This window comes from Macaca fascicularis, chromosome 8 (assembly GCF_037993035.2).
Source record: "Macaca fascicularis isolate 582-1 chromosome 8, T2T-MFA8v1.1".
Classification (NCBI taxonomy): Eukaryota; Metazoa; Chordata; class Mammalia; order Primates; family Cercopithecidae; genus Macaca; species Macaca fascicularis.
This window is the reverse complement of record NC_088382.1, coordinates 46,270,792-46,331,739: the sequence shown is the minus strand read 5'-3', so window position 1 is coordinate 46,331,739 and position 60,948 is coordinate 46,270,792. Positions and strand designations below refer to the sequence as shown.

Genomic DNA, 60,948 nt, shown 5'->3' with positions numbered 1-60,948 from the left:
AGTTTCCAACCCCCCAAAATGATAAATATTTGAGGTAAAGAATTTTCTAATTACCTCGATTTGATCATTACACATTGTATACTTGTATCAGAATATCACACTGTACTCCCTAAATATGTGTAATTATTATGTGCCAATTTAAAATATTAATAAAAGCACAAAAGAAGTAGGACGTGGGCCAGGCACGGTGGCTCATGCCTATAATCCCAGCACTTTGGGAGGCTGAGGCAGGCAGATCATGAGATTGACATATTGAGACCATCCTGGCCAACATGGTGAAACCCCGTCTCTACTAAAACTACAAAAATTAGCTGGGCATGGTAGCATGCCCCTGTAGTCCCAGCTACTCAGGAGGCTGAGGCAGGAGAATCACTTGAACCTGGTGGGAGGCAGAGGTTGCAGTGAGCCCAGATTGCACCACTGCATTCCAGCCTGGGTGACAGAGTGAGACACCATCTGAAAAAAAAAAAAAAAAGTAGGAGGTGAAACTGGCTCAATAGTCCCATAGACAGTTTTTTGGATAAATATTCTGGTCTTAAAGCTTGAAGCTTATATTCGTTTTATCTGAGTTTCTTCCTCAGGAATGGATGTTCAGGCCTCTCAAAAAAAGTATCACGGAACTGAAACTCACCAGATCACCATATTCAGACAATGAGATGCCCGGCCTCCCATTCATCATGATTGCTTCCTTGTGGCTCCCTACTTCCAGTTTCCTCCACATTATTACATTTCTTCCCTGCTATAGAAACCCCTAGTTTTAGTTGGTCAGGGTGATGGATTTGAGATTGAGCTCACATCTCCACAGTGCAATATCCAATTAAAGCCTTCTTCTGAAGAAGGAATTAAAAGAAATTAAAGAATGAATACGCCAAAACTCAATTGTATGTAAAAAAAAAAAAAAGCCCAATTCCCCCTGAGGAAGAGAAAGAGCTAAAGTCCTTTAAAAATTAACTGCCTGTTTTTCTGTGGCTAGTGAGCCTTATCTCTCCCTTTCCCAGGCATTGTGAAGACCCTGCTTCTCTAGCTGTGCAGCTGCAAGGTCACTAGGTAGATAAACTCAAGTTGTAAAACATGTTTTTCCTTGAAAAGTTAAGAAATGATGTAATGCATGTCTCAATTGAATAACTGTCTTTGTTTCTCGCTTCTGTAATATGCTTCCCCCTGCACAGATCTCCCCCTGCCCCACAAAATGCTTAAAAGGTAACTGGACTCTTTGTTCAGGGCTCAGCCTTTTTGGATGTTAATCTGACTGGGCTGATGCACCTAAATAATAAATAATAAGTACCCTCTTCAACCCCTCGGTCTCTCTGATTCCTAAATTATCCCACTGCACTTCCTTGGCAATACTTGTCCTCTGAATCATCGGCTTTCTGTGCAGCAAGCAGCAAGCAGCAAGCCCTCACCAAACCTTGGTGTTTTGGTAACAGATGTCTGGAGTGGATTAATTTAATGCATTTCAATACTCTTCAATTCTTCAAAATATTCTAAAGAAAATACATTAGGCTGGTCATGGTGGCTTATGTCTATAATCCCAGGACTTTGGGAGGCCTAGGCAGGCAGATCACAAGGTCAAGAGATAGAGACCATCCTGGCTAACATGATGAAACCCTGCCTCTACTAAAAATACACAAAATTAGCAGGGCGTGGTGGCACATGCCTTTAGTCACAGCTACTCGGGAGGCTGGGGAAGGAGAATCTCTTGAACCTGGGACACAGAGATTGCATTGAGCAGAGATCTTGCCAGTACACTCCAGCCTGGGTGACAGAGTGAGACTCCCATCTCAAAAACAAACAAACAAAATATATATATATAAATTAGCTGGGCATAGTGGCACATGCCTGTAGTCCCAGCTACTTAGGGAGACTGAGGCAGGAGAGTCACTTGAACTCAGAATGTGATGGTTGCAGTCAGCCAAGATCATGCCATTGCACTCCAGCCTGGGTGACAGAGTGAGACTCCATCTAAAAAAAAAAAAAAAAAGAAAACAAAAAGAAAATATTTATAAATATTAAAAATAGATTTAGGGGTTACAAGTGCAGTTTTGTTACATTAATATACCACATATTGATGAAGTCTGGGCTTTAAGTGCAACCATCACCCAAATAGTGTATCCTGTACCCATTAGGTGATTTTTCATCCCTCACTATTCTCCCAACCTCCCACCTTTCCGAGTTTCCATTGCCTATTTCTGTTATTCCAATCTTTATGTCCATGTGTACACATTATTTAGCTCTCACTTTTAAGTGAGAATATGTGGTATTTCACTTTCTGTTTCTCAGTTATTTCACCTGCAAATAGTGCTGCAATAAACATGTAAGTACAGGCATCTCTTTTTGATATAATGATTTTTTTTTTCTCTTTGGCTAGACACTCGGTATTTCATTCAGTATTGGGATTGCTGGATCAAATGGTAGTTCTATTTTTAGTTCCTTGAGAAATATCTATTTTCTTTTCCACAGAGGTTGTAATTTACATTCCCAGCAAAATTGTATAAGCATTCATTTTTCTCTGCATCCTTGCTAACATCTGTTATTTTTTGACTTTTTAATAATAGTCATTTTGACTAGTGTGAGATAGTATCTCATTGTGGTTTTAAGGTGCATCTCTCTCACAATTAGTGATGTTAGGCATTTTTTCATATGCTTCTTGGCTACTTGCATGTCTTCTTTCAGATATTGCCCATTTTTTAATGGGGTTATTTTTTTCTTGTTGACTTGTTTTAGTTTCCTGTAGATTCTGGATATCAGTTCTTTGTTGGATGCATAGTTTGCAAATATTTTCTCCATTCTGTAGGTTGTCTGTTCACTCTGTTGATTATTTATTTTGCTGTGCAGAAGCTTTTTAGTTTCATTAAGTCCCATTTGTCTATTTTTTGTTTTTGTTGCATTTGCTTTTGAGCTTATAAATTCTTTGCCTAGGCTAATGTCAGGAAGAGTTTTCCCTACATTTTCTTTTTTTTTTTTTTTTTTTTGAGATGGAGTCTCCCCCTGTCACCCCGGCTGGAGTGCAGTGGTGTGATCTCTGCTTACTGCAACCTCTGCCTCCTGGGTTCAAGCGATTCTCCTGCCCCAGCCTCCCAAGTAGATGGGATTACAGGTACTTGCCACCATACTCAGTTTTTTTTTTTCTTTTTTTTCTTTTTGAGACGAGTCTCGCTTTGTCTCCCAGGCTGGAGTGCAGTGGCACAATCTCAGCTTACTGCAAACTCCACCTCCCAGGTTCACGCCATTCTCCTGCCTCAGCCTCCCGAGAAGCTGGGACTACAGGCACCGGCCACCATGCCCGGCTTTTTTTGTGTGTGTGTGTATTTTTAGTAGAGATGGGTTTTCATAGTGTTAGCCAGGATGGTCTCAATCTCCTGACCTCATGATCCGCCCACCTCAGCCTCCCAAAGTGATGGGATTACAGGCGTGAGCCACTGCGCCTGTTCTTTCGTATTTTTAATAGAGACAGGGTTTCACTATTTTGGCTAGGCTGGTCTCAAACTCCTGACCTCATGATCTGCCTGCCTCGGCCTCTCAAAGTACTGGGATTACAGGAGTGAGCCACCGTGCCAGGCCCGTTTCTTTCTTTCTCTCCCTTCCTTCCTTCCTTCTTTTTCTTCTTTCCTTTCTCCTTTTTTGTTTTTTATTTGTCTGGAGTCTTGGTCTGTCGCCCAGGCTGGAGTGCAGTGACATGATCTTGGTTCACTGCAACCTCTGCCTCACGACGAGTTCAAGTGATTCTTCTGCCTCAGCCTCCGGAGTGGCTGGGATTACAGGCGCTGGTCACCACCCCTGGCTAATTCTTGTATTTTTACTAGAGATGGGGTTTCACGATGTTGACCAGCCTGGTCTCACGATCTGCCTCCGTCTCCCAAAGTGCTGGGATTACAGGTGTGAGCCACCGCACCAGGCTCCCTACATTTTCTTCTAGGATTTTTCTAGTTTGAGGTCTTACATTTAAGTCTTTAATCCATCCTCAGCTAATTTTTGTAAATAGTGAGAGGTATGGGTCCAGTTTCATTCTTCTGCACGTGGAAATCCAATTTTCCCAGCACTACTTATTGAATAGGGTGTCCTTTCTCCAGTGTATGTTTTTGTCAATTTTCTTGAAGATCAGTTGGCTGTAGGTATTAATATGTGGCTTTATTTCTGGGTTCTATATTTTGTTCTATTGATCTATGTGTCTATTTCTTTTCTTTTTTTTTTTTTTTGAGACGGCGTCTCACTCTGCCGCCCAGGCTGGAGTGCAGTGGTGCAATCTCTGCTCACTGCAAGCTCCATTCCCCGGGTTCACGCCATTCTCCTGCCTCAGCCTCCTGAATAGCTGGGACTACAGGCGCCTGCCACCATGCCCAGCTAATTTTTTTTATATTTAGTAGAGATGGGGTTTCACCGTGTTAGCCAGGATGGTCTCAATCTCCTGACCTCATGATCCACCCGCCTCAGCCTCCCAAAGTTCTGGGATTACAGGTGTGAGACACCGCTCAACCCTTGTGTCTATTTTTATACTGTGGTGTTTTGGTTATTACAACCTTGTGGTATAATTTGAGGTCAGGTAATGTGATGCCTCCAGATATGTCCTTTTTGCTTAGGATTTCTTTGGCTATTCAGGCTCTTTTTTGGACTCACAAATTTTAGGAATTCCTCCCTCCCTCCCTCTCTCCCTCCCTTCCTGTGACAATGTGCTAGCAGCCCTCACTCTCTGCGCCTCCTCGGCCTCCGCATCCACCCTGGCAGCGCTTGAGGAGCCCTTCAGCCTGCCACTGGCACTGTGGGAGCCCCTCTCTGGGCTGGCGGAGGCTGGAGCTGGCTCCCTCTGCTTGCGGGGAGGCACGGAGGGAGAGGCCCCCGTGGGAACCAGGGCTGCACACAGTGCTCACAGGCCAGTGCGAGTTCCAGTGGGCGCGGGATCGGCGGCCCACACTCAGAGCGGCTGGCGGACCCCTGGCCCAGGGCAGTGAGGGGCTTAGCACCAGGGCCAGCAGCTGCGGAGGCTGCGCAGGGTCCCCCAGCACTGCCAGCCTGCATGCACCAGGCTTGAATTCTCACTGGACCTCAGCCGCCTCCCCGTGGGCAGGGCTAGGGACCTGCAGCCAACCATGTCCCAGCCCCACCTCCGCGGTGGGCTCCCACCGGCCCGAGCCTCCCCTACCGCACCACCTCCTGCTCCGTGGCACCCAGTCCCACCTACTGCCCAAGGGCTAGAGGAGGGCAGGTGCTGCTTCAGACTGGTGTGCAGCTCAGCCTGCAGCGGGGGTGCTGGAGCCACTAGGTGAAGCCAGCTGGGCTGGTGAGTATAGTGGCCACTTGGAGAACCTTTATGTCTAGCTAAGGGATCGTAAATGCACCAATCAGCACTCTGTCAAAACGGACCAATCAGCGCTCTGTAAAATGGACCAATCAGTTCTCTGTAAAATAGACCAATCAGCTCTCTCTAAAATGGACCAATCAGCAGGAAGTGAGTGGGGTCAAATAAGGGAATAAAAGCAGGCTGCTGGACCCCCTCCCCGCCCCCACCCAGGGGCAATTTGTTCGGGTCCCTTTCTACATTGTGGAAGCTTTGTTTTTTTGCTCTTTACAATAAATGTTGCTGATGCTGGTTCTTTGGGTCCACAATACATGTGAGAGCTGTTAATAATTACCACGCTCTGTAGCTTCACTCCTGAAACCAGCAAGACCAGGAACCCACCAGGAAGAGAACAACTCCGACGTGCAGCCTCTAAGAGCTGTAACACTACGAAGGTCTGCAGTTTCACTCCTGTCAGTGACACCAGGAACCTACCAGAAGGAAGAAGCTCCAGACATGCTTGAACATCAGAAGAAACAAACTGTGGACACACTCTCTTTGAGAACTGTAATAGTCATTGCCAGGGTCTGTGGCTTCATTCTTGAAGTGCGCCAGACCAAGAACCCACCAATTCCTGACACCTTTCCTTCCCTCCCTCCCTCCTCTCCATTGCTTCCTCCATTCCCTCTCTCTCTCCCCTCCCTTTTTTCCCTCTCTCCCCTCTTTCCTCTCTCTCCCTTCTTCCCTCCTTCCTTCAGCTCTTGTTGGCCAGGCGCTCACTGCAATCTCTGTCTCCCTGGTTGATGCAGTTTTCCTGCTCAGCCTCCCAAATAGCTAGGGTTATAGACATGTGCCATGGCTCTTGGCTAAATTTGTACTTTTAGTAGACAGGGTTTCTCCATGTTGGTCAGGCTGGTCTGGAACTTCCGACCTTAAGTGATCTGCCCACCTTGGCCTCTCAAAGTGTTAGTAGTATAGGCGTGAGCCACTGCGCCCAGCCTCTCTCTCTTTTTTTTTTTTTTTTTTTTGAGACGTAGTCTGGCTCTTATCCAGGCAGGAGTGCAGTGGCATGATCTCAGCTCACTGCAACTTCTGCCTCCCAAGTTCAAGCAGTTCTTCCTCGTTCAGTCTCCCCAGTAACTGGTTACAGGCGCTCACCATCATACCCAGCTAATTTTTGTATTTTTGGTAAAGACAGCGTTTCACCACGTTGGCCAGGTTGCTCTCAAAACTCCTGACCTCCAGTGATCCGCCCACCTCAGCCTCGCAAAGTGCTGGAATTACAGGGATGAGCCACTGTGCCCGGCCTGTTTTTTCTAATTCTATGAGAAATGATAATTGGTATTCTAATAGGAATTGCATTGAATATGTAGATTGCTTTGGGCAGTATGGTCGTTTTAATGATACTGATTTTTCTAATCCGTGATGGTGGGATGTTTTTCCATTCATTTGTGTCATCTGTAATTTCTTTCTTTAGTGTTTTGTAGTTTTCCTTGTAGAGATCTTTCACCTTCTTGGATAAATGTATTCCTAGGTGTTTTATTTTTGATAGCTGTTGTAAATGAGACTGACTGAGACTGACTTCTTGAGTTTGTTCTCAGCTTGATTATTATTGATGTATAGAACTGTAATTAACTTTCATACATTAATTTTATATCTTGAAACAATTTATTCATCAAATTTAGGAGTCTTTTGGAGGAACCTTTAGAATGTTCTGGGTATAAGATTCTATCATCGACAGAGATAATTTGACTTCCTCTTTTCCAATTTGGATGCATATTTTTTTCTCTTGCCTAATTACTCTGGCTAGGACTTCCAGTACTGTGTTGAATAGGAATGGTGAAAGTGGGCATTCTTGTCTTGTTCCAGTTCTTAGGGGGAATGCTTTCAACTTTTCCCCATTCAGTATAATATGGACTGTGGGTTTGTTGTATATGGCTTTTATTATTTTGAGGTATGTTACTTTTATGCCTAATTTAAGATTTTATCATGAACGGATGCTGAATTTTATCATTTTTTTCTTTATTGAGATGATCGTATGGTTTTTGTTTTTAATTCTGCTTATATGGTGAATCATATTTATTGATTTGCTTGTGGTGAAATATTTTTGCCTCCCTGGAATAAAATCCTCTTAATGATGGTATATTATCTTTTTTATGTACTGTTGGATTCACTTTGCTAGTATTTTGTTTAGAATTTTTGCTTCTGTGTTCATGAGGGATACTGGCCTGTAGCTTTCTTTTTCTATTGTGTCCTTGTCTGGCTTTGGTATCAGGATGATGCTGGCTTCATAAAATGAGTTAAGGAGGATTCCCTTCCGCTTGATTTTTGGGAACAGTTTCAATAGGATTGGTACCAGTTCTTTGTATGTATGGTAGAATTCAGCTGTGAATCCATCTGGGCTTTTTGTTGTTGGGAGATTCTAAATTGCTGATTCAATTTCACTACTTGTTATTGGTCAGTTGAGGATTTCTCTTTCTTCCTGGTTCAATCTTTTCTTTTCAAATTAGTTTTTGAGACAGGATCTCACTCCGTCAGCCAGGCTGAAATGCAGTGGTGCAGTCATAGCTACTGCAGCCTCAACCTCCTGGGCTCAATTACTGCAGCTGGGACTGCAGTAATGTGCCACTACTCCTGACTAGTCTTTCTTTTTCAATTTTTTGGTAGAAACAGGGTCTCACTGTGTTGCCTCAGGCTGGTCTTGAAGTCCTGGCCTCAAGTAGTCCTCCTGCCTCAACCTCCCAAAGTACTGGGATTACAAGTGAGAGCTACTGTGCTTAGCCTTTAATCTTGGGAGGTTATATCTTTTCAGGAATTTTTTCATTTCCTTCTAGAGAAAATACTTATAAAATAAATTATTGGCTGGGAGCGGTGGCTCACGCCTGTAATCCCTGAACTTTGGAAGGCTGAGGCGGGTGGATCATGAGGTCAAGAGATGGAGACCATCCTGGCCAACATGGTGCAACCCCATCTCTACTAAAAATACAAAAATTAGCTGGGCATGTTGGCGGGCGCCTGTAGTCCTAGCTATTCAGGAGCTAAGGCAGGAGAATCGCTTGAACCTGGGAGGTGGAGGTCACAGTGAGCCAAGATTGCACCACTGCACTCCAGCCTGATGACAGAGTGAGACTCCGTCTCAAAATAAATAAATAATTAAAAACCAAAAGCTTGATACTTCAAAATAAACACAGTGCAAGGTGGAGGTTAGTTCTTAAAGTTCAGTTTCCATCATGTTTTTTCTTTGTTCAAACCTTTCAGTGGTTCCCTGTTACCCCAAGACCAAATTTGTTAGCTTAGTGATATGGTTTGGCTGTGTCCTCATCTCAGTCTTGACTTGAATTGTATCTCCCAGAATTCTGACATGTTGTGCAAGGGAGAGGTAATTGAACCATGGGGATCAGTCTTTTCTGTGCTATTCTCATAATAGCAAGTAAGACTCACGAGATCTGATGGGTTTATCAGGGGTGTCTGCTTTTGCTTCTTGTTCATTGCCACTGCCATGTAAGAAGTGCTTTTCACCTCCCACCATGATTCTGAGGCCTCTCCAGCCACGTGGAACTGTAAGTACAATTAAATCTCTTTTTCTTCCCAGTCTCGGGTATGTCTTTATCAGCAACATGGAAACAGACAAATACAGTAAATTGGTACCAGAAGTGGGGTGTTGCTGAAGATACTTTAGGCCCGGCATGGTGGCTCACACCTGTAATCCCAGCACTTTGGGAGGCCGAGGTGGGCAGATCATGAGGTCAAGAGTTTGAGACCAACCTGACCAACATGGTGAAACCCTGTCTCTACTAAAAATACAAAAATTAGCTGGGTGTGGTGGTGCGTGCCTGAGGAGGCTGAGGCAGGAGAATCACTTGAACATGGAAGGCAGAGGTTGCAGTGAGCCGAGATCCCACTGTTGCACTCCAGCCTGGGCAACAGAGTGAGACTCTGTCTCAAAAAAACACACAAAAAAATTTTTTTCCTGAGTTGTCTAAAACTTGGGGTCAGGAGAAAGGAATGTTAAGGTGTGGCCTGAAGGTATGACGCTCTCCAGTTCCCTCAGGAAAAAACTTACGACAAAGAACGGAGTCTGGGTTTAGTTCTCATTCACCCCTTATCTCAAATCCACATGACAGTGGGGTAGCATTTTTCATCTGATGGGGATACAGTATTCAGAAAACAAGAGCATATCTTAACATGTTATCTTTTAGTTTTCTGTTTGTTTGTTTGTTTGAAGATGGAGTCTCACATTGTCTCCCGGGCTGGTGTGCAGTGGTGCGATCTCAGTTCACTGAAACTTCCGCCTCCCAGGTTCAAGCAATTCTTCTGCCTCAGTCTCCTGAGTAGCTAGGATTACAGGCACCCACCACCACTCCTGGCTAATTTTTTTTTCTTTTTCGTATTTTTAGTAGAGACTGGGATTCACTATGTTGGCCAGCAGGCTGGTCTCAAACTCCTGACCTCATGATCTGCTGCCTTGGCCTCCCAGAGTGCTGGGATTACAGGTGTAAGCCACTGCTATCTTTAGTTTTTACAAGGAACCAGAACACCTTGTGACTGTAACTTGGGAAAGTATTATTTAAGTTATTACTATCTCTTAGCTTATTGAGTTGTTTATTTACTTTTAATGCTAGCTACGTGCCTGGAAATTTCTTTGAAGGGGCTCAAGATTTTTTCTTTATTTTCATGTCTTGGATGGGGAGGTCTCGGTAGGCCCCTAAGAAGAGTCCCTGCTTTGTCTCAAGAGGGGCAGTTTCTAGCAGATAGCTATGCAGCTCTTCCTAAAAACATCGCCTTTATTTGCAACAGAGCTTATTACAAGTATCTAAGAGCATTGTCCAAACCACTAGAGATTTACATGATAAGCAACTAAGAGGAAATGAAACAGATCAGCTAGAAGTTTACCAGGAAGAACCAGGGAAAGAACGAGCTAAGAAGGCCCCTCCTAGGGTCAAAGCAAGCTACAAAGCCTGGCACCACCCTGACTTTAATTTAATTAAATCATACCATAGAGCAACTTTTGCCCCACTATACTGTCAAAAACAATAGATGAATCAGCCTGCAACTAGTGCATGCTAACATCTGGGTGTCATTCTGGCTGAGTGAGTGACCAGCCAGAGCTTAACTGTGAGATAAGGGGAATAGACAGCCTTTTCTTCTCTTAACTGATTTTTAAAGCAGTTGCAAAAATGTATGTACATAATTGCACTGTTGGTCCTGTAACAGATAGAAATATAATATATTTGACAATAATAGCACAAAGGCTGGTGAGGACAAAGCTGTGCTAAAGTAAGGCTAGGATTCCAGATGGGCACTAGAATCACAGGAACAAATGGAGAGGAACAGAAATGATAAATCAGAAGGTTAGTATAACAAACTGTAAATGTACACTTTCTCCTTTTGTTTTCCATAAAAGACAAAACATTATATAACATAATAATTATAATAATGCATTGTTGGGTTTGTAACATATATAGACATCATATGCATACCAATAATAGCACGTAAAAAGGGAAGGAACACGTTCTAGATATTTGCTATATGACATTGTGCCCATAGTTAAAAATATGATGTTGTGCTCTTAAAATTTTGCTAAGAGGCCAGGCGTAGTGGCTCACGCCTGTAATCGCAGCACTTTGAGAGGCCAAGGCGGGTGAATCACTTGAGGTCAGGAGTTCAAGACCAGCCTGGACAACATGGCAAAACCCAGTCTCTACTAAAAATACAAAAATTAGCTGGGCATGGTGGCATGTGCCTGTAATCCCAGCTACTCAGGAGGCTGAGGCAGGAGAATCTCTTGAACCTGGGAGACAGAGGTTGCAGTGAGCCAAGTTCACGCCACTGCACTCCAGCCTGGGCCACGGAGCGAGACTTTGTCTCAAAAAAAAAAAAAAAATTTTTTTTTTTGCTAAGAGGATTGATCTTGTTAAATGTTCCACACACACACACACACACACACACACACACACACACACACACACACACACTAACAAGAAAGAAAAACCCCACAAAAGGACACAAGAAAGCTTTTGGAGAGGATGAATATGGTTATTACCTTGATTGTGATGACGGTATCATGGGTGTATGTATATGTCCCAAATCATCAAATTATTTAATTTATACTGGACATGTGCATTTATAAGCCGAGGTGGGCGGATCACAAGGTCAGGAGATCGAGACCACGGTGAAACCCCGTCTCTACTAAAAAAAAAATACAAAAAATTAGCCAGGCGCGGTGGCGGGCGCCTGTAGTCCCAGCTACTCAGGAGGCTGAGGCAGGAGAATGGCGTAAACCCAGGAGGCGGAGCTTGCAGTGAGCCGAGATCGCGCCACTGCACTTCAGCCTGGGCGACAGAGCGAGACTCCGTCTCAAAAAAAAATAAAATAAAATAAAAATAAAAATAAAATAAAATAAAATATAAAAGATATCTCAATAAAGGTGTTTTTATAACTGAGGAGGAGAAAGGAACAGAGCTTAGAAGTGAAGTTTCTGTATCTCACTTGAAATAAGCTAGTTAAGGCTCTGAAGTAGATAGATTATAAGATGTATATTGTAAGCCCTAGATCAACTATAATGAAAATAAGTGAAAAATGTAGCTTAAAATTCATTAAAAATACACTAGAGGCCGGGCACGGTGGCTCATGCCTGTAATTCCAGCACTCTGGGAAGCTGAGGTGGGTGGATCACGAAGTCAGGAGTTTGAGACCAGCCTGGTCAACATGGTGAAACTCCGTCTCTACTAAAAACACAAAAAATTAACTGGGCATGGTGGTGCATGCCTATAATCCCAGCTACTAGGGAGGCTGAGGCAGGAAAATCACTTGAACCTAGGAGGTGGAGGTTGCAATGAGTCAAGATTGCACCACTGCACTCCAGCCTGGGTGACAGTGCGAGATTCCATCTCAAAAAAAAAAAAAAAAAAAAAAAAAAGTGTTCTGGAAAAATTATCTGGAAAAATAAAGACTATAAAGGAGAAACAAAGGAGCAAAAGGGATATGAGACACAGACAACAAAAAACAAAATGGCAGATGTAAATCCAACCATATCAATAATACCAGTAAATGTGAATGGATTAAATAATTCAATAAAAGGCAGATATTGTGAGACTGGATTTAAAAACATAATCTAACTATATACTGTCTACAGGAGCCATACTTCAGATTCAAAGATATAAATAGATTGAAAGTAAAAGAATAGAAAAGATACATTATGCAATAAAGGATCAAAACAGAGCTTGAGTGACTATACTAATATCAGACAAACTATACTTTAAAACAAAAATGTTAATTCAGCTAAAGTGGGATATTTTATAAACATAAACTTGCCAATTCATCAGGAAAAATAACAGTTATGACCACATATACACCTTATAACAGAGCACCAAAATACATGAAGCAAAACCAATTAGAAGTGAAGGGAGAAACGGACAATTAACAATAGTTGGAGATTTCAATGTTTTACTTTTTTTGAGATGGAGTCTCGCTCTGTTGCCCAGGTTGGAGTGCAGTGGCGCAATGTCAGCTCACTGCAGCCTCTACCTCCCAGGTTCAAGCAATTCTGCTGCCTCAGCCTCCTGACTAGCTGGGACTACAGGCACACGCCACTATGCCCAGCTAATTTTTGTATTTTTACTAGAGACGGGATTTCACCATGTTGGCCAGGGTGGTCTTGATCTCCTGACCTCATGATCCACCCGCCTTGGCTTCCCAAAGTGCTGGGATTACAGGCATGAGCCCCTGTGCCCGGCCTCAATGCCTTACTTTCAATAATGGTTAGAACAACAAGGCAGAAGAACAGTAAGGAAATAAAAGACTTGAGCAATATAAACCAATGAGACTTAACAGACGTCTATAGTACTTCCCACTCAAAAGCATCAGAATATAAATTTTTCTCAAGTGTGCACAGAACATTCTCCAGAAGAGACCGTATACTAGGCCATGAAAAAGTCTCAATAAATTTATTAATTAATTTGTTTGTTTATAGAGTTGAGGTCTCAATCTGTTGCCCAGGCTGGAGTGCAGTGGCATGATCATGGCTTACTAAAAACTTGAACTCCCGGGCTCAAGTGATCCTCCTACCTCAGCCACCTGAGTAACTGGGGCTACAAGTAAGCACTTCCATTCCTGGCTTATTTTTGTGAAGGTGGGATTTTGCTATATTTCCAGGCTGGGAATAAGCATATTATTCTCTCATCACAATGGAATTAAATTAGAAATGAATAACAGAAGATACTCTGGGAAATTCATGAATATGTGGAAATTAATCAACACACTCCTAAATAATCAATGGGTCAAAGAAGAAATCAAAAGAGAAATTAGAAAATGCTTTGAGATAAGAGAAAATAAAACTACAACTTATAAAAACTTACAGGATGCAGTCAAAGCAGTTCATAGAGAGAAATTTATAGCTGTAAGTACCTATATTATAAAAAGAAGAAAAGATGATTGGGCACAGCGGCTCATGCCTGTAATCCCAGTACTTTAGGAGGCCAAGGTAGGTGGATTGCCTGAGGTCAGGCGTTTGAGACCAGCCTGGCCAACGTGGTGAAACTCTGTCTCTACTAAAAGTACAAAAATTAGCCAGGCATGGTGGCAGGTGCCTGTAATCCCAGCTACTCAGGAGGCTGAGGCAGGAGAATTGCTTGAACCTGGGAGGCAGAAGTTGCAGTGAGCCAAGGGCACCACTGTACTCTAGCCTGGGCGACGAGAGCGAGACTCCTTCTCAAAAAGAAAAAAGAAAAAAGAAAAGACCTCAAACTAATAGCCTAGTCTTCTCTTCTACTTTAGAAACTGTAAAAGCCCAAGGCAAGCAGAAGGAAACAACACAGATTAAGGCAGAAATTAATAAAATACAGAATAGGAAAAAAAAGGAAAATAATCAATGAAACCAAAAGTTTGGGCTTTGAAAACAATCAACAAAATTGGCCAACTTTTAGCTAGACTGACCAAGAAGAAAAGAGAAGAATGCAATTACTAAAATCAAGAATGAAAGAGGAAAACAGTCTCTACTGATCTTACATAACTAAAATGGAATATTTTGAATGCCTGTATGCCAAAAAGTAGATGACTTAGTTGAAATGACAACTTACTAGACAGACACAAATAGACCTATAAGAACTAAAAGATTAAGTGCTATGTTTTGAATATGTCCCCTAAAGTTCATGTGTTCAAAAGTTAATCCCCAATGCAACAGTGTTGAGAGGTAGAGCCTAATAGGTGGTGATCAGGTTACTGATGCCTCATGAATAGGTTAATGTCATTATTACAAGATTGGGTTAGTTATTGCCAGAGACGACTGTAATAGAATCAAATTTGACCCACTCTTGCTCTCTCTCCCCTGCCCTCTTGCTCTTTTTGCCTTCTGCCACCGTATGACACAACATGAAGGCTCTTGCTAGATGTCAGCCCCTCATCCTTGGACTTACCAGCCTCAAGAACTGTAAGAAATACATTTATTTTCCTTATCAATTACCCAGCCTGTGATATTCTATTATAGCATCACAAAATGAATCAGGGCAGTTGGTAATCTAAAAGCTTCCAACAAAGAACAGACCAGGATCAAATCGCTTCACTGGCTAATTCTAACAAATGTTTACTCTCTTTTAATTGATGTGTTTTATCCATTTACATTTTTTTTTTTTTTTTTTGAGAAGGAGTTTCTCTCCTGTTGCCCAGGCTGGAGTGCAATGGTGAGACCTCTGCTCACTGCAACCTCCGCCTCCCAGGTTTAAACAATTCTCCTGCCTCAGCCTCCTGAGTAGCTGGGATTACAGGCATCCGCCACCACACCACTAATGTTTTGTATTTTTAGTAGAGACAGTGTTTCACCATGTTGGCCAGGCTGGTCTCAAACTCCTGACCTCAGGTGATTCACCCACCTTGGCCTCCCAAAGTGCTGGGATTACAGACATGAGTCACCGGCGCATGACCCCGTTTGCATTTAATGAGTTCTTAAAATATCCATTTTACTACTTTTTCCTATTTTTTGTTTGCTTGCTCTCCTTTTCCCCTTTGTTTTGTGTTAAATAAATATCTTTTATTATTCCATTTTATCTCTTTTCTCAGCTTATTAGCTATGTTTTTCTTTGCTTTTTTGCTACTTCTTGTGAACACAAAGCTATGCATTTTTTGTTATGTAGGTCTAGTGGTTGCCTTAGGATTTATAGTATACACCTTTAACAGATCACAGTCTATCTTCAAGTACACCATTTTACATGTAGTGTAAGAACATTATAACAATAGACTCCCATTTTTCCTCTCCTGACCTTTGTGCTATTATTATCATACATATTTTCTAACCCCACAGTACATTTAACATTAAGAGATTTTTATTGTATTCTATTGTATTGTATTTATTTATTTATTTATTTATTTTCAGACATGGTCTTGCTCTGTCACCAAGGCTGGAGTGGTGTTGCGAACATGGCTCCCTGCAGCCTTGACTTCCTGGGCTCAAGCTATCCTCCTGCCTCAGCCTCCTAAAGTGCTGGGATTACATACATGAGCCACTGCTCCCAGCTGAGATTTTTTTTGTTTTTTTGGAGATGGGGATTTGCCGTGTTGCTCAGGCTGATCTCAAACTCTTAGGCTCAAATGATCCACCCACCTCAGCCTCCCAAAGTGCTGAGATCACAGGTGTGAGCCACCATGCTTTGCCTGCAGCTGAGATTTTTAAAATTTAAAAAAAAAATCTTTTATATTTACACACATTTGTCATTCACTAAGCTCTTCATTTCTTTGTTTAGATCCACATTTTTATCTGGTATTTTCTCTTCTCCTTGAGTAGCTTTAAAACATTTCTTATAGTATAGGTTTGCTGGTGATGACATTTTCCTGCTTTTACATATCTGCAAAAATATTTATTCCACTTCTGCTTGCAAAACAAATTTTTGCTGGGAATAGAAAATTCTATTTTCTTTTTTGTACTTTAAAAATATTGCTCCGTTGTCTTCTGGCTGGGCATAGGTTCTTTCTGGCACCCCTGCCTGGATCCCCCTCCCAGCCCCATTTCTCATCCTTCTACCACTGACTCAGACTCCAGGGTGGCTTTGGCATTTGGGAAGGCTGCTGTGCCCAGCAAGGTAGCAGGGAAGCCTGGGGCAGAGTCAAACTCTCACAGAATCCTAAATAACAGAGCAGTTTTGGGAGAGGGCTGCATTCAGCATGACTGTAGGGGGTTAGAACTGGTGCAGTTAGAACCTTGTGATTAATATCCCAGTTGTATTCACAGACTGGAGAGACCGAAGCCCTATTTTGTCCATAATTAGTTTAACTGCGTCTTAAAAATAGAAAACTGATACAACATTTTAATAACTGCAACAAAGGGAAGTTTGAGTTATTATCTTGGAATTGACTTTTAATTTTGCTTTTTTGTGGACAGAGAATATTCTATATGATACAGATTTTTTGTTGCTTGTTGAGACTTTTTCGTGCCTTAACAAGAGGTCAGTTTTTATAAATCCATGGGTGTCTGAAAAAAATAAATGTCATTTTGTGTAACTATTTCAGCATCTATCACTGTGCCCAGGACATAGTAGAGTTTATTCTAATGTTGAGTTAGCTTTCTCACGTGAAACACTGTACCTTGTATAGCAACTTTGGAATATCTCTAACATTTTTGCTTTGTGACATACAAATTTATGGGGACACAGATGTCCCAGAAACGTCTAACTCTATAATATCACAGAACCACACTGTAAGTGAACTGCATGGACATCTTCCTGCAACTCTCTGGAGGAGTGCTCCTCAGATGTGTAGTGCTGGCCACCTGCATCAGGATCAACTCTGAAGCTTTAAAAGAATGCAGCTACTCAGGAGGCTGAGGCAGGAGAATGGCGTGAACCCGGGAGGCGGAGCTTGCAGTGAGCCGAGACTGCGCCACTGCACTCCAGCCTGGGGCACAGAGCGAGACTCTGTCTCAAAAAAAAAAAAAAAAAAAAAAAAAAAAGAATGCAGTTAAATCTGGGTCCCCACGCCAGATCCACTGAATCAGAATTTCTAAGGATGGGGCCTGTAAACTGATCTTTTAAGATTGGCCAGCTGGGTGTGGTGACTTACCCCTGTAATGCCAGTGCTATAGGAAGCTGGGACAGGAGGATCACTGTAGGTCAGGAGTTCGAGACCGAGCCTGGGCAACATATTGAGACTGTTTCTACAAAAAGTAAAAAAATTATCCAGGCATGGTGGCTCACACCTATAGCTTCAGCTACTTGGGAGGCTGAGGTGAGAGGATTGCTTGAGTACAGGAGTTTGAGGCTGCAGTGAGCTGTAATCATGCCACTGCATTCCAGCCCAGGTGACAGAGAGAGACTGTTTCTACAGAAAGTTAAAAAATAAAAAAGGCTGGTCGCAGTGGCTCACGCCTGTAATCCCAGCACTTTGGGAGGCCAAGGCAGGCAGATCACCTGAGGTCGAGAGTTCGAGACCAGCCTGACCAACATGGAGAAACCCCATCTCCACTAAAAATACAAAATTAGCCAGGCGTGGTGGTGCATGCCTGTAATCCCAGCTACTTGGGAGGCTGAGGCAGGAAAATCGCTTGAACCCAGGAGGCGGAGGTTGCAGTAAGCCAAGATCCTGCCATTGCACTCCAGCCTGGGCAACAAGAGTGAAACTCCATCTCAAAAAATAAATAAGATTGCCCGCACCCTTGATTCTGATGCGCATTAAAATTTGAGAACTGCTAATTAAGAACCGTCATATCTACAGATTTTCAGGTTTTTTTTTCTTGAAATGAACAAGAAATTGGTATAATTTTTACTTTTTTTGGTTGTTTTGTTTTTGTTTTTGTTTTTTGAGGCAGAGTCTCACTCTGTCACCCAGGCAGGTAGTGCAGTGGCGCAATCTCGGCTCACTGTAAGCTCCGCCTCCCGGGTTCACGCCATTCTCCTGCCTCAGCCTCCCGAGTAGCTGGGACTACAGGCGCCTACCACCACGCCCAGCTCATTTTTTGTATTTTTAGTAGAGATAGGGTTTCACCGTGTTAGCCAGGATGGTCTCCATCTCCTGACCTCGTGATTCGCCCGCCTCGGCCTCCCAAAGTGCTGGGATTACAGGCGTGAGCCACCGTGCCCGACCAGTATAATTTTTCTGTAAAAGCAGTCATAGTTTCTGGGTCTTCCTACTGGCTCCAAAAGCCTGTCATTATACCCATCAAAATGTTGTTCTCTGGAAGAAGAAAATTAATGTGCATTACCCCATGTATTTCAGTAGCTGCTGTTAGTTACGTATTCTAATTAAATCCTCACCACAATCGTGGGACGTGGTGTAGTGAGCTGAAGGGTGGCCCTCCAAAAAAATACGCTCACGTCCTAAGCCCTGGTACCTGTGAATGTGACCTTCTTTAGAAAAAGGGTCTTTGCGAATGTAATTTAATTAAGAATCTAGAGATGAGATTAACCAAGATTACCTGGGAGGTCCCAGAATAACCAGCTTGCTTGTAAGAGACAGAAGAGGAGAAGGCACAGGCACAGAGAAAGCCGTGCAACCACAAAGTCAGAGGCTGGGGCGATTCCAGCCAGGAGCTGGAAGAAGCAGGGAAGGATCCTCCCCTAGAGCCTCCACAGGGAGTGTGGCCTTGCCCTAGCACCTTGATTTAAGACTTTTAGCCTCAGCCAGGCGTGGTGGCCCATGCCTGTAATCCCAGTGCTGTGGGAGGTCAGGAGTTCAAGACCAGCCTGGCCAACATGGTGAAACCCTGTCTCTACTACAAATACAAAAATTAACTGGACGTGGTGGTGCATGCCTATAATCCCAGTTATTCGGGAGGCTGAGGCAGGAGAATCACTTGAACCTGGGAGGCAGAGGCTGCAGTGAGCCAAGATTGCGCTACTGCACTCCAGCCTGGGCAACAGAGCAAGACTCCATCTCAAAGGAAAAAAAAAGACTTTTAGCCTCAGAACTGTGAAAGAATGACTCTTTGCTCTATGAAGTCACCAAGTTGGTGGTAATTCGTTATAGTGGTCCTAGGAAACAAACACATTGGTATTGTTATTTTCATTTACAATCACAGAGCTGAGTCTACTACAGTAGAATAAATTTTATTATAATAACTGCTGTGTTCTAGGACAGTGATAACTGAATTGTTTTAAGGGACTTAAAATTTAGGCACATTTCCTTCTACCTTGAAAGGCCCAGAGATGATCATTAAAGGTTGGAGGGAAATAATAGAAGGTTATTACTGATAGAGGGCTCTCAAAGGTCTGTACAGGAATCATTCTGGCTGGAGGTGTGTGGCCCATGTGCTCTCCACCAGCTCTTAGCTTGGAGATGTTCATAGCACAGCTAGCAAGAGCACAACCTGGATGGGTGTGGCTGTCATTGGCCACTCTCCCAGGGTTGGAAACTTGCCTGATATTAGTTTGTGGCCTAAGAGGGCACTCTCCCCAGCTCCCACTTCTGTCTGGCATTATGTCCGTTGTTTCAACTCCCTGTATTAATTAGTCTTGGCTTCCTCACCTTGTGGAGTGGAACAAGGGGATCAGTGGTGAATAATGACGCAGGTGGAGCTAACCATGGCCCATGTCAGTAACAGCTTTCTAGAAATATATTGAACTTATAAAGTATTTATGGATTAAACAGCACTTTTGGATCACCTTAAGGTTAAAGCATAGCTTTGATATAGACGGACCTGGATTGGAATTCCAATTCAGCCACTCATCAGCTGCGATGGACATTTAAGCGAGTCACCTTGCCTCCCTGAGTGTCCAACTCCTAACCTGCAAAATCGGGTCTTGCTTTATAGAGCTGCTGTGAAGATTAAAATAGATAATTTAGAGACCCTGGCATGGTGATTGACACATAGGACGTGCTCAGAGGAAGCTCTAATTATTATTCAATGTGTCAACATTTTCAACAGTTTTAACTTTCACTGCTTGACACCATCCCAGGTTCTAAGCCTCTCTTTTTTTCTTAAAATTTTGATGGACAAAAGCTGGGCATTGTAGAGTTAATTTGAGCCTTCCTTATAATTAGCGATTTATTAAATGTTTCTTTGTGGTTTAAAATTAGCATTTAATTTGAATACTTACCCTACTGCTGTTTCATTTTCCCTGCGTGATTTGGACATGTCAAGAGTGGTGGATGTGAAATACTACCGACTAGGGATGTAGAACATGTGAGAGTTAATGACAGTGGATATTTTAAAAAAGCAGATGGGATCATTAAATTATTGATGATGTTTTTTGCTGCAGTGGAGTTATAAATAATACATGTTTAAAGGGCTATTTCCTTTATATTTCTTTATGGACAACTAAAGAATGTTCTCATTTTGAGTTTAAAGAGAACTGACAGTTGGAGAAAGGTCAACAAAAATGTTCATTTGTGCAGTTTCTATGCCAAAAAACCCTCAAACTTCAAACAAGAGCATAGCCAATTTTGTGGAACCATATCAAATCATCTTTATTTTCAGAGCAGAATGAAGCACTGGATTTAATTTAGCAAATGGGGGTGGAGGGGAAGCTTGAAATAATTTTTATAATAAAAGTTTCGGCTAGGCGCGGTGCCTCACCCCTGTGATCCCAGCACTTTGGGAGGCCAAGGTGGGCGGATCACGAGGTCAGGAGTTTGAGACCAGCCTGGCCAACATGGTGAAACCCTGTCTGTACTAAAACAAAAATTAGCCAGGCGTGGTGGCAGGTGCCTGTAGTCCCAGCTACTCAGGAGGCTGAGGCAGGAGAATCACTTGAACCTGGGAGGTGGAGGTTGCAGTGAGCCGAGATCGCACCACTGCACTCCAGCCTGGGATGACAGATGAGACTCCGTCTCAAAAAAAATAAAAATAAAAATAAAAAGAGAAAGAAAAAAGAAAAAAGTTTTGTATTAAACAGTATCAACCTCTTTTTTTTTATTTCAGAAAACCTCTAAATTGAAATGAGCTTCTATAAATAAAACAGAAAAAGAAACCCAACAATTATTCCCTGAAGTCTATCAGTTTCCTAATACATTAGCTCTTTAGAATGTATTGTTTATTTATTATTATTACTATTTTTTGATGCCAGGTCTCATCTCACTCTGTTGCCCAGACTGGGGTACAGTGATACAATCACAACTCACTGCAGCCTTGGCCTCCTGGGCTCAGCGATCCTCTCATCTCAGCCTCCCAAGTAACTGGGACTACAGGCACACACCACCACACCCAGCCAAGAACGTATGATTTTTTTTTTTTTTTGACGGAGTCTCACTCTGTTGCCCAGGCTGGAGTGCAGTGGCACGATCTCAGCTCACTGCTAGCTCTGCTTCCTAGGTTCACGCCATTCTCCTGCCTCAGCCTCCCAAGTAGCTGGGACTACAGGCACCCGCCACCACGCCCAGCTCATTTTTTTTGTATTTTTTAGTAGAGATGGGGTTTCACCGTGTTAGCCAGGATGGTCTCAATCTCCTGACCTCGTGATCCGCCTGCCTCAGCCTCCCAGAGTGCTGTGATTACAGGTGTGAGCCACTGTGCCTGGCCCCAAGAATGTATGATTTTTTAAAAGGGATGGTATAGAGTGACTGGGAACAGATACTGGGGGAAACTATGAAACCAACTATGGTTGGTTTTTTTATGAATCTGTGAGTTCCCAGAAGTCATATGCAAAATTCTGTTTAATCTGCATATGTATATGGGGAGGTATAGGATCCATAGCGTCTTTCTTTTTTTTTTTTTTTGAGACTTCCCAGAAGTCATATGCAAAATTCTGTTTAATCTGCATATGTATATGGGGAAGTATAGGATCCATAGCTTCTTTCTTTTTTTTTTTTTTTGAGACAGAGTCTCATTCTGTCACCTAGTCTGGAGTATAGTGGCGTGATCTCGGCTCACTGCAACCTTCACCTCCTGGGTTCAAGTGATTCTCCTGCCTTAGCCCTCTGATTAGCTGGGACTACAGGTGCACACCACCATACTTGGCTAATTTTTTTGTATTTCTAGTAGAGCCAGGGTTTCACTATGTTGGCCAGGCTGGTCTTGAACTCCTGACCTCAGGAGATCCGCCCACCTCAGCCTCCCAAAGTGCTGTGATTACAGGTGTGAGGCACCATGCCTGGCAAGATCCATAGTTTCAGTCTGACTCATGGACCTGAAAAAGTTAAGATCCACTGCTGCTGCTTATTTCCCTTTAAAAATGGCTACGAGGAATGAGGGGTAATGTGAAGAGGGAAATAAGGGGCAGGAGACACCAAAGCTCTTCCAATATTAATCAGCCTCTTTCTGTCCAGGGTTGCATGTATCCCTCCACTTCCCTTTATCCTTTCCACATCACTAAACCTTGGACAGCACTCTAAAGTTTAGACTGTTTAAACAATATAGCTGAACAAAAAATAATTGCTGGAATGTGAACATGAAGCAGTATCAGGTAACATCAGGAAACGACAGAATGTCTTTAAATTTTTGGTTTTTTAAATTTATTTTTTGAAAACATATTTATTTTCTCCCTATACATGGGTTTGCTTTTAACTTCCATCTCTGCAATTTTCTTTTCTTTTGAGATGGAGTCTCACTTTGTCACCAGGCTGGAGTGCAATGGCACGGTCTCAGCTCACTGCAGCTTCCACCTCCTGGGTTCAAGCGATTCTCCTGCCTCAGCCTCCCGAGTAGCCAGGATTACAGGCGAGTGCCACCACACCCGGCTAATGTTTGTATTTTTAATAGCAACGGAGTTTCACCATGTTGGTCAGGCTGGTTTCAAACTCCTGACCTCAAGTGATCCTCAGGCCTCAGCCTCCCAAAGTGCTGGGATTACAGGCTTGAGCCACTGTACCTGGCCTGATCTTTGCAATTTTCAAAAAGAGTTTGGAGCAGGATGAAAACCTGTAAATTCAATGACAAATCTCAAGCATTTTTCTGATGATGGGGGCACAGTTTAAATGTTTTCTTTGAATGGAGAATGTATTTTCTTTATAAGCACTTAAACTGTATCCTTCTTACAAGCTGAGGCTCCAACATTTACTTAAATATTGTGTTATCTATTTGAACTGGCAAGAGAGTGAATAACAATTACATGCAAAACTGGTAGAGAGAGATTCAATGATTTCTATTACTAAATTTAATCACATTTTTCTGATGAGGACAGACTGAGGTAGCTTCAGCGACTTGCCCAATGTCCCCCAGGTGAGTCTCAGGACCAGAGTCCAGCTCTGGGTTTGTCTGACTCCAGAGTCCATATTCTCTCTCCTGCATTCCTTGCCTCTGGGGAGCTCTTCTGCAACCTCCGGACATGAAAACCCCCATCCTCCTGCTCTGCACCCTTGGTATAGTGGCATGCAGTTCGCCTACTCCTAGAATGGAGCAAGCACTGACTTTTGGCGTATTCCAAAGGACTCCTCCTCTAGAGTGGCTTTTTTTTTTTTTTTTTTGAGAAAGGGTCTCATTCTGTCACCCAGTCTGGAGTGCAGTGATGTGATCAAGGCTGTCTGCAGCCTTGAACTCCTGGGCTTGGGTGATCCTCCCACCTCAGCCTCTCAAGTAGGTGGAACTACAAGTGCATGCCACCATGCCCAGCTAACTGTTTTGTGTATTTTTTGTAGAGACAGGGTTTCACCATGTTGCCCAGGCTGGTCTTGAACTCCTGAGCTCAAGGGATCTGCCCGCCTTGGCCTCCCAAAGTGCTGGGATTATAGGCATGAGCCACCACGCCTGGTCTTTCTTCAGTTCTAACTCCTCTTTAACCAACACTGATATCTGGTCAGAGGCTCAATTAATTAGAAACCCACTGACATGGCCGGGCGCCGTGGCTCACACCTGTAATCCCAGCACTTTGGGAGGCCGAGGTGGGCAGATCACAAGGTCAGGAGATGGAGACCATCCTGGCTAACACAGTGAAACCCCGTCTCTACTAAAAATACAAAAAATGAGCTGGGCGTGGTGGTGGGCACCTGTAGTCCCAGCTACTCGGGAGGTTGAGGCAGGAGAATGGCGTGAACCCGGGAGGTGATCCACCATGCTTTGCAATAAGAATATTTAAATAAATGTGAAAATATCCAGGTGGTATCCATTCCTCTCATTCTCTGACATCTAGTCTCTAGTCCTGGATGATCACTGAACTCAGAAAAGGCACTGGAAGCCCTGGAGTCAGAAAAACAAAAACAAAAACAAACTTCTGTTCTCTCCAAGCTGCACTCATTAAGAGAGAAATGAGGATTCATATTGCAGAAAGTTTTCTAACAAGGTTAAGCCTTGATTAACTGGAGAACTCCATGAGTCAGAACAAACTTGTTGGGACCTAGCGTGAGCTTTACCTGTAGTTGGAGCTCAGTGAATTCCCCTAAGATTATGGTTGAAATTGCACCACAGAAAGATCTCAGCCACTCACAGGTGCTTGTCGTCCCAGGGTCCTGTCTGCCCCAGCATTTCCTTTCTGCTTTTCTTCCCCTTTCTTGCATGAAGAGACATCTAGGCTGATAGGAAATGTGATGACTCATCTGACATCAGATCGAATCCTTTTTATTCGCCCTTCATGTCTGCCTCAGTCTCTGATCCTGGGAATAACCATGTGAAGTCCTGGGGATGTTTTGATTTCTCAGAAGACACACACAGATTGCAGTGGGCTTCTGATGATGTCAAGGTTGGATGCATGTGGCTGACTGATAGTTCTTTGTTTTCCACAATCCTTTGCCTAGAAAAAAGGAATCCAAGTGTGTTTTGACCATGCCGACCAGCAAGGGGCAGGGATTCTTTCACAGGGGCTTGTATCTCTGGCTGTGTGTGTTCACACCTTTCTTTAAAGGTAGGTTTCATTTCTGCTTTATCTTCTATTTCCTTTTTAGCTACATGTATTTACTCTCTTTTCTAGTTGTGCTTGAGAAGATACATTAATAAAAGATTCTGTGGTCTGCATAGGAACCACCACTGTTACAACTGCTAATTAATCTATTTGGTTTTTATGCGTTAGGTGTAACAAAAGATGAAATCTGAGGGGTACGGTGGGGAGGAGAGGACCATGAAACATAGTGCAAACCATATTTTATTTTATTTTTCCCAATGAAAATATAAGAAAAATGATACAGTTTTCTATTGATCTCTGCTGTGACTGTATTGAACTTATTTATTGGCAGTTATGTTTAATGTTTTTTCAAAGTGGTAATATATTTGTTAGCTGATATTATTACTCAGTCAATGAACTCTTCCATTTTGTAGGTAATTGTGTTCATTTGGGGAAACACATCACATGATTATGCTGAAACGTATCCCATGAGTAAGATCATTCATTTTAAAAGTTACAACTTAGAAATGAACCACTGCTGTTGTGCTGAATAAAATCACATTTTTATGCTGTTAGATTTGCAGGGGACTTGCTTTTCAAGGCTGATGGAGGGTTTATCTGCTATAAAAAGTCTTCAAGAGGAAGAAAATGGGTAATGAGGATTATTTGTTGTCTGCCATGGAGAAATATGTTTATCATGATTAATTACGATGTCAAGAATGATGTTTTACCTTAAATTTGTCCTTCCTGCTAAAACCCTAGCATTTCAGTGTTTCCAAAGGCATTCGTCAGGCAACTCTTTCCATTTAGTAATTTAACAGAGATCTTTCCATTCGTGTTGCCTGATGAACTTTTCAATCCCTTTCCATTTTTTTTCCTTCAATGTATAAATCCCTTTGGGAAATTTGTGGCGTCCTACGTTAGGTATCAAATTTAAATTCTGTGAGGGAAAATGTAGAGGAGGTAGTAATGAAATCAATTATGTCAAATGAGGACAAGTAACCCCACTTTTAAGGTTTTCTTGGAAAAATACAAAGAGATATACATAAAGTTATTGTCTAAAATTTAGTGAATGAAAGTGCTATTATTTAAAAACCAATTTCAACTTTTAAAAATGTTTCAAGTGGCCGGGCGCAGTGGCTCACGCCTGTAATCCCAGCACTTTGGGAGGCCGAGGCAGGCGGATCACGAGGTCAGGAGATTGAGACCATCCTGGCTAACACGGTGAAACCTCATCTCTACTAAAAATATAAAAAATTAGCTGGGCTTGGTGGTGGGCGCCTGTAGTCCCAGCTACTTGGGAGGCTGAGACAGGAGAGTGGCGTGAACCTGGGAGGTGGAGCTTGCAGTGAGCCAAGATTGTGCCACTGCACTCCAGCCTGGGCAACAGAGTGAGATTCCATCTCAAAAAAAAAAAAAAAAAAAAAATTTCAAGTAAATTTGCCTTAAAAGCCTTGCATTCTCAGAAATCTCCACAATAACTGAATTTCAAAGTTGATTTTTGTTTTATTTTAAGTTCTGTGGTATATGGGCAGGATGTGCAGGTTTGTTACACAGGTAAACGTGTGCCATGGTGGTTTGCTGCACAGATCAACCCATCACCTAGGTATTAAGCCCAGCATGCATTAGGTATTTTTCCTAATGCTCTTCCTCCCTGGACCCCCTCAAGAGGCTCTAGTGTGTGGTGTTCCCCTCCCTGTGTCCATGTGTTCTCATTGTTCAGCTCCCCCTTTAAGTGAGAACATGCAGTGCTTGGTTTTTCATTCCTGTGTTAGTTTGCTGAGGATAACGGCTTCAAGTTCCATCCATGTCCCTGCAAAGGACATGATCTTGTTCATTTTTATGGTTGCATAGTATTCCATGGTGCATATATACCACATTTTCTTTCGGTTTTTTTTTTTTTTTGAGACAGAGTATCGCTGTGTCGCCCAGGCTAGAGTGTAGTGGCGTGATCTTGTCTCATTTCAAGCTCACTTCAAGCCTCCCGGGTTCACACCATTCTCCTGCTTCAACCTCCCAAGTAGCTGGGCCTACAGACACCCACCACCACACCCGGCTAAGTTTTTGTGTTTTTAGTAGACACGGGGTTTCACCGTGTTAGCCAGGATGGTCTTGATCTCCTGACCTCGTGATCTGCCTGCTTCAGCCTCCCAAAGTGCTGTGATTACAAGCGTGAGCCACTGCGCCCAGCCTATACCACATTTTCTTTATCCAGTCTATCATTGATGGGCATTTGGGTTGATTCCATGTCTTTGCTATTGTGCATAGTGCTGCAGTGAACATACACATGCATGTATGTTTATAATAAAATGATTTATATTCCTTTGGTATATACCCAGTAATGGGATTGCTGGGTCAAATGGTATTTCAGGTTCTAGGTCTTTGAGGAATCACCACATCATCTCCCACAATGGTTGAACTAATTTGCACTCTCACCAACAGCGTAAAAGCGTTCCTATTTCTCCATAGTCTCTCCAGCATCAACAGATTTCTTGACTTTTTAATTATTGCCATTCTGACTGGCGTGAGATGTTATTCATTGTGGTTTTGATTTGTGTTTCTCTAATGATTGGTGTTGAGCTTTTTTTCATGTTTCTTGGCCACATAAATGTCTTCTTTTGAGAAGTGTCTGTTCATGTCTTCAAAGTTGATTTTTTAAAAGAACATGACTTGCAAAGACCATCATGAAATTACTAGTTATTTCAGTTTCCTTGGTGAAGATTCCCCAGCTAAGCGCCTTGCTGGTGTAGATACAGATGTTAGTTGATTCAGTATTTTAGAGAAGAAAGGACAGGATTTTCCTGAATTACTGGAACGGGTCTAGTGCCATCAGTAAGACGGCGAGTTACTTCAGTGGCATAAGCGAAGATTCCAAGCCTTGTGTCTACTCTTTTATATCTGCAGTGCTTTAGACTTTAAGAAATGCTCTGACCAACATAATTTTCTTTGATATTGCTCTAGTCCTGAAATTCAGGCATTACTCTTTTTATCTCCACTGTAAAGGTGAACAGCTGAGGCATAGAGGGTGGGGTGAGATGGGCACTGGTGGAGCATGCAAAGGTGGGGACACCACCAGGATGCAGTCATGGGCTGGGACATCCACTCCCCACAGGGCCCGGGAAGAATTGCCTAGAATCTCTGCAGTGGCCAGTGGCCTGGCTGGCTTTAACTCTCCCCTCTGTTTGGCCTCACAGGCGGTGCGGGCTGTGCAACTGAGGAGAGGCTTTTCCACAAACTGTTTTCTCATTACAACCAGTTCATCAGGCCCGTGGAAAACGTTTCTGACCCCGTCACGGTGCACTTTGAAGTGGCCATCACCCAGCTGGCCAACGTGGTGAGTGCCATCTGATCAGAGCTTTCCCCAGCATTGTTACGCTTTTGCAGGCGGTAAATGAAGGAATTTTAGAAACACAGATAAATGCAGATCTACAGAGATCTGGCCCTTCAAAGCCATCCATTTGGGAGGCAGGCACTTTTCCCACCAATGCTGTACCTGTCTGTGTGAGGCAGTGTTTTTCCTTGAAGTGCTTTCAGAACCAGTTTATGAATCAAAAAGTTGCAGGGGGAGTGAAAGGCAGCTAACTTCATGGGGCACCCATTGTGCACCAGACGCCTGTTAACACTGCGTGGCCAACATCTTCATCTCACTGCTGAGGAAATGGAAGTTCAGTTAAGTGACTTTCCCAGGGTCACTTAACTATAACTATAAAATGGCAAAATTGAGATTTAAATCCAAAGCTCATGCCCTTTTCACTCCACAGTTAAAAAATTGCTTTAAGGTTGGGCGTGGTGGCTCACCCCTGTAATCCCAGCACTTTGGGAGGCTGAAGCAGGCGTATCCCTTGAACTGAAGAGTTCGAGACCAGCCTGAGCAACATAGCAAGCTCCTGTCTCTACAAAAATGCAAAAATTAGCCAGGTGTGGTGGCACATGCCTATAGTCCCTGCTACTAGGAAGGCTGAGGTGGGAGGATTGCTTGAGCCCAGGAGGTCAAGGCTGCAGTGAGCCAAGATTGTACCACTGCACTCCAGCCTGGGCAACAGAGCAGGGGAAAAAAAAATTGCTTTAAGTCTTCTATGTTATGAGAACGAAAAAAATGCAATTTTCATTTAGCCTTGGGGAAAAAAAAAAAGGATGGGAATTTGAGGATCTTAATTTAATTCCTTGCTACCGTGTTCAAGGGCAAGTAGGACTGGAGCTCGCTCTTTTGGATCATCTTTGCTCCCCCATTGCAGGGAGAGGGAGTGGCGAGGCCCGTACTCTTGAGTCAGCAAGGTCTGGGCTCCAGGGCTCAGACCAAATTCCAGGAAGATGCAGGCTTAAGAAGCAAGGGAGGTCTGAAGTGTCTCCAGAGAGGGGCTCTGGAGCGTTCTTGAGACTACAGCACGCGGAGGGGAGCCCTGCCCATCAAGTCAGCCCCAGCCATGGATAGTGAAGGGGCCTCCTTCCTCCCAGACTTTGCTCTATGGGTGAGATGGCAGTGACTCTTCTGGGTACACCTGGGGAAAGACCCTAATGACAGGCATGAGTCAGACCCCACCACATTCTCCAGTCCATACTTCCCAGTGGATGAAACCAACCCTGGCCCAGTCCTCTATCTGTGACCCAGGCTGGAAGTGTGCATGCACTGGCTGAAAAAAATAAAGCCAGATGTTTCCCCTTACCTGGATGCGCCCTCCCATCCTTTAGTGAGTATTTATTTGGTGCCTGTTCTAATCCCTTTCCCAACTCCAGTAGCTTTGTCCTGGTTCCTGGTCTCCTGCTGGGCTGGAAGCAGTTCTTGCTGTGTACTAGGTTGTTGTGAACTGAGAGCTGAACTGAGTTTCCTCTGAAGTCTGTGAGGGCCACCTCACTGCATGGCATCACTCCATAACCCTGCTGGACACGCCCTTGCAGGAGGTTATTCTGAAGATGGGGGTGAAATGGCTGGTAAATGCAGATTTTGGCATTTACATTTGGTTGCAAGTATCAGATATTAAAAGAAAACCCACAGCCTTTACAAAACAAAAAGTTTATTCCTTTCTTATGCAACAGAAATCTAAAGATTAACAGTCCAGGAGATTAATATCAGTCAGTTTCACGGTGTTAGTGGTTGCACATATATGTTCAGTTGTCCAGGTTATGCACCGCACAGCTCCAAGGAATGTCATTCCAACGGACCGTGATTCTAAACGTATAAACCAGATGAGGCAGCAGTGACCAAGGTTCCTTCCTTCTTTCTATTTCACTACCCTTTGTGCGTTCCTTCTTCCCTCAGTGTTGCTTCATGGTTCAAGATAACTGATGTATTCCCATCCTCACATTCACATTCTTTGCAAGAAACAGAAGGAAGAGAGGAAAAGGGCAAAGTGTACATCCTAGACTTCTGTGACTTCCGTAAGAGTTGTTGCTTTCCATCTCATTGACTACCTCCAGCTGCAAAGCAGACTTGGAACTGCAGGTTTTTACAATTGAATTTTTATTTCTTGAAATCATTATAGATTGACATGCAGTTGTAAGAAATAACAAAGGATCCCTTGTAGACTCTGCCCGTTTCCCCCACTAATCTGCCCTCCATTCTGAAATCTTCTCCTTTCAACAATGTCATACGTAACTGGAATCATAGAGTAGGTAAACTTGTGGGACTGGGTTTTTCCCTCAGCATCATCTTTAGAGATTCCTCTGAGTCGCTGAGTATATCAGTAGTTCATTCCTTCTTGTTGCTGAGTAGTACTCCAGGTTGCTTTTTTTGTTTGCTTGTTTTGTTTGTTTTTGAGACAGTCTCACTCTCACCCAGGCTGGAATGCAGTGGCGTGATCTCGGCTCACTGCAACCTACGCCTCCCGGGCTCAAGTGATTCTCCTGCCTCAGACTCCCAAGTAGCTGGGATTGCAGGCATGCACCACTACGCCCGGCTAATTTTTGTGTATTTAGTAGAGATGGGGTTTCACCATGTTGGCTAGGCTGGTCTCGAACTCCTGACCTCAAGTGATCTGCCCACCATGGCCTCCCAAAGTGGGGATTACAGGTGTGAGCCACCACACTTGGACTACGATGTTTTATTTAACCATTAACTTGTTAAAGGACATTTGAGCTGATTCCAGTTTTTGGTCTATTGCAAATAAAGCTACTGTGAACATTTGTGTACAGGTTTTGGTGTAAATATAAACCTCCATGTCTCTGGGATAAATGCCCAGGAGTGCAATAGCTGTGTGTTGTCAGGTGAACTTGGGGTGGCGGAGAGAAGTGGCACAGCCAGGAAACTTTGTTGCCCCTCCCTTCTGGAGGGCCTCGGGGCCCTCTGTCTGATCCCCAGCTTGGCTCTGGAGCACCAGGGCTCTACCTGGAAGTGTGTTTGTGTCATGCAAAATGACCTTGGCCAGAAAGTTTTCTGGTTTCTTTCAGTGCAGGAGCAAGACCAAGTGCCCCTCGGAGGGATCCAGTGTTTGTGCTGGCCTGGTATATCTGAAATGACAAAGATAAAGCTTTGGTGTAATGCAGCCCACTTGGCCTTTCTGATCCGAGTCTCCGAGTCTGCTGCTGCTCCAGAAATGAGTCCATTTGAAATCATAACTCAAAGCCTTTGATGCAGCTGCCATGTCAATGAATTGATTTTTCCAAGAAGGAGGTACAGGTTGATGGTGCCAGGAATGGAGTTGATGCTGTGGGTCTTTGGATTCCTCCAGCAGGGACGTGTGATAGCAGTACCATGCCCATTGGTGGAATCTGGAATTGGATGGAGAGAGTATGACTTGCCAGACAGGTCCTGCTCCATAGGGTCAGATAACATCTCGCAAGGTGTCCACACCCCCATGGGCCATGTCCATAACACTTGGAGCTTCTCTGAGCCTGTGGAAGTGAGGCTGTGGAGTTGGCTATTGCCAAATGATCTCAGCTTTCTGAACACAGTGTGCTCATTCAGAGACAAAGCAGGCTTTGGAGGGCAGTTAGGACTTATACCCTCACCCCCGAGGCCTTCCTGGAACCGAGACTGCAGAGCTAGTCCATTCCTGACCAGCAGTGAGTGGATTTATGGACACAGCCCCTGCTGGACTCTGCAGATTGCAAGGGGACGCTCATCACCAGAAGGCACTGACCGCAGGCTTGTGTAATTGTAAAGCCATGAATTGGTTGACCAATAGATAAGTACAGATAATTTCTTTGCTTCCTGGAACTCACAGGAACCCATGACTGCAACTCCTTTGCTGATCTTTCAAACCCCGGGGCTTACCCTGTCTTGTCACAGGCCCATTTGAAAGAGGAAGCCTGGCAGGGTTTCTGTTTAGAGTTTTCCAGGAGGGGCAGCAGTGGGGATGGAGTAGGGGAGAAGAGAACTGCAGGGCAGCCACTGGCCCAGGGCAAGCTGGTGTCTGAGCCTGACCACGGCTCCCTCGGCCACCACCACTGAGCTCATTTACTCTGGAGGGTGCCTGGGTGTCTTGGGAAGCAAGGCTGACTGAGGAAGACTTGTGAATCTACTGCTGGCCACTGGGGACATACCACAGCCACCAGGCTGCTGGGCCGTAAGGCTGCTCAAGGTGCCAGATGTGTCTTTGGTAGTTCTCCCACTGAGAGGTGGTAGCTTAGGAACTCATTACATTTGGAATGCCACCTGGAATGCTCTTCCTCCACACAGCCCTGTCTTCTGGTCATTTAAGTGTCTGCTTAAACATGACCTCCTCAAAGAAGCCGCCTTTGCCCATCCCATCTAAAATAGATATGTGTGTTTGAGATTATGTGCACGTGTGTGCATGAGCGTGTGTGTGCATGAGTGTGTGTGCATGTACACCAGCGTGTGAGAGCATGTGTATGAGTGTGACTGTGCCTGAGTGTATGAGTGTGTCCATGTGCATGAGTGTGTGTGTGCATGAATGTGCACCAGTGTATGAGTGTGAGTGTGCATGTATGAGTGTGTAAGTGTGTATGAGAGTATATGTGTGAGAGTACGAATGTGTATGAGAATTCATGAGTGGGTATGTGAAAGTGTGCATGAGTGCGTGTGTTCATGAGTGTATGTGAGAGTGTGTGCATGAGTGTGTGTGTGCATGAGTGTGTATGAGAGTACCATGAGTGTGTGTGCACATGTGAATATGTGTGCATGAGTGTGAGTGTGCATGAGTATGTGCGTGTATGAGTGTGCATGAGTGTGTGTGCATATGTGTGTGTGTGTGTCCACACATGGACCATTCCCTCCTCCTTTATCCTCATAGGACTTACCACTCTCTTATGTTATAGTATAGATCTATTAGTAATTTTATGTCTCCTCATCTAACAGCTAAGACACATGAAGGCAGGACATTTTCCCATCCTCTTACTGCTGTATTCCCAATATTTATAGAGCACGTAGTGGTTACTCAATAAATATTTGTGTAGTGAATGATCGAAGTGGTGGCTTGGCTGGGGATGAGTAGCAGCTGCCAGCTGGAAATTCCATGGTGGCAGAGGCTTTTTTTTTTTTTTTAATTTTTGAGATGGAGTCTCGCTCGGTTGCATGGGCTGGAGTGCAACGGCGTGATCTTGGCTCACTGCAACCTCCATCTCCAGGGTTCAAGCACTTCTCCTGCCTCAGCCTCCCAAGTAGCTGGGATTACAGGCACCTGCCACCACACTCGGCTAATTTTTTGTATTTTTTAGTAAAGACGGGGTTTCACCATGTTGGCCAGGGTGGTCTCAAACTCCTGACCTCAGGTGATGCACCCGCCTCGGCCTCCCAGAATGCTGGGATTGCAGGTGTGAGCCACTGTGCCCGGCCGACTGAGGCTGACATTTTAAGGTAGAATCCCAGGGCAGGGGTCTCAGGACTCAGAGCCTGGAGAGCCCTGAGGCACAGTCGGGGATGGGAGGCGTTTAGGGAACAGGCAAAAACACTGCAGGATTGGAATCCCCACCACTATCTGCAGCATCTCCCTCCCTCCTTCCTGCTGTCGCTCTTCTTTTCTTTCCTTTCCTTCCTTTCATGGAACTAGAAAACTTGATGGGCTGCAGAGATCAGAAGCACTTCACAGAAGAGGTGAGACTTAAATCAGCTATGAAAGAGTTTAAAGCCACATTTCCTCTCAAAATCCACAGGGCTGGAGCCAGATGTGAAAATGCTGCATTTCTGCTTGCATGCTGAATGCTTTCACACGTTGCCTTTAAGTCTTCTTTCACTGGCATGACTATGTCAGATTTGGTTCTTTTTAGTTGTAATTTTTGCTCTAAGACTCACCTCTATGGCAAGCACATTTGAGGCTAAAAATATTATTTCTTCTTCCCAGGATGAAGTAAACCAGATCATGGAAACCAATTTGTGGCTGCGTCACGTATGTGCCTATATCATCTGTTGGCTTAATGATGTCAAATGGATAAAACCCACAAGCACTACCTTGTTCCATCTCCAACTGGTTTTAGAATATAAAATATTATCCTCTAGGTCATCTCCAAAGCCTAAAGTGCAGCTCTGGTAATAGCTGACTTGATGCACGCTTCACAGGTGCAGACACCTAGTGACAGAGGTCCTTCTGACATAGAGATTTCCGTCCTTCCTGGTTGCTGCTCTCAGATCTTCCACTTTTCTGTAACTTGAGCTCCCGGGTCTGATGCTTGCCTGCTCTTTGATCCCTGCTTGACCAGGCTTGGAGAAGTCAGTAGCTGAGCTTGGGAGCATGTACATGAGATTCCCAGCAGCTGGTTTTATCAGTCGTACCCCTTCTTCCTTAGGAAAGTCTTGGAGGGGTGCAGTGGCTCACACCTGTAATCCTAGCACCTTGAGAGCCTGAGGCAGGAGGATCACCTGAGGTCAGGAGTTCGAGACCAGCCTGGCCAACATGGTGAACCCTTGTCTCTAATAAAAATACAAAATTAGCCTGGCGTGGTGGTGGGCGCCCCAAACCCAGCTACTCGGGAGGCTGAAGCAGGAGAATTGCTTGAACCAAGAGGCGGAAGTTGCAGTGAGCTAAGATTGCGCCACTACGTTACCAGCATGGGCAACAGAGCAAGACTCTGTCTTGAAAAAAAACCAAAAAACAGAAAGGAAGTCTTAATCATTTATACAGATTTTGTTAAAAAAAAATCCAAAACTTATCATCGTGCCCTTGAACATTTTGATATTAGAAATGGGTTGCCACTCCAGTGTGAGTGTTGTACCTCATGGAATATGGAAGTTAAGCCTAAAACTTTGACCAGCTAACTAATAGTCAATACATAATTATCTAATGAAATATTTGCCTGAATCAGCTTAGCTATTTAGCTCCCTGTTCCCCATGGATAAAATTGTCCGGATTTTGATAGAAACCAGTGCATTCTTCAAATAAGAATGTATTCTTTTTACTTTTTTTTTTTTTTTGAGACGGAGTCTTGTTCTGTCGCCCAGGCTGGAGTGCAGTGGTGCGATCTTGGCTCACTGCAAGCTCCGACTCCCAGGTTCACACCATTCCCCTGCCTCAGCCTCCCGAGTAGCTAGGACTACAGGCGACTGCCACCATGCTCGGCTGCTTTTTTTTTTTTTTTTTTGTATTTTTAGTAAAGGTTTCACCGTGTTAGCCAGGATGGTCTCGATCTCCTGACCTCGTGATCTGCCCACCTCAGCCTCCCAAAGTGCTGGGATTACAGGTGTGAGCCACCGTGCCCAGCCGAATGTATTCTTTTTTGAAAAACAACTGTTGAACCATCATAAAGTTAACATTGGAAGAAAAATATTAAGAAACGATTTTTTTTTTCCAGATAGTCTCACTCTGTCACCCAGGCTGTAGTATGGTGACATGATCTCAGCTCACTGCAAACTCTGCCTCCCAGGTTTAAGTGATTCGCCTGCCTCAGCCTCCTGACTAGTTGGGACTACAGGCGCGTGCCACCACACCCAGCTAATTTTTGTATTTTTAGTAGAGATGGGGTTTCACTATGTTGGCCAGGTCTTGAACTCCTGACCTCAAGTGATCTGCCCGCCTTGGCCTCCCAAAGTGCTGGGATTACAGGCATGAGCCACCGTGCCTGGCCAGAAAGTTATTAAGAAATTTTAAAAGCCGATTTCTATTTATTTTAGATCTGGAATGATTATAAATTGCGCTGGGATCCAATGGAATATGATGGCATTGAGACTCTTCGAGTTCCCGCGGATAAGATTTGGAAGCCCGACATTGTTCTCTATAACAAGTATGGGTCTCTGACCACTGTAGCCTCTTTCCAAAGCTGCTGTTGGTGTATTCTGGCCTATAGCAAAGGGAGTGTTACTAATGGTGTCTGACTTGCTTTGCAGTGCTGTTGGTGACTTCCAAGTCCAAGGCAAGACAAAAGCTCTTCTTAAATACAATGGCATGATAACCTGGACTCCACCAGCTATTTTTAAGAGTTCCTGCCCTATGGATATCACCTTTTTCCCTTTTGATCATCAAAACTGTTCCCTAAAATTTGGTTCCTGGACGTATGACAAAGCTGAAATTGATCTTCTAATTATTGGATCAAAAGTGGATATGAATGATTTTTGGGAAAACAGTGAATGGGAAATTATTGATGCCTCTGGCTACAAACATGATATCAAATACAACTGTTGTGAAGAGATATACACAGATATAACCTATTCTTTCTACATTAGAAGATTGCCGATGTTTTACACAATTAATCTGATCATCCCCTGTCTCTTTATTTCATTTCTAACCGTGTTGGTCTTTTACCTTCCTTCAGACTGTGGTGAAAAAGTGACGCTTTGTATTTCAGTCCTGCTTTCTCTGACTGTGTTTTTGCTGGTCATCACAGAGACCATCCCGTCCACATCTCTGGTGGTCCCACTGGTGGGTGAGTACCTGCTGTTTACCATGATCTTTGTCACACTGTCCATCGTGGTGACTGTGTTTGTGTTGAACATACACTACCGCACCCCAGCCACACACACCATGCCCAGGTGGGTGAAGACAGTTTTCCTGAAGCTGCTGCCCCAAGTCCTGCTGATGAGGTGGCCTCTGGACAAGACAGGGGGCACAGGCTCTGATACAGTGCCCAGAGGCCTTGCCAGGAGGCCTGCCAAAGGCAAGTTTGCAAGCCTTGGGGAACCCAGACATCTTAAAGAATGCTTCCACTATCACAAATCAAATGAACTTGCCACCAGCAAGAGAAGATTGAATCATCAGCCGTTACAGTGGATGGTAGAAAATTGGGAGCACTCGCCTGAAGTTGAAGATGTGATTAACAGTGTTCAATTCATAGCGGAAAACATGAAGAGCCACAATGAAACCAAGGAGGTAAATGTGTGTTCCCTCCACCCAGCCAGCTTGCACCCTTCGCAGCCTATGGGCACTCTGGAGGCACAGTCAGACCTTCAGTGTGAGTGTTGTTCCTGAGACGGTCCTGCAGCCTTGCTCTGAGACCTGGCTTTGTTATTGTGTGGTTATGGGTGGACTGACAGGGTCACACCTGCCAGTGGAGTGGGGTCAGGTGCAACAGCCCTAGAGCAAATCTCCACCTCCAGAAATGTGAACTCAAGTAAAATTTGCTTAAAATAAACATTCAGGGCTGGGCACGTGGCTCACCCCTGTAATCCTAGCACTTTGGGAGGCCAAGGTGGGCAGATCATCTGAGGTCAGGAGTTTGAGACCAGCATGACCAACATGGGGAAACCCCGTCTCTGCTAAAAATATAAAAATTAACCAGGCATGGTGGCACAGGCCTGTAATCCCAGCTACTTGGGAGGTTGAGGCAGGAGAATCTCTTGAACCCAGGAGGTGGAGGTTACAGTGAGCCGAGATCACACCCCTGCACTCCAGCCTGGATGACAGAGCAAGACTCCATCTCAAAAATAAAAATAAACAAACAAACTCAGGGCAACCTCAGTTAATGAAACCAAGAACCTCAGCCTCAGCAACATAGCGAGACTCTGAACTACCAAAAAAAAAAAAAAAAAAAAAAAATTAGCAGGCGTGTTGGTGCATACCTGTAGTCCCAGCCACTCAACAGGCTGAGGTGGGAGGATTGCTTGAGCCCAGGAGTTTGAGGCTGCAGCCTGGGAGATAGACGACAGATCAGGGTCCTGTCTCAGAAAAAAAAAAAAAAAAAAAAAAAAAGCCCCTGCACAAGAAACAGCGGCAAATAAAAAGGTAGAAAGAGAAAAGCTGCCCCAGAGGGAAGGAGAAATGAGTTCAGAGTAGCGTGCAGCCTGGGGGTGCTGGGAGATGTGGGAGAGGGCAGGAGTGCTTTCGCTCCGGCAGCTCTGGCTCCACTTGTCCTACTTGAGAGGGATTTAGGTGCTGGTGAAATGAGCCCCAGGGATATTTTTAGCATTCACGTACTCTGCTCCTGCTGCCCAGAGTCTAACTATAGCAGCATGTGCCTCCCTCAGCCTCCAAAGACAGAGCTCAAGAGAATCATGCCAATTTCCCACAGCATGTGGGTGACTAGCGGAGGGCATCTGAAACTTGGGCCAGGTGTCTGGGTTTGACTTCAGACTGCAGCTGCTGGCAGCCATCACTCCTAGTGAAAGGATACTGTGAGACCGAAAGTCTACCCTGTTGGTGTAGGAGGAGGATGCTGTGAATGGCTGTCATGCGGACGTGTCACGGGACAAGAGAGCCCAGAAAAATTCACCTTCATACAATTTAAAAGAAGACCCTCTCTCTACAAAAAATACAAAAATTAGCAGGGCATGGTGGCGCATGGCTGTAATTGCAGCACTTTTGGAGGCCAAGGCTGGGGAATTGTTTAAGTAAGGCCAGGAGGAGTTTGAGACCAGCCTTGGCAACATATTGAGACCCCGTTTCTAAAAAACAAATTTTAAAAAATTTGCCAAGTCTGTTGTCCCAGCTACTTGTGAGGCTAAGGCTGGAGGATTGCTTGAGCCCAGGAGTTCCAGGTTTCAGTGAGCCGCAATCACACCACTGCACTTCAGCCTGGGCAACACAGCAAAATCCTGTCCCTAACATTTTTTTTTTTTTTTTTTTTTAATTTAAGAAACAGCTGCTGTTGACTTAATCACTACCAGTTAGGGCTCTCAAGACACAAGTACAGAGACAGTGGCAGAAGGCTGGAGGGTCAGGAACTGGGAGAAATACAACCAGCTCTCCATGGCCAGCATCCCTTTGAGGGCTGGAGGGCTGCCTATTCCTGATAAAGTAGTTCTCAATCATACCCCATGTCCTGCACCCCCAGCAGTACCTGCTGCCTCAAACTCATTCCCCAGATTTGCCATGGAGCCAGACTACCGAGCGTTGCAAAGCATGAGTCTAGCTCTCTGAGCAGCTGCTTCTCAGTAGTGTCTCTTGCAGTTGGGAAAGTCCCTGGGGACCCACAGAGTCAGGGCTTTGCCGCAGACTCTGCTGTCTGAGGCTCTCACAGAGGCTGTGCATTCGCCCTCTGCGGACGAAACAAAATGTCTTATGTGTCCTATACAGGAAACATGGATTCACCAAATACCAATATTTGCTTTATTTTTATTTTTATTTATTTTTCGAAATGGAGTCTTACTCTGTCACCCATGCTGGAGTGCAATGGTGTGATCTTGGTTCGCTGCAACCTCCACCTCCTGGGTTCAAGCGATTCTCTTGCCTCAGACTCCCGAGTAGCTAGGACTACAGGCACATGCCACCACGCCTGGCTAATTTTTGTATTTTTAGTAGAGATGGGGTTTCACCATGTTGGCCAGGCTGGTGTCTAACTCCTGACCTCAGGTGATCTGCCTGCCTGGCTAATATTTGCTTTAAAATGTGCCAGAGAAACCTTCTTTGAAAAAGAAGCAGCTTATTGATGAAACAACGCATGTTTCTTATGATTTTGGTTTTTTAAAACAGCTCTTAATTTTTGTTTGCATTTCAGGTAGAAGATGACTGGAAATACGTGGCCATGGTGGTGGACAGAGTATTTCTTTGGGTATTTATAATTGTCTGTGTGTTTGGAACTGCAGGGCTATTTCTACAGCCACTACTTGGGAGCACAGGAAAATCTTAAAATGCATTTTCCTTTATGTTCAGAAATTTACAGACACCATATTTGTTCTGCATTCCCTGCCACAAGGAAAGGAACGCAAAGGCTTCCCACGCAAGTCCCCCATCTGCTAAAGCTGATGGCTAGATGGAAAAAGAGGACTTTCTTGCACCTCAGGAGGCGGAATATCCTCCAGTGTAGCACAGGGGGAGAAGTGAGAAGTGTTATGACATTAGTGCCCAGATTGGGCAGCACCCACGGCTACAGTATCAGGTCAGTTTTCTCATGTCTGTGTGTTTGGCTTCCCAGGACACAGATGACTTACAATACAGCCTAACTATGTAATTGACATCAAGCCACACTAAGAAGTTCTGCTTTACCTCCAGCGGTTGCTGTTTCTCAGTATTATGACATGTGACAGGTGAACTCCGGGAATTGGACCTTGCAACATTTGTGAACTGTTTACAATACTTGTGAACTATTGCATCCTTGATTTCTTGTGCATGTCTCTGTGATGTAGCTCACCCCCCTCAGCATTATTTGATATAGATTGTTTGTTTTTTTTTAAAAAAAAAACAGTTTGGCCAGGTGTGGTGGCTCACGCCTGTAATCCCAGCACTTTGGAGGCTGAGGAAGGAGGATTGCTTGAGCCCAGGAATTCGAGACCAGCCTGGGCAACATAGGGAGACCCTGTGTTACAAAATTTAAAACATTAGCCACTGTGGTGTTTTGCACCTGTGGTCCTAGCTACTTGGGAGGCTGATGTGGGGAGGATTGCTTGAGCTTGGGAGGTTGAGGCTACAGTGAGCCATGATCACACCACTGCACTCCAGCCTGGGTGACAGAGTGAGACTCTGTCTCAAAAATAAATCAATAAATAAAAACTACCAGATAGTCAGAGTCTTTCTCAACAGGCTGTATTTGCTTAGCATTCATCTGGCAAGAAGCTTGAGGGGAAACCCAGCGCTGTGCTAGGCATTGCAAGGGTGACAGCAGTGGGTTCTTTCACACAAGTGCTTGTAGCTTCTTAGGAAAAGTAGTAGCTATGAAGACTGCAGGCCAGATGTCATCTGGGGAATGTCACTAGAGCAACCAGAATAGGAGAACATGACGAGACATGGCCAGGGAAACCTAAAGCAACCCTTTTGTTGTGGGTTGGAAAAAGTTGTCTTTCTAGTCTTTTTAATTTTTTTTTTTTTTTTTTTTTTTTTTTGAGACACTGTCTTGCTGTGACACCCAGGCTGGAGTGTAATGGCTCAATCTCGGCTCACTGCAACCTCTGATTTCCCCGGTTCAAGTGATTCTCCTACCTCAGCCCCCCCGAGTAGCTAGGACTACAGGTGTGTGCCACCACGCCCAGCTAATTTTTGTATTTTTAGTAGAGACAGGATTTCACCATGTTGGCCAGGCTGGTCTCGAACTCATGACCTCAAGTGATCCACCCGCCTCAGCGTCCCAAAGTGCCAGGATTTACAGGCATGAGCCACCGCGCCCAGACGTCTAGTCTTTTTTCATCAACAGTTTTCATTTCTTCATTGTACTGATATTGAAAATAAAGTTATTTCTTTTCTTTTCTTTTTTTTTTGAGACAAAGTTTCACTCTTGTTGCCCAGGCTGGAGTGCAATGGCGCGATCTGGGCTCACTGCAACCTCTGCCTTGCGGGTTCAAGCGATTCTCCTGCCTCAGCCTCCTGAGTAACTGGGATTACAGGCATGTGCCATCATGCCCAGCTAATTTTATATTTTTAATAGAGATGGGGTTTCTCCATGTTGATCTGGCTGGTCTCAAACTCCTGATCTCAGGTGATCTGCCTGCCTCGGCCTCCCAAAATGCTGGGATTATAAGCGTGAGCCACAGCGCCTGGCCTAAGTTATTTCTTTTTTAAAATTTTCATTTAGGTTTTTAGTTCTAAGTTGGGTCCAATGCCACATGCATATTTCTTCTATAAGGAATTATAATCTTGGAGCTTTTGGAGCAATTCCTTTTCTGAGAGGGAGAAGCTTGGGAATTCTGTTTTATCATACTCTGATTATCTTCTTATTTGTCGTAGAAATATTGTAACACTTTTAAACATGTATTTTAAGGCTGAAAACAATAAATCTAGCAAAGGAAATAATTTCATTTGTGCCTTATCCCTTCTAGTCTTTGTCTGTATGCAAACACTTCAATTTTACCTTGCAATGCCGTTTCCTTAAAACATAATATCAGCAACATTCTCCTTTACAGAGTCTTGAAGTATAATTTTTATGATGGCATAATTCACATTGTGTTGGTACATCATAATTTTTATGACTACCATGTGAATTCTTCTTTGTCTTTTTTCTGCTGGGGCTTGAGGTTCTCTGTAGGACATTAGGCAGAGGTCTTGAATTTGAATGACTCTATTTTATTTTTTATTCTTTCTTTATTTTTTTGAGACAGACTCTCACTCTGTCATCCAGGCTGGAGTGCAGTGGCACGGTGCCGGCTCATTGCAACCTCCTCCTCCCGGGTTCAAGCGATTTTCCTGCCTCAGCCTCCTGAGTAGCTGGGATTACAGGGGCCTGCACCATGCCTGGCTAATTTTTATACTTTTAGTAGGGATGGAGTTTTGCCATGTTGGCCAGGCTGGTCTCGAACTCCTAACCTCAAGTGATCCACCCGCCTCAACCTCCCAAAGTGCTGGGACTACAGGCATGAGCCACCGCACCCAGCCTGAATGACTCTATTTTAGAGCATTTTTATTCCCTGTAATGTTGGTGACTGTAGTACCTACCTTTTATCTTCCTGTCTTTATAGAGGATTGGTTGTTACACAATACTTTATTTTTTATTCCCAAGCCCAATCAATATTTAATTTCATTTACCTTTTTTTAACTGTGGTAAAATCATGTAATGTAAAATTTCCTATCTTAGCCATTTTTAAGCATCCAGTTCAATGGTATTAAATGCCTTCTTTTTTGTTTTTAAGATGGAGTATTGCTCTGTCACCAGGCTGGAGTGCAGTGGCACAATCTCTGCTCACTGCAACCTCCGCCTCCAGGGTTCAAGTGATTCCCCTGCCTCAGCCTCCCAAGTAGCTGGGACTACAGGCACGCACCACCACGCCCGGCTAATTTTTTGTATTTTAGTAGAGACGGGGTTTCATCATGTTGGCCAGAATGGCCACTCTGGGTACCTCATATAAGTGGAATCATATTGTGTTTGTTCTTTTGTGACTGGTTTATTTCACATAGTGTAAACAGCTTCAAGGTGCATCTATATCGTAGCATGTGTCAACATTTCTTTCCTTTTCAAGGCTGAATAATACAGTGTCATGTGTATTTACTGAACTTTATGTATCCATTCACCTGTCAATGGACACTTGGGTTGCTTCTACCTTTTGCCTGCTGCCATGAACTTGGGCTTACAAATAATTCTGAGTTGCTGCTTTCAGTTATTTTAGGTATACACTCAGAAGTGAAATTGCTGGATCAGATAGTTATTCTATTTTTTAATTTTCAATTTTTGTGGGTAAATAGTACTTGTATATATTTATGGGTTATGTGAGATATTTTTATATAGGTGCTCAATGTGTAATAATCACATTGGTGATTATTATAAATGGGGTGTCCGTTACCTCAAGCATTTGTCCTTTGTGTTACAATCTAATTATACTCTTTTAGTTATTTTTAAATGTACAATTAAATCATATTTTACTAGTCACCCTGTTGTGTTAGCAAATACTAGATCTTACTCATTCTTTCTATTTCTTTGTACCCATGGTTATTCTATTTTTAATTTTCTGAGGAATCATTATACTGTTTTCCACAGGGCTGCACCATTTTACATATTCCCACCAGCAGTGCACAAGGGTTTTGATTTCTGGGCATCCTCACCAACACTTGTTATTTTCTGGGGTTTTTGGCAGTTGCCATCCTAATGGGTAAGAGGTGATGTCTCATGGTGGTTTTGTTTTGTGTTTCCCTAATGATTAGCAATGTTAAGCATTTTTTCATGTGCTTACCGGCCATTTGTATATCTTCTTTGGAGAAATGTCTATTTAAGTCCTTCACCCATTTTAAAAATCAGGTTATTTGTGGCCTTGCGTTGTGGTGCACGCCTGTAATCCCATCACTTTGGGAGGCCGAGGCAGGCAGATCACAAGGTCAAGAGATCGAGACCATCTTGGCCAACATGGTGAAACCCCATCTCTACTAAAAATACAAAAATTAGCTGGGCATGATGGTGCACACCTGTAGTCCCAGCTACTTGGGAGGCTGAGGCAGGAGAATCACTTGAACCCGGGAAGTGGAGGTTGCAGCGAGCAGAGATTGTGCCACTGCACTCCAGCCTGGCGACAGAGTGAGACTCCATCTCAAAAAATTAAAAAAAATCAGTTTATTTGTTTTTTGAGTTGTTGAGTTGTAGGAGTTCTTGATATGTTCTGTATATTAATTGCCCAGCAGATATAAAAACAAGACTTTCAGCCGGGCGTGGTGGCTCACGCCTGTAATCCCAGCACTTTGGGAGGCCGAGGTGGGCGGATCACAAGGTCAGGAGATCGAGACCATGGTGAAACCCTGTCTCTACTAAAAATACAAAAAATTAGCCGGGCACAGGGGCGGGCGCCTGTAGTCCCAGCTACTCGGGAGGCTGAGGCAGGAGAATGGCGTGAACCCGGGAGGCGGAGCTTGCAGTGAGCCGAGATTGCGCCACTGCACTCCAGCCTGGGCGACAGAGCGAGACTCCGTCTCAAAAAAACAAAAAAACAAAAAAAACAAGACTTTCAAGAATTGCATTGCAGCCAGGTGCGGTGGCTGATGCCTGTAATCCCAGCACTATGGGAGGCTGAAGTGGAGGGATTACCAGAGTCCAGGAGTTTGAGACCAGCCTGGGCAACATGATGAAACCCCGTCTCTACAAAAAATACAAAAATTAGCTGGATGTGCTGGCACCTGCAGTCCCAGCTACTCATGAGGCTGAAGTGGGAGGATTACTTGAGGCCAGGAGGTCAAGGTTGCAGTGAGCTATGATCATGCTATTGCATTCAGCCTGGGCAACAGAATGAGACCCTGTCACAAAATAAAACAAATAAAATAGAAAAAGGAACTGCATCGCAGGAAGATGGGAGGAGAGTGCTCCCAGCCAGGGTCAAAGCAAACCCCATCCTGACTTCTTAACACATACCTTTCTACTTGAGCATGCCTTAGACTGCTCAGTTCAGCTTTCCAGAAGTTGCTCAGTGACCCTTAGGGGAGAGAGAATCTTGAACTTACAAGTAAACAAACTAGCAACATAGTTTTAAGAAGAAATGAACTGAGCATTGGGAGGGAAAAAGGGGAAATCACAGCATTTGTTCAGAAGAACATATGAAAGCGTGGATTGAAAATGTATAAAGGGGCATGAAGGGAGTAAAAAAAAGGATCTCTTTGTTAATTGAGATTTTTAGCTTTTATTTTTATTTTTATTTTCTTTTGAGCAGGAGTTTTGCTCTTGTCACGCAGGCTGGAGTGCAGTGGTGCGATCTTAGCTCACTATAACCTCCACTTCCTGGGTTCAAGCGATTCTTCTGTCTCAGACTCCCTAGTAGCTGGCATTACAGGCACACGCCACCATGCCCAGATAATTTTTGCATTTTTAGTAGAGATGGAGTTTTATCAAGTTGGCCAGGCTGGTCTCAAACTCCTGATCTCAGTTGATCCACCGGCCTTGGCCTCCCAAAGTGCTGGGATTACAGGCATGAGTTACCTCGCCTGGCCCGAGATTTTTAACTTTTAGAATTGACTTCAAACAATCTTGATTATGATTTCATCATTAATATCTGTATGTGTGTATGTTCACACATGTGCACATGCATTGGGGATTGTCTGTGTATCTGAACTATAGAATCAATGACTTAGACGTGAAATGAAACTCATAGATTATTTAACCCGTCTTACTTTATCTCAAAAGATAGAGTAGTTTGTCCACAATCATACAGCTAATTAATAACAGATCCAACACTAAAAAACAAATCTCCTGACTCTTTAACCATGTCTCTACCTCGTGTACAATTCATCCTCTTCCATGAGATGAGAGTAGAAAAAGAAGTAAATCAATTGAGATAGTTCAACCTGTCCCCGCCCCAAACCCAGGCTCACTACCACAGGACAGGGGTGGCAGGGGATGCCCGAATTAGGGAGGGTGGTTTTGGGGACACCTTTCACTGTCAGTAGTCAGTAGGGAGAAGGCGGCTTTCAAATGTAAACCGTGTCAGGAAGATGATGGAGCATGCGGCCCACTTATTTTAGGAAGATCAGGGACTGGGTGCGGTGACTCCTGCCTGTAATCCCAGCACTTGGGGAGGCCGAAGCGGGCGGATCACGAGGTCAGGAGATCGAGACCATCCTGGTTAACACAGTGAAACCCCGTCTCTACTAAAAATACAAAAACTTAGCCGGATGTGGTGGCGGGCGCTTGTAGTACCAGCTACTCGGGAGGCTGAGGCAGGAGAATGGCGTGAACCCGGGAAGCAGAGCTTGCAGTGAGCTGAGATCGCGCCACTGCACTCCAGCCTGGGCGACAGAGTGAGACTCTGTCTCAAAAAATAAACAAATAAAAAAAATAGGCCGGGCGCGGTGGCTCAAGCCTGTAATCCCAGCACTTTGGGAGGCCGAGACGGGCGGATCACGAGGTCAGGAGATCGAGACCATCCTGGCTAACACGTGAAACCCCGTCTCTACTAAAAAAATACAAAAATTAGCCGGGAGCGGTGGCGGGCGCCTGTAGTCCCAGGTACTCGGGAGGCTGAGGCAGGAGAATGGCGTGAACCCGGGAGGTAGAGCTTGCAGTGAGCTGAGATCCGGCCACTGCACTCCAGCCTGGGGGACAGAGCGAGACTCGGTCTCAAAAAAAAAAAAAAAAAAAAAAAAAATTAAAAAATTAAAAAAATAAATAAAAAAAATAAAAAAGGAAGATCAGGACTATCAGTTGGGGGGGGGGGAACCTGAGAAAGTTTATTTTAATGAGCATAAAGGATAAAAATACCTAATGTATACAAGTTTTCACAATGAGACCAATCAAGGAGGTGGCAAGCTGAGTTGCGTGGTTGATATTTGGAGGAAGACAAGTCACAGGCCAGATGGAAGCATCCCAGGTTTCCTCTTCCCACTGCCCTGCCCCACCCACCCTGTCACACTTTCCATGGCAGAGGCAGCAGAAAGTGGGCAGAGGAAAAACCACTGACATCATCAGATGCTGAGTGCAGAGGGGCGATGTCCGGAGTAGGTCATCCTGGGAGCTCATGAGCCAGATTGGAGTTGGCTGGAAAAGACAGGCAGACACCCCTGTGCCCTCACCCAGCTCCACTCGGTAGCCCTCGAAGCCGCATGCTGGATGTGGCCTCAGGTGCTTGATCATCTGATTTTTCAGAGAATGACCAAAATGAAGGACTGAGGCATGTCTCTATCATTGAGGTTTATTAAACCACTTGAAGGCGAGTCTGGGAAAAACACCGCACCTGTGGGACACACCTGTGGCTGTTTTTCTGAAGAGGATTTCAGTAGGTTTAACATTTATACACGTCCTTAGAGGTGGGGGTGGGGCAAGTAGGGAGAAGGACAGGCTGGCTCCAAATGGTGCATTTTACATAAGAGAAGGTGAACATCTGGAGAGGAAAAAGGGAAAGAATCAAGCTGGGCGTGGTGGCTCATGCCTGTAATCCCAGCACTTTGGGAAGCCGAGGCAGGTGGGTGCTTGAGCCCAGGAGTTTGAGACCAGCCTGGGCAACACAGGGAGACTCCCATCTCTACAAAAAAATACAAAAATTAGCCGGGTGTGGTGATGCCTGCCTGTGGTCCCAGCTAGTTGGAGAGGCTGAGATGGGAGGATCATCTGAGCTTGGGAAGTCAAGGCTGCAGTGAGCTGTGATCCTGCCACTGCACTCCAGCCTGGGTGACAGAGTAAGACCCTGTCACAAAGAAAAATAAAAAAAGATAACAACAAAGTTAAAACTATAAACTAAATTTTCCCAGTTTGGCCTATGTCCAGGGATAAACGATGGCAGCTTGGAGGTTAAAGGCAAGATGGAGTGGGTTAGGTCAGATCTCTTTTCTCACTGTTATAATTTTTACAAAGGAACAAGGCAATAAGAATAGGGGCACACATGTGCACACCTCCCCTCACCCATCCCCTTTAGACTTTGGAGCGATCGTCTCAGTACTTCAGCATATCCAGCTGCTGTAGACTAAATGTGTGTCCTCCCCAAACCCATAAGTGTATTTTATTTTATTTTATTTTTTATTTTATTTTATTTTATTTTATTTTTTGGAGACAGAGTCTCACTCTGTCACCCAGATTGGAGTGCAATGGTGTGATCTGGGCTTACTGCAACCTTTGCCTCCCAGATTCAAGTGATTCTCCTGCCTCAGCCTCCTGAGTAGCTGGGCTACAGGCAGCTGCCACCACATCTGGCTAATTTTTTAAATTTTTATTTCTAGTAGAGATGGGGTTTCACCATATAGGCCAGGCTGGCCTTGAACTCCTGACCTCAAGTGATCCACCTGCCTCAGCATCCCGAAGTGCTGGGATTACAAGCGTGAGCCACCGTGCCTGGCCCAAACCTATAAGTTTAAATCCTAAACTCCAATGTGATGATGTTAGGAGGTGGGGCCTTTGGAAGGTGATTAGGTCATGAGAGTGGAGACTCTGTGAATGGGATTAGTGCCATTATAAAACATACCCCAGAGAGTTCCCTCACCCCTTCCACCATGTGAGGACTCAGGGAGAAGAGGGCCGTCTATAAACCAGGAAGCAGCCCTCACCACACACCAGACCTGCCAGCACTTTGTCTTGGACTTCCCAGCCTCCAGAACTGTAAGCGATAAATTTCTGCAGTTTAGAAGCCACCCAATTTATGGTACTTTTATTATAGCATCCTGAATCGATTTAGATACCAGTTATTCTCAACTGGAGATGCCACTGCACCCATTCTACACACACACACAGACACACACACACACACTCACACAATTTCCCATTGGTGTTTGGAAATGTTTAAAGGGGTATTTTGGCTGCCACGGTGACTGGGGGTGGCCGAGTAAAGTAGGGTGAATCCTTCCCCATTCCCACTCCATGGAATTTTGCAGATGAAGAGAACCTTCATCTGTAAAACAAGAGCGATAATAGCGCCTTCCTCACAGGGCTGTTTCTCTAAGGTTGCCTGAGCTGACATCACAGTTTTCATCCTTCTGTTGTTTCCTTTTGAACACTGTGGTCTTCTAGCCTGGCTGACTCTCCTCTTGATGCCCAGAGCTGAGACTGTCCTTGAGCATTCAGATGAGCATGTGTAATTCCACAGCAGGCCAGGCTGCCCTGTCCCATGACCATCAACACTGCCTGGAGGTGTGACAGTCCACATCTGGGCACGGATTGCTGCTCTCACCTAGTTTTCCCAAACCCGAGATTATGTCCATGAGCCAAAGACATAGCGTTACTTTTATGGTCACTGGTACTTGATTGACATACCGAACAGAAAGTTTTAATGCAAAGAAGAAATACATGTCAGGTTAAACATATATGGTAAGCACTGTGTTAATTAAATGAATGAATTTAAGTGGATAACAGTAGGTACTTCAGAGAAAGAATTTTGACACAACCGAAAGGTCCATTGCAACATAAGAACATTACTCTCTGGAAATTACTGTGTTCCAATGTTAACTGGCTATACACCATCTCCAAAGGGACCAAGATCATAGCTAAGAGTTTTTGTAACTTTGCTGTGTGTTGTGGCCACAGGCTAGACCACAAGATTTACTACTGGATACAGTGGAGAGATCAGACTTGCATTACCTTAATCTAGGGATTAATCTTAACTCTAATGATCAAATAGCCAAGTAGCCTCCCTCCTCACTGTGGTACAATATGAACACTATGTTACCATCTATAGCACATCCCTAACAAAAAGACTGCGGTGGCTCACGCCTGTAATCCCAGCTCTCTGAGAGACCCAGGTGGGAGGACTGCTTGAGGCCAGGAGTTCAAGATCAGCTGGCCAATATGGTGAAGCCCCATTTCTACTAAAAATACAAAAATTAGCCTGGCGTGGCGGCACAAGCCTAGTGGCACAAGCCTATAATCCCAGCTACTCAGGAGACTGAGTCAGGAGAATCACTTGAACCTGGGAGGTGGAGGTTTCAGTGAGCCGAGATCGTGCCACTGCACTGCAGCCTGGTGACAGAGCGAGACTCCGTCACGGGGAAAAAAAAAAAAGATTGAACCAGAATTATGGTTAGGGATACAGTTGTAACTTTCAGTTTACAGAAAAATACAGGAGACAAAGGAATAAGCTAAATGCCACCAGAAGCAAGGAACCAGACAAACTCCAAGTAGGGAGATATACTTGGGGAAAACGGATCTGGTCCTTTAAACAAATCAGTGCCAAGAAAGAGATTAAAATAGATTTAACATCACGCCTGTAATCCCAGTACTTTGGGAGGCCGAGGCAGGCAGATCACGAGGTCAGGGTATCGAAACCATCCTGGCTAACATGGTGAAACCCCATCTCTACTAAAAATACAAAAACAAAATTAGCCGGGCGTAGTGGCGGGCACCTTTAGTCCCAGCTACTCAGGAGGCTGAGGTGGGAGAATGCGTGAACCTTGGAGGTGGAGCTTGCAGTGAGCTGAGATCATGCCACTGCACTCCAGCCTGGGTGACAGAGCGAGACTCCGTCTCAAAAAATATATAAATAAATAAATAAAAATAAAAAGATTTAAGAGGCATAACAAACGGTCTTGGGTCAACTCTTATTTGAGACAAGCTAAATATCAAATTAGGATATTTTTGAGGCGGGGAACTTGAATGTAGAATTATTAATTTTGCTAAGTACGATAATAGTATTTTGGAGAGTGTTTTAATGTAAGAAAATGTTGTTTAAGGTGCATACTGAAAATTACACACACACACAGCTAGAAATATTTGGAGGGGCTGAGCAAGAGTACACGTTTGTCCCCATTTTAGACAACTTCGTCCAAAATTCCTGGTATCTGGTTTAATTAATCAACAAATATCAAGTAAGCCTTGACTGTGGACTAAGCTCTATTAGATGTTGTTTGGGTATTATAGAGAATATGCTGGTATAGCTAAAAAAAAATGAGGTTCACTTAATATAATAATAGAAATGATATTCGAAATCATACAGCACACACTGGAAATGCCACTGGCTTTCCAACACAGGGAGCCTGGTGGGGGCCATGTGTTCTATGAAGGCTTCAGGAGGAGCAGTGGAGCGGGAGTGTGACCAGAAGTCTGAAGGCTGCACATAACGTGGACAGTTCTCTGTGGCCCCCCGTGTGTGGGCCTGCACACGTGTGTCCCGTACTCACACATGTGATACAGAGAGAAATCGTTCTTGCAACTTTCACTTCTTGGATTAGTTGGCAGATTTTGCACACAGATTTTTCTTGCTATACCTTTGGAATTAAAATTTATTTGCCTTAGAGTGATCTTTTGTGATTACTTCCTTAGGATTATTATGTTAAATAAATATTTGTTCTTTTCTGTGTTTGAAGCTGTTATTATCTCCCACCTTGGCTATGTGCATGCATGTGAAGGCTTAATCTTTTCTGAATCTGTGTCTGATCAGTAAGAAGCTTGCTGTAGAAGGTGTTTCATGCTGGTATTTTCCTTTTTTTTTTTTTTTTTAACATTGTTTTGTTTTTGTTTTAGACATGAGGGCTCACTCTGCTGCTCCAGGCTGGAGTGCAGTGATACAATCACAGCTCACTGCAACCTTCAACTCCTGGGCTCAAGTGACCCTCCCGTTTCAGCCTCCCATGTGACTGGAATTACAGGCATGAGCCACCCCACCTGGCTCATACTGGCATTTTTTCAAAATTTGAAAGTGAATTCAGATCTAAACACATTTTTCTGAAATTAGTATCATCATTGTGAAAATAAATAAAATTTAAAAGCTGTTGGAAATCCCCAAATGCTTTAAGCTTTGAGAGAGATGTGGCTGTTATCTGAGTTATATGGCATGTTGTTGTAACATCTGTTTCTTAGATTATAACTTAACTCTCTTCCTCATTGTCCTTGTTCTGTCATTGTCTAGGAAAGACCAGACCTCCCTCTTCCAAACACTGAGCGTTGTGATAGATTAACTGCCTCCTTTGTTTTCCTGTACCTAACTCAGGCCAGACGGTGTCCCAAACAGGGACCCCATGACAGTTCCATCTTCGGTGTAAAATGTTTTTTTTTTTTTTTGAGACGGAGTCTCGCTCTGTTGCCCAGGCTGGAGTGCAGTGGCGCAATCTCGGCTCACTGCAAGCTCCGCCTCCCGGGTTCACGCCATTCTCCTGCCTCAGCCTCCCCAGTAGCTGGAACTACAGGCGCCCGCCACCGCGCCCGGCTAATTTTTTGTATTTTTAGTAGACACGGGGTTTCACCGTGGTCTCGATCTCCTGACCTTGTGATCCGCCCGCCTCAGCCTCCCAAAGTGCTGGAATTACAGGCGTGAGCCACCGCGCCTGGCTAGAATGTTAAATATACCTTTCCGAAAAGAAAAGAACCACCTTGACTAATGAGATCATTGTGACTATGCATTAAGACTTACATAGAAAAAGGTTGAAATTCTGTTAAACTTCCCTAAGGTTTGTCTATAAAAGTGATCCCAAATTTGTAACTTTGGAACGCTAACTTCTTTTCTTTGGAATCTGTGCTTCCTGGGAGGGTTGTCCTCAAACTTTGCACTTGAATAAACTGCTTAAACTAGATTCTGAAACTTTTGATTATTTTAGGTTGACATCATTTACTTAGCAAACTAAGAGTTGAAGTTAAGTGGTGTGTTAAAGTCAATAGTATTCTCAATGAAAAGGAGAGGAATAGTGGCTTGCCCTTTGAATCCACAATCCCATCAATAATTTAAGGCAAGGAATCCTTGATTTTCATCACAATGTGTTCCTGCAAATCCCGTCCTAAAGTACTGATAAAGCAGATTCTATTTTCCCAAAGGAACAAAGTTACAATGAGTTGGGTGGTTTAAAAACTGTGAAAGCTCCAGTAAAATTATCCAAAGTATAGGAATTAAGAGCACGGGAGAGCTTCAAAGGTCATGCATGAATTATAACTTCTGTAAGCTGAAACTAAAATGTTAAGGCCTCCCAACCATCTGAATGGTCCCCTCCTTTTGGCCAGGGCAGTCCAAAATTAATCTGAAAAATTAATTTTGTTCAGGCCATGATGGAAGTGGGGCTCAGACATGCCTCACTATACCCTCCTCCTTTTTGGAATTTAGGAAAAGCCAACCAGAATTAACATCAACACCAATCTGAAGTCTGACAAGGAACATTTGCAATCTCTTATCTCTGAAGCCTGCTACTTGGAGGCTTCATCTGCATGATAAAACCTTAGTCTCCACAACCCCTCATTGTCAACCAGACATTCCTTTCTACTGATAATAACTCTTTCAACCAATTGCTAATCAGAAAATTTTTAAATCTACCTACCACTCAGAAACTCTCTCCAACCCCACTGCTTTTAGTTGTCCTGCCCTTCCAGATCGAACCATTTTAGGCTGGGCGCGGTGGCTCACGCCTGTAATCCCAGCACTTTGGGAGGCCGAGGCAGGTGGATCACAAGGTCAGGAGATCGAGACCATCTTGGCTAGCACGGTGAAACCCCATCTCTACTAAAAATAAAAAAAATTAGCCGGGCATGGTGGTGGGCGCCTGTAGTCCCAGCTACTCGGGAGGCTGAGGCAGGAGAATGGCGTGAACCCAGGAGGTGAAGCTTGCAGTGAGCTGAGATTGCGCCACTGCACTCCAGCCTGGGCGGCAGAGCAAGACTCCATCTCAAAAAAAAAAAAAAAAAGAACCATTGTAAACCTTACATGTATTTGATTGATGTCTCCTGTCTCCCTGAAATGTATAAAACTGGGCCATGCCCTGACCACCTTGGGCACATGTCCTCAGGATCGCCTGAGGGCTGTGTCACAGGTCATGATCACTCATATTTGACTCTGAATACATCTCTTCAAATATTTTACAGAGTTTGACTCTTTTGTTGATACTTCTTGTTACCAACTGGAAACTGAAACCCAAGAGGGACCTATTGAGTGGGGAATAAACATTGACCCCAGCATGCTCCCCATCTAGAGCACGGGATATCACACAATAATGTTTTCAGAGCTCCAAGGGAAAATGATTTTGAAACAGAATTCCATGCCCAGCCAGTCCATTATTTAAATGTGAGTGTCACACGCATCCGTATGAAGAGAGTCCACCAACAGGCTTTGTGTGAGCAACAAGGCTATTTATTTCACCTGGGTGCAGGTGGGCTGAGTCCGAGAAAGGAGTCAACAGGCCGGGTGTGGTGGCTCGTGCTTGTAATCCCAGCACTTTGGGAGGCTGAGGCAGGCGGATCACGAGGTCAGGAGATCGAGACCATCTTGGCTAACACAGTGAAACCTCATCTCTACTAAAAAATACAAAAAAATTAGCTGGACGTAGTGGCGGGCACCTGTAGTCCCAGCTACTCGGGAGGCTGAGGCAGGAGAATGGCGTGAACCTGGGAGGCGGAGCTTGCAGTGAGCCGAGATCGCGCCACTGCACTCCAGCCTGGGCGACAGAGCGAGACTCCATCTTAAAAAGAAGAAGAGTGAGCAAAGGGTGGTGGGAATACCATTAGTTCTTATAGGTTTTGGGATAGGCGGTGGAGTTAGAAGCAATGCTTTGCGGGCAGTGGGTGGATCTCACAAAGTACATTCTCAAGGGTGGGAAGAATTACGAAGAATCTTCTTAAGGGTGGGGGAGATTGCAAAGTACATTGATCAGTTAGGGTGGGGCAGAAACAAATCACAATGGTGGAATGTCATCAGTTAAGGCTATTTTCACTTCTTTTATGGATCTTCAGTTGCTTCAGGCCATCTGGATGTATATGAGCAGGTCACAGGGAATATAATGGCTTAGCTTGGGCTCAGAGGCCTGACATTCCTGTCTTCTTATATTAATAAGAAAAGCAAAACAAAATAGTGGTGAAGTGTTGGGGTGGCGAAAATTTTTGGGGGTAGTATGGAGAGATAATGGGTGATGTTTCTCAGGGCTGCTTCGAATGGGATTAGGGGTGGCATGGAAACCTAGAGTGGGAGAGATTAACCTGAAGGAAGATTTTGGGGTAAGGATGATATTGTGGGGTTGTTAGAAGGAGCATTTGTCATATAGAATTATTCGTGATGGCCTGGATGCGGTTTTATATGAATTGAGAAACAAAACGAAAGACACAAGGTCCAAGTAAAAGAAGGAGAAAAATAGGTATTAAAGGACTAAGAATTGGGAGTACCCAGGATGTCCAAGTAGAGAGTGTCCAAGGGGGTTCAAAGTTATTGTTTGCTTGGTTGGTGAGGTTTTGGGCTCTATCCTTGGGTTTTTTTTATGATGTCATATACCAGGCCAGATTGATTTAGGTAAAAACAACAATCTTCATTTAAAAATATACAGCGTGTTTCATGTGTCCGTGTGAAGAGACCACCAAACAGGCTTTGTGTGAGCAACGTAGCTGTTTATTTTACCTGGGTGCAGGCGGGCTGAGTCCGAAAAAGGAGTCAGCAAAGGGTGGTGGGATTATCATTGGTTCTTACAGGTTTTGGGATAAGTGGTGAAATTAAGAGCAATGTTTTGGGGGCAGGGGTAAAGCTCACCAAGTACATTCTCAAGGGTGGGGAGAATCACACAGAAACTTCTTAAGGGTTGGGGAGATTATAAAGAACCTTCTTAAGGGTGGGGGAAATTACAAAGTACATTGATCTGTTAGGGTGGGGCAGAAACAAATCAAAATGGTGGAATGTCATCAGTTAAGCCATTTTCACTTCTGTGGATCTTCAGTTGCTTCAGGCCATCTGGATGTATACGTACAGGTCGCTGGGGATATGATGGCTTAGCTTGGGCTCAGAGGCCTGACATAGAGTCCTCCTTTTTCAGCAACAAATAAATTGAGGCCTTGGCAGTTCTGGAGCTAAAGAGTCAACCTGGACTTGGAGAACAGATAAAGTTTGTGATATGTCTGTAATGCTAGCAGAGAAGTCATTAGAGAGGCTGTGGAATGTTGTGACAGAGGTTGAGATGCCTGCTATTCCAGTTCCAAGTGCAATAGTGGAGGCAGAAAGTCCTAGACACACAATTAAAGGGATTAGTGGGATGACTCTTTTTTGTAGTGTTGGTGTCATGAGGGGGACAGGCAGTTGTTCGCTCCCAGCTGCAAACTGGATTTTGGGGGTAAGGAAGACTAGAATACATGTGCCCATCCAGTTGGCAGGTAGGTACATGTAGGTGGAAGAGCCACATAAAAAGAAGAGACCTTGTGTCAGGCAGAACTGGAAGTAAAGTGAAAAGGTGAGAGGGTATACTGAAAGAGGAATCCTGCACCCAAAATCCTAGAGATCCAGTAAGGGCAGCAGCCGTTAGAGGTTGTAATGGGGATTGATGGTGCAACTGCATAGAGAGAGAGGTTTGGTTTTCATGGTGTATCAGAAAATGCATAGTGTCTACAAGTAACCTTTCACCGCTATTCATATAAGCAAGCAAGAGGAGGGGCTAGAAGGAGATTCAGATGAGCAGGGGGAGGGTAGCCAAGGATGGAGTGAGATGCAGGGTAGCTGTCTTCCTAAACAATAGTGACTGCCAATGTTTTTTAGTTTGTCAGTAATGATAGAGGGCTTATCAGTAATGCGAAGTTGGAATGCTCCCATCTGTTTGGTAATGTGTGGCTGGGTTCTGGAGATAAAGAGTAAAGGTACATTTGGACAGTGGAAGGTTGCCTAAAGGGATTCCAGTAGGCTGTTGTTGGGAGATGCATAAAGGAGTGGCAACAGGGATAGTTGTTTGTGTGGTTAGGGGTCCAAATATGGAGGCGGTGGTGGAATTGACATAAGAAGAAAGGTGCCGTAAGTAGATGTGGAGAAGTGTGGCAGCTTGTTGGTATGAAATGTCTGGGGAGTTCTCACCAAATTTGTCTAGAAAGTAAAGAAGTTCCTCAGGTGGGTAAAGATGAGGGCTATTAAAGGAGGTTCTGAGGTGTGGGGAGACAGGAGAGGTAGCCCAGTCGGCCTGTAGAACAGGCGTGGCTGTCTAAGAGCAGGAAGAAAAGGAAACGCATAGCCAGCAATTCTGTGCTAGAGAAGGATTGGAGGCAGTGAGGAGAGAGTGGGTGAGATTGATAGTATGCTGGAGGTAACTAGGGAGAGGTAGTGAGTGGCATAAGAATGGGAATGAGAATAAGAGTGAGTATAAAAGTAAAGAATAGAACTTCATCAGGGTACTGCACAGCCCTGCACTTTGGCTGTGTGTAACGAAAAGGGTTGGGATGAGTCAAGGAGAGCTAGTGTGGGAGCAGTCTCTAAAGCTGTCTTCAAGGAATGGAAAGAGGAGTGGGGAAAGGATTTAGGATCTGTGGAGTCAGCTAGATTTACTTTTGTGAGTTTACATAATGGTTTAGTCAGGATGGTAAAACTAGGTATCCAAAGGCGGAAGTACTTAACCATGCCTAGGAAGGAAAGGAATTGTTGTTTTGTAGAAGCAGTTGGGGTTTGGGAGATTAGCTGGACACGATCAGCAGGGAGAGCATGTGTGTTTTCATGAAGAATTATGCCGAGATAGGTAACAGATAAGGAAGAAATTTGGGCTTGACTGAAGTAATGGGGCTGTCCGCAAAGACTTGTGGCAGTACAGCCCAGGTAATTTGCTGAGCCTAATGGGTGTCAGGGTCAGTACAAGTGACAGCGAAAAGAGGCTGGGAAGAAGGATGCAAAGAAATAGTAAAGAAAACATGTTTGAGATCCAGAACAGAATACCGGGTTGTGGAGGGAGGTACTGAGTATAGGAGAGTATATGGGTTGGCACCACGGGGTGGAGAGGCAAGATGATTTGGTTGATAAAGCGCAGATCCTGAACTAACCTGCAAGGCTTGTCCAGTTTTTGGACAGGTAAAATGGGGGAATTGTAGGGAGAGTTTATAGATTTTAAAAAGCCATGCTGTAACAGGCAAGTGATAACAGGCTTTAATCCTTTTAAAGCATGCTGTGGGATGGGATATTGGTGTTGAGTGGGGTAAGGGTGATTAGGTTTTAATGGGATGGTAAGGGATGCATCATCCATCACCAAGGAGGGAGGTAGAGGTGTCCTATGCTTGTGGATTAAGGTGGGGAGATACAAAGAGAAGATGTGAAGGAGGCTTTGAACTGGGGGAAAAGGCGGCAATGAGGTGTGACGTTAGCCCAGGAAGAGTCAGGGAAGCAGATAATTTAGTTAAAATGTCTCAACCTAACAAGGGAACTGGGCAGTGGAGATAACTAAAAAAGAGTGCATTAAAGAATGTTGTCCAAGTTGGCACCAGAGTTGGGGAGTTTTAAGAGGTTTAGCAGCCTGGCCATCAATACTCACAACGGTTGTGGAGGTAAAGGAAACAGGCCCTTGAAAAGAAAGTAATGTGGAGCGGGTAGCCTCCACATTGATTAAGAAGGGGATGGACTTACCCTCCACTGTAAAAGTTACCAAAGTGTCCATGATGGTCCAGGAGGCTTCTGAGTCGATAGGGCAGCATCAGTCTTTAGCCGCTAAACTGAGAAGATCTGGAAAGGAGTCCATCAGAGAGCCTTGGGCCAGAGTTCCAGGGACTCTAGGAATGGCTGCCGGGTGAGTTGGACAGTCCAATTTCCAGTGGGGTCCCACACAGATGGGACATGGCTTAGGAGGAATCCCGGGCTGTGGGCATTCCTTGACCCAGTGGCCAGATTTCTGGCACTTGAAGCAAGATCCTTGGGGAGACAGTCCAGGAGGAATGCCTGGCCACTGTGGTTCGACGTTTTGAGGTTCTTGTGTGCTGGAGATGTGGCTGGGGTTTCTCTCACAGTGGATGCAAGTAGTTGCAACTCAGAAATACGTTGCTACTTGGCTGCCTCTAATCTATTACTGCACACCTTGAAGGCAAGGTTAATTAGGTCCTGTTGTGGGGTTGGAGGGCTGGAATCTAATTTTTGGAGCTTTATTTAATGTCGGCAGCAGATCGGGTAATAAAATGCATATTGAGAATAAGACGGCCTTCTGGCCTTTCTGGGTCTAGGGTGGTAAACGTCTAAGTGTTGTTGCCAAATGGGCCATGAACTGGGTTGGGTTTTTATATTTGATGGAAAAGAGCCTAAACGCTAACTGATTTGGGAGAGGTTGGATAAAGAAAAAGGAGCATTAACCTTGGCTTTGCCTTCAGTTCCAGCGACCTCTTTAAGAGGAAATTGTTGGGCGGGTAGGGGAGGGCTAGTCACCGAACAAAACTGTAAGCCAGACCGGGTGCAAGGAGGGGAGGTAATAGAAGGATTGTAGGGTAGGGGAGCGGAGGCTGAGGAAGAATTGGGACCTGGCTCGGCCTGGTGAGGAGCAGCCTGGGGAGGAGGCGAGAGGTCAGATGAGTCCACAGAAAAGGATGAGTCCCTAGAAAAAGAGGATTCAAAGGACTCAGAGCTTGGGGTGGAGACTGAAGGAACAGACAGGAAAGAAAGAAGAAAGATTTGGGACGAGTTGCATTGGGAGCAGAGACTAGGGAGGGACAAATGTGTAAAAGAATGCCTAGACATCAGGCACCTCAGACCCATTTGCCCATTTTTCAACAAAAATCATCCAGGTCTTGTAAAAGGAGGAATCAAAAGTGTCATTTTCTGGCTGTTTAGTACGATTGTCGAGTTTGCATTGGGACCAAGCGGTGTTGCAGAAGAAAATAAGACACTTACATTTTAGGTCAGGAGAAAGTTGAAGGTTTTTAAGTTCTTAAGAACACTGGCTAAGGGAGAAGAAGGAGGAATGGAGGGTGGAAGTTTGCCCATAGTGAAGGAGGTAAGTTTAAAGAGAAAGGTAGCCGGGCGCGATGGCTCAAGCCTGTAATCCCAGCACTTTGGGAGGCCGAGACGGGCGGATCACAAGGTCAGGAGATCGAGACCATCCTGGCTAACCCGGTGAAACCCCGTCTCTACTAAAAAAATACAAAAAACTAGCCGGGCGAGGTGGCGGGCGCCTGTAGTCCCAGCTACTCGGGAGGCTGAGGCAGGAGAATGGCGTGAACCCGGGAGGCGGAGCTTGCAGTGAGCTGAGATCCGGCCACTGCACTCCAGCCTAGGCGACAGAGCGAGACTCCGTCTCAAAAAAAAAAAAAAAAAAAAAAAAAAGAGAAAGGTAGAGATGCAGAGAAGAGGGTGGGTGAGCAGCCAATGCAGGCGTCCCGCAATTGACTTGCCACCAAGGGAATGTAGGTGAATGACCAAGGCAGGCATCCCCGCGGTGATCAGACACCAGTGAAATGTGGGTGAATAATCAGGCAGGCATCCCCGCAGTGATTAAACACAAGGGAAGACTGTCTCCCCGAGTCCGTGACCGGTGCTGGAGTTTTGGGTCCATGGATGAAACATGTCTCCTTTGTCTCTACTAGAGAGGAAAAAGAACTGGAGTTGGAAGGACAGGGAGATTGAAGGGTAGCAAGAAAGGCTGGAGAAGAGAGTGAAAAGACTGCTTAGTTGGAAGGACAGGGAGATTGAAGGGTAGGTAGAGAGGCTGGAGAAGAGAGTGAAAAGACTGCTTACCCGATTTGAAATTGGTGAGATGTTCCTTGGGCTGGTTGGTCTGAGGACCCGAGGTTGTAGTGAAAGGACACAAAGATAGATGTGTACCCGTCCCCCACCCGCTACACCCTTGTTCTGCTCTCTAATCTTTGCACATACCAGAGATTTCGTAAGTTCTGTGAGTACCTGGTTTTCTGCACGTACCAGAGATTTTGTTTTGCACATACCAGAGATTTTGTAAGTTCTGAGGCAAGGTCACAAGACGTGTTTAAGTAAGATAAACTCTTGCTGCCATAAACCTGCTCTCCCGCCTCAAAGTTTGAACCAAAATATCAGAAATGGCGGGAACCAATCATAGTTAGCCAAATCGCCTTGTTCAAACACTAGCCAATCATATATCTGATTTGTATAATAACTCTATGCCCACTTTTCTTAGACTATATAACATTGTTCGGAGCGGAGTGGGGGAGCTCTCCTGCCCATCTCGTTTCACGAGCGAGGGAGAGTTCCAGGTTCGAACCTGTAATAAAGATCCTTTCTGCTTAGCTTTGACTCTGGACTCTGGTGGTCTTCTTCGGGGAATAAACGGTCTGGGCATAACAAATGGGGGCTCG

At 44.4% G+C, this 60,948-nt stretch overlaps 1 protein-coding gene and 1 long non-coding RNA gene across 4 annotated transcripts; one reads left to right on the top strand and one right to left on the bottom strand.

The window, feature by feature from the left end:
• Positions 1-24,671: 24,671 nt before the first annotated feature.
• Positions 24,672-41,915, top strand: CHRNA6 (cholinergic receptor nicotinic alpha 6 subunit). Its single transcript, XM_005563230.4, has 6 exons — positions 24,672-24,963; positions 28,134-28,273; positions 34,176-34,220; positions 35,939-36,048; positions 36,152-37,130; positions 39,694-41,915. The coding sequence occupies exons 1-6, from the start codon at positions 24,885-24,887 to the stop codon at positions 39,823-39,825; spliced, it is 1,485 nt and encodes a 494-aa protein (XP_005563287.3). The 5' UTR covers positions 24,672-24,884; the 3' UTR covers positions 39,826-41,915.
• A 13,381-nt stretch (positions 41,916-55,296) lies between these two features.
• On the bottom strand, positions 55,297-60,415 carry LOC123575186 (uncharacterized). Of its 3 annotated transcripts, none has more exons than XR_012416405.1 (3): positions 60,356-60,415; positions 58,265-58,360; positions 55,297-55,902 (listed from the first exon to the last, which is right to left on the bottom strand). It is a non-coding gene; the product is annotated as an uncharacterized lncRNA (long non-coding RNA). The 3 variants fall into 3 exon arrangements; XR_012416406.1 differs by having other exon boundaries at positions 55,298-55,767; XR_006700349.2 differs by having other exon boundaries at positions 55,307-55,762.
• Positions 60,416-60,948: the final 533 nt, after the last annotated feature.

Coding starts and splice junctions, on each gene's coding strand:
- CHRNA6 (XM_005563230.4), top strand. CDS start 24,885: ATGCCGACCAGCAAGGGGCAGGGATTCTTTCACAGGGGCTTGTATCTC. Junction 28,274..34,175: donor TCACCCAGCTGGCCAACGTG/GTGAGTGCCATC, acceptor TCTTCTTCCCAG/GATGAAGTAAACCAGATCAT. Junction 34,221..35,938: donor CCAATTTGTGGCTGCGTCAC/GTATGTGCCTAT, acceptor TATTTATTTTAG/ATCTGGAATGATTATAAATT.